This window comes from Ambystoma mexicanum, chromosome 5p, assembly GCF_040938575.1.
Source record: "Ambystoma mexicanum isolate Mex_15411 chromosome 5p, UKY_AmexF1_1, whole genome shotgun sequence".
In the NCBI taxonomy this organism is placed as follows: Eukaryota; Metazoa; Chordata; class Amphibia; order Caudata; family Ambystomatidae; genus Ambystoma; species Ambystoma mexicanum.
The window spans coordinates 182,053,876-182,125,964 of record NC_090930.1 but is presented as its reverse complement, the minus strand read 5'-3'; positions in this window follow the sequence as shown (position 1 = coordinate 182,125,964).

The window sequence follows — 72,089 nt, the reverse complement described above, 5'->3', positions numbered from 1 at the left end:
TTCTGCAGCAATTACTTGAAATGATATTATTTTATTCAACATACCCGCATTGACATAAATGTAATCAATAATTCCCTGACTATGAGCTCGATGCCAGGTGGATCTAGGCGGGATATCCTGAGGGAAGGAACCATTTAGTATAAACAGGCTTCTGGATTCTACAAAGCTTGTCCACTTGGCAAGACGATGTGTTTCTGATTTAGAATTTGGGCCCAATCAGTGAAGATTCAGATCACCCGCTAAAATAATGGAGTCCGGATGTCCATCGAGTATTATAAGATCGATGACTTTGTTCACAGATTCCAGAAACCTGTCATCAGAGATGCCCAGAGGGTTCCAGTGAACATTAATAACAGCACATGAAAAACTTGATCCAACAAGTCTAGTCATTTGAAGAAAGGCATTTGGAGAGAACTAAGGTTCCACCTTTAAGGTTGACGACTGCTTAACAGCAGTTAAAAGGCCAGAGGCCGGACGCCCAGAATAACCCTTGACTGCAGGTGTCAAGAGGACATCATTGTTATTCCATGATGGAATACTGGTAAACCAAGATTCTTGTATCAAGATTAGATCATGGTCTAACACATGCGTGGCCTGATTGTTCAATAGATGCCTATGTCCTCGAGAATTCCAACTAATCAAGGTTACAGGAGTTTCTACGAAATTAGACTGCAAGCATTGATTATTTTTAGGGTCACAATTGCATATATGCAGAGAAATGCCTTGATTTTTAATTTGTGTGTTGCTTTGAAAATGTGTCCACCTATTTCGTTAGTGAGCCATCTGAAGAATCAGAACTTGGCAGAAGAATAAAGGCAAGATCATAAAGCTGAGACTTAACAGCCCAAATTGCATTAACTACGACCCTTGAGTTTATCCAAAGATTCACAGAAGACCGTTTTAAATGGTCAATAAACTCCACATGCTCAATGTCAATGGTACCAATGTCATCGAGCTCGGGGATTTCACTGAATATAGACAAAACTGAGGCTCGGTTCAGGTTATATTGCATAGCAGGCAAAGGCCTACAGCTCATAGTCAATGAATGAACTGCAGGACGCTTATCACACACAGTCAAGGGTTTTTGTTTTGATGAATTAGAATGAACATTAGATGTTAGATGCTTGACACCAGACTCATTACTTTGAGAGGAGGCAGAGGCCTCAAAAAATGTTGTTAGTGTGGATTGAATCAATTTTTCCATATCACTAGTTGTTACAATATTAGATGCAGGAACATTCATCTTATTCTGTAATTGGGCCTGAGTCACAGATTGTGTTAAATCAGTATTGTCAGTAACTTGTGACCATGTTATTTGCACTTTCTGTGCAACGGGGGCATTAATCTCATACATATTTACCCTTTCACATGGCGCAAAAGACAACTTCTTCAAAGCAGATTTGGAAGTCATATGCTCATCCACAGCATGCCTTATTTCTTTACAACATTCTAGTGAGTTCACAACTCCTGGGGCCAAAGATGTTTTGAAACAAAAACCATTTGATGTTTGAGTTTTCGGAGCGTCTCGAGACATATCAACAGCAGCACTTATCAACTCATTCAAAGGACTATAAGCTATAGCAGAGGAGCTTGATGCTGGCAAAATCTTAGATCTCTTTGCCTGCGACTGAAGCAGATATTTTTTTGCTATGTCCTTTGAAGCAATTGTAGTAGCTGTTGCTGGAGTTGAAAGATTTTTAACAAAAGATTTGGTTTGGGGTGCTCGTCTAGCCACAGATTTGATGTTTTTTGATTTTTTGGGAAGGGCACCCTTATTGGGCCCCAACTTCACTGATGCATCAACAGGATTTGTATTTATACCACCAAAAAGAGAATAGTTAGGTTTTTTTTTATGGTAATCTGCGGCTTCATTTACAACACTTGCCAGATCAATAATGGGATTTAAAATGAACGGAATGCTCTGATAGCACTGCGAAGGGACATCAGATTGGAACGAAGTCTGAGATTCTACTGACCTTTTAAAAGAGGGCAAAATGACAGGTCCACTGAAAGTTTCAAGTTTGTTAGAGATCGTAAGTTGGCCAGATAGTAACTGATTAAGTTGATTAGAATGTACATTTGCTTTATTAGCTAATACTTCAAACAATTTGGCCAAGGCAAGAATAGCAGTGTTCATTGAGGTCAGAGCAATACTAATATTTACATTTGGGGTTTCAACCAAACCAACCTCGGGAGAAAAATTGGCCCCAAGTTTCCGAGGTGTTGGAGCAATAAATGACAGTTTTTCCACTGAGTTAGCAACACTGATATTTGTGAATAAAATTGGGGACTTAGAGAAAAAAAAAGTTTTAATTTTTTTTTTTTATTTAAGTGTATTTGGTTTATTGCAAACCTTTGATAATCAGAAAAAAGAAAATGTTGTTTCTAACAAAGAGATCTAACTTAAGTAAGAGAACAACACAGAAAATACATAAGAGAGATCAAAAACAACAAACAAACCCTTAATCAAGTAAATAAAATCTGACTTAATAAAAACCTTCAAATTACACAACAGTTACTTAAATAAAATTTAAAAACACATTTTTGCAGGTTTTACAATAAAACAGTACATCTTCCTAGCTACACCAATGAACTTTTTTGCATTGCATTTTCTTCATCGCAGAGGTCTAACTTTTTAAGGGATTGTTCCAAAAATTTGACTGTTACAAAGTTTATTTTTGGAGTTTGACAGTCATATATTAGACTCCACCACTTCTCCGAGTCTAAACTGCACACATCAACAATGTTGCAATTTAGATACAAATTTCTAAGATCTCTTAATTTAGGGCAAAATAATACCAAGTGTCTGAGGGATTCTTCACTTCTTTTGCACAATCTACATGTTGTGCATATCTTTTCTTTGGTGTATCTTGCCTTTGTTGTTTTGTTTTGAAGAACATTCAATCTAAAGCGCAACAATAGATCTCTTTGCTTACAGTTCGGGAATTTTCTCAAATAATTCGGTACAATAGACATTACACCCCAATTGGTTTCCGAGAGTGTATGAGTTTTTGACAGTGCTCTTTTTGTTTTAGTATTTGACCAGTCTTCGTCCCATAGCATTATTTTGACAGCTATTGGATTTTCTGCCAAGTCAGCTTTTTTAGAATTCTTTCATTGTCTCTTTTCCATTCTTCCACTACTTTTTCTTCGAAATTGTTGTTTTCGCAGAGTATTTCGAATTGAGGAGGCGTGTAATTGGCCATTGTTTTTCTGTACAACATCAGCTTGCTGTGGCAGATGTGTACATATAAAGCAGTCAGGCCAAGTTCGTGACGATTTACCATCATTGGTGTTGCTTTCGGTATCGGTGGGATATTTTTCCAGAAAAGCCCTTCTAGGATGTTCCAGAATTCTTCTGTAATATTCATACAGGTTTCTGCTCCATATGTTAATGTTGGTATCACTTTAAGCCTGTAGAATGTTATAACAGGTTGGAGGGAGAACTTTCTGTATCTTTTGCTAATGATTTTGGCTTGTGTTGTTAGCTGTTTTGTTTTCGTCTTTAGCATCCTTCTCCAGGGCTCTTTGTTTTTTATTCCACTTAATTGGATGCCTAAGTATCTCATTTCATTGCATGGTTTTATTAGTGTTTTATTCACTATCCATTTCTCGTTCTTGCTTTTTTTCCATCTTTTATCACCAAATATAAATATTTCTGTCTTATCTGCATTTATTTCTAGGTCTTTTTGTTCTATATATTTTTCAACCTGATTTAATGCTCTTTGGAGACCAATTTGTGTGTGGTCTATCATTATCAAATCATCTTCATATAGCAGATGATTGACCGGTCTGCCATTTAATCTTGGTGGAAAAGTTCTACTATTTCCCAGACAGTATTGCAAATCTTCGATGTAAAAGCAGAAAAGAGTGGCTGCTAGCGGGCATCCTTGTTTAAGGACTTTTGTTGTTTTTATATCCTTTGACAAGGTGCCACTTTGGTCTAGTTTTACTCTTATGGAAGTTTTGGCATGCAATTCTTTAATGATTTCAGCAGGTCTATAGGGCAGCCTCTAGAGGCTAGTTTTTCCCAGAGACGATTTCTATTTACACTGTCAAAAGCTTGACGTAAGTCAATGCTAGCTGTGTATAATTTCTGTTTGTTTGTATACACTCTTTTTTTCATCAATCCTGATATCAGAAGATTTAAATTGCATCCTACTTTTTCAACGAAACCTAACTGCCGTTTGACGTACATGTTTGTGTCTTTGATCCATTTCTTCAGTTGATTTAGCAGGAGGGTGGCGAAGATCTTCCCGAAACAATCCAGCAAGGCAATTGGGCGGTAATTTTTAGGTTCCATCCTGTTACCTTTTTTGAAAATTGGAACGACGATAGCCGACTTCCATGAATTGGGGATTTGACCTCGCATAACAATTCTCTTGAACAGTCTTTCACAGAAACTTGCGCCTTTCTCGGGATCTTCTTTTAGTACCACATTCGATAGGCCATCTGGCCCTGGAGCTCTTGAAGAGCTTGCTTTTAGAATTAACAACTTTATATCTTCCTTATCGAAGGTAATATTCCAAGCTCTTTTTTCATTTTCATCTGTGTATTTTCAAAATTAGGTTTTTCCGTCTGATTGAACAATTTCGTGAAATTTTCCATCCAAGCAGTTTCTGGTATTGGGTTCATAAGCGCCGCTGCTGTTAGTTGTTTTTCATTTAATAGGTCCCATAATGTCCTGCTGTTTGTGTTGTTCATGGCTTTTTGCATGGTTTCAGCATCCTGTTGATATAGCTGAGATTTATGAGATTTCTGCCAATTTTTGTATTTTTGTTTCCTTTTTCGAATCAGTTCTTTTATTCCATCACTCTTTTCTGTTTTTAATGCGTATACGTCCTTTCTCAGTTGTTTCTTTTGTGTCATCACCTCTGTGTCATATACATGTAGTTTATGAACTCTCATTTTTGAGAATTTCCCATTGCTTTGTTTGAATATCTGTAGAGATGTGTCATATTCTACGGACGTTTTTTCTTTATCTTGACACTTTTCCAGATTTTTCAGTACAGTGTCTAAGTAAATTTTTTTTCAGCCTTAAACGATTTGATCCATGTTCCAACTCGATTTTGGTGTCCCATATCTGGTTTGCTCTAATTTTCCAGTGAGAAATCACAGCGATAATTGGTTCGTGATCGCTGTGAATTGATGGTATTACTTTGAAACTTTGGATTTTTGCCAACAGGTGTTCGGAGACAAACATATAGTCCAGTGTATTACAAACGTTGCCATTGGTCCAGGTCTTGGATGGCGGTATATCTCCCTTCATATTTCCGTTTAATCTATGGAGTCTCCTCGCTCCCATTTCCTCATTCCACATTTTCCCTCGCTTACATTTTCGATTTATTCCATTTTGTGATGTTTTTTGATTTTCAAAGCAGTTGACATTGAGATCACCACAGATGATAATATTCAGATCTCAATGAGCTTCTTTTTTGCTATCCAAGCATTCCATTATTTGATCTTTGAATTGTTCGCTTTCATTTGTTACAGAGTTCCAATAAACATTCAATATTAGCAATCTTTGTGTAGATTTTGGGGATTCCGACTGAAATTGCACTTCAGTAGCCTGTATATTCGAATTAATGTTTGTGGATTCCAGCAACGATATTCCAGACCCATTTTTAATTAAGGTTAATAAACCTGCGGAGGGTCTTCCAAGTAGACCTCCTTTAGCTGGATTACATAGCACGGTATATCCTTCCTTACAAGGGGCAATTTTGAGCCATGTTTCTTGTAAGCATATTATTTCAATGTTATTTAAGGATGAGTTGAAATCATTGAAAAGGTGACGGAAACCTCTAGTATTCCAACTTCCTATTTTCCATTGATCAGCTTGAACAGTTTCGGTTTTATAGCAAGAGTACCAGCTAGCCAATTCCAATACTTCGGGTCTTCTTTGGATGTTTGTATTGTGTTATTAGAATCAAGCATTTTTTGAGTTCTTTTTATAGTTCTTTTTATTTTATTTAAATGTTCATTTTCATGCTTTTGGATTTGTTCTTCATTTCCATCTTCATTTGTTTCTCGGTTCCTTGGTTCTGTGATTGGTCTTGCTGGATCATTGCTGCCAACCGAAAGGCTCTGATTATATTCAGAGTTCTCTCTTTGTTTAGGCTTTACAATCTCTTTTCTCAGTTTGTTGTAATTCACTTCCTCGTCTTTAAATGGGTCTCTATCGAAATGCTCGTTTTTGTTGATTCCACAAGCCCCTGCCTCCTCAACAGTGATTTGGTTTTCCGCTGGTTTTGTGATCTTAAATCGAGTACTCTGAAATGTTCCTGGGCCTCCAACATAATAGAGGCAAGTATAACCGAGTTTGTCACAATTTCTACTAGGTCGACACGAGCTTCATCAGGGAAACTTACTGACAAAATGTCCTCTTTTTATAATTTTTAATTGATGAATATATTGTAGAAGTTTCATAACTGCTGATCTATTTAGTATCAGCCCATCTGAGTTTCTTGCCATTTTCTCAAGTATTACAACCGTATTTTTCAGGGGTTTTGGTTTTTGCTTCATCCATTTGTTGTTTTTACCAGTTTTTCTTGAAAAACCTTGGCTTTCGCTCGTTATTCTTTGCTCGTTTCTTATATCTTTTTGATGATCGTTCTTTGAATTTTCAGAAGGTGATTCTTTCGGGAAGGGAATTTCCTTTTGTCCTTTTATTTCAGAGTATTTATCTGTGAATTTCTTTAATTTGTCACTTAGGGTTAAAAAGTTTTCTTCATTTGGCGCCTTAAAATCAATACATACTTTTTTTGCTTCATATATATTGAAATCCATAATCACCCGTTCTTGGGATTCGTCTGCTTGCAAATTTTCCTCATCGTAGACCGAGCAGTCTAGAAGTTCTTGTAGGCTGCCATCAAGTATGCTCGCATCTTCAGAAGACACAGATACGGTCGAAATCTTATCTTGGACCGATTTGGGAGGAGTCTTTATAGGTTTACTGTTAGAGTGAAGCACATCGGAAGTACTTGACATCTCATCTTCCGCTGTAACTTTTAAATTCCTTAAGAAGCTCCTAGACCCACAGTTCTTATTCTATTCTTTGTTGTTCACATTCTTTGTTTTGCATATGCTTTTTGCGCTTTTCTTTTGTGTCTATTGGTTTTGTTTCCTCTGGTCTTTTGGTTGCATTTGGATAAAATATTGAGTAAGCACTTGTGACTGCTTTGTCTGAATTTTTCATCAATTTGTCGGCGTTCTCACATGGAATTTGTTGGCTGTTTCCATTTTCAGTTTGTTTTGGCTTTTGAATCGTTTCCATACATGGTGTAACAGTGGAAGCAATTCTTTGATCTTCACATACAATATGTTGTGTGGTATCAGATTCGATCACAGAAGAGGCAGATAGGATGGCTCTTTGATCTTCACATGTCTTGGGCTGCATAATGTCAGGTCTTGTTTCACCACTTTTTGTTTGGGGTATAAAAGTCATGATGATCTCTCGAATTCCTTCTAGGAAATGATGTTTATCAGATTTGGCGTCTTGAAGTAAATCTATCAGTGTTTTTAGAATAATTCCGTCCATTTCTTTCTCTCAGTTTCGCTTTTCTTTAATGGCCTCAATGGCTGATTCTATATAGATCATTTTGCTGTTCATTAGAGCAATCATTGTTGATTGATCTCGTTGGTTTTCATTTAAACTTTCATACAGTTTTAGAAATGGAGCCATGGTTATTGCTACTGAGGAGATAATGGCTTCCTGTGATTCTTTGAGTGTAAGATTTTTGGGCCTTTGCTTATTAATTCTTTTGTTTCTGGTACTCTCATTTGAGCTGCACTCCGATGATGATGAAGAGGAGTCGTCCGTTGGCATAGTCTCCTTTCGGTGGTTATTCTTGTGGGGTAAAAAGTTTTTAATTTGTTCTTGTAAAGCTTTTATTTCTTGATCACATTTTCTGTTTAACTCTCCCTCTTCAAAGGACTGTAGCCTTAGACTTTCAGATTCAAAACTGATTTTGGTTGAGATACCAGTTATCAAGGCTGCTTCTTTAGTGGGATCTGGAAGTTCACTCTGCGTATTTGCAATAGTGCTCTGAGCAGGCAAATGTTTTCGTGGGCGTGTGGGAGCCCATGACTCAATCCGTGTCTCTTCCACACTTTGCTTTGATGTACCTTCTTTTTGAGTTGTTTCATTTGGAATTTCTTCTGAATTTGGGATCTTAGTGCTGATTTTTCTGCGGTCAAACTGGTTTTTTGCAATTCTATTATTTCAGCTGTGTTTGAAAGTAGAACATCATCTGTTATTTCTAAGGTGACATTTCCTTTTGAGATAGAACTTCTGTCATCTGTCACTGTTTTTGCTGTTGGGCATTCTTGGTTTTGGTTTCCTATTTGCATTTTGCCCTTGTTTGTAATTTTAGTTGCATCAGTTGAGGCTAGTTTTCCATTGAAGTGCCATCTTAATGTTCCTATTTCGGAACTAGAATGGCACCTTTTTTTCGCATGTTTGATCTGGGTTTGGATTCCAGATAGTTCCAGTCCTTTGGATAGCACACTTTCTATGTAAGTGTTTTTATTTTTTGTGCTAATGTTTTTTAGTGTTTTGCTGTTCATGATGTCTTTTTGTATTTGCAAGCATTCAACTTTGCTTTTATGTTTACTTAGGGTTTCTTCTATAAATGCATTTTCAGGTTTTTGTGGTGATACAAACTGGGTTGCTATGGCATTTATACTTTCGAGTGTGTGCATGATTTTTTGAATTTCAGCATAGTTAGGCAGTGAGGCAATGTTTCCCTCACTGCAAAGGCTTCCTGATCCCTGTTTATCAGGGATTGCACACTCGCCGGTTGCAACTTCATACAGCAGCAAGCGGGGCTCTCTCTCCACGTCCGCAAGAGGCCGAGCTGGCTCGCCTCCAGTGCCGGCCCCTCCCACAACAGGAAGCAAGCTGCCCACCGGCTCGAAGCACGGGAGTTCGCCCGCTGCTCCCTCCACGCTGCTGGCCCCCCACACAGTTCACTGCAGAGCGCGGGGGCCCCGCAGCCGATACCTCCTCATAGGGCACCCCCTCACGCCGCAGACGGCGAGCCCCCCAACAAGGTCGCAGACATCGCGGCCTCCATGGGCATAGCCGCACCTCCACCCATGGTGGCCCCAGCACGCCCGGTCCTGCACCGGGTGCACAAGTCCCGCTCCACTCGCACACACCGCAACACAGGAGCCACCGGCACCGCAGGGGGAGCAAAAGACTTCCTTGTAACACACCACCAACTCCCCGGGCGCCCGGCAAGGCACGAGCACTGGCGAGCAGACTCCAGGTAGAATTGGAGAAAGCGTTTGATTTGTGTACAGAATGCAACCTTTGTTTAAATGTGGCTTTGAGTGTGTACTTGCTTTTTTAATTTGTCTTTCAAAGGCTTTCTTGGCAGTCTTTATAGTAGATGTGGCAGAAGTTGAGGCTAATGTCATGGCACAAGTTTGCTTTACAATAGGGGTGTCAGGGGTATCTAGAGCACGTACCTTTCTCCAGGTTCTTGCATACATCTCTCCTGATGTTTCATGGTCCATTTGCTCACACATCGGTGAACATTCGGCAAACACTCCGCTACGCTCCGCATCTGTGAGTGGTCTTTATGGGTTCCAACAGTAGAAACAAAGAGCAGACTCCAATAGACTTTCTTCCTTCAGGGTAAGGGTAACAGAGCTTCTCCTTCTCCAATGCCAAACACTCGGCAAACACTCCACTACGCTCCGCGTTTGTGAGTGGTCTTTATGGGTTCCAACAGTAGAAACAAAGAGCAAACTCCAACAGACTTTCTTCCTTCAGGTTAAGGGTAACAGAGCTTCTCCTTCTCCACTGCCAAACACTCGGCAAACACTCCGCTACCTAGATACATTTTCAGAAATGGTGTGTGCTGAGAAACATGAAGCATTTGTATCAAGATCAATTACCGGCATATCTCCAGAAATAGATATTGTGGACAGTTTAGAGTTGGAGATATCATTCGCAGACGAAGCGGACATATAAGGTACTTTAGCGAATGATGCAACAGGACAAGTTAGCACATTATTTAACAAAATGCTATCTGTTACGGACACATTTTCCTTTGCAAAAGTGACCATAGATACGGTTCATGGCGCATGCATTTTTGTCCCGCCAGTTGTTCCATCAACCGCGGGGTCATAACACAGATTGTCAGTGTTAAGAGTCTTTTTTTATTGCAGCAGCTGTTTTTTCAACACAGTCAGGTAATGCAGTTGGAGAATTTCCATTGTTCAAATCAAAAGAGTCCACGTGACTTGCATCTAGGCAGAAAGGTCGAATGTCCATCCCCAGTAAGAGTTCGGCTTTACTTTTTGGTTTAGGTTTCATAATGCCCATACGAGGAGTAGAGCTTAATCAGGGTTTTTTAGTTGAAGAAAGTGGTGAGCTATGTGGAAGACTTACGCCGTTTGTACAATGCAAGGCTGTTACTGCGGGCATACCCGATTTTAAGGTAGTAATGCCTCGCTTCATAATGGAATTGAATATAGGACTGCCAAAAAATTATAAAGTAAGCCCAAAAACTAAACCCTCACCACTCACCACGTCTAGCGCGGCTAAGCGGCAAAGCAGGACTTAACAGGGCTTTACGCGGTTGCGCACGCGCGTTGCATGCGCGACTGTGTTTATATAGCTCCGCCCAGAAGTCAGTGCAGGAAAGCCTAAATAATAATAAAAAGACATATCAGTAATCAAGTCTCCACAAACAAGCACTTTTAAGAAAGTATTTGCTTGGTTCATCACCTGTTGGAGCTTGTAGTCTTTAGTAGCAGCAGCAATCAATCCACAAAAGGAACGCTGGAAAGCAACCCGCAGCAAAGCGGGACTTAACAGGGCTTTACACGGGTGCACTTGCGCGGTGCGCGCGCGACTGTGTTTATATAGCTCCACCCAGAAGTCAGTGCAGGAAATCTTAAATAATAATATAAAGACGTATCAGTAATCAATTCTCCATAAACAAGCACTTTTAAGAAAGTCTTTGCTTGATTCTTCACCTGTTGGAGCTTGTAGTCTTTAGTAGCAGCAGCAATCAATCCACAAAAGGAACGCTGGAAAGCAACCCGCAGCAAAGCAGGACTTAACGGGGCTTTACACGGGTGAATATCCTTTGGTGAATTAAAATCATTTTAGCATATTTTCCCATCCGTTGCAATCACATTCAAAAGCATCCTGTGTCTCTCTAAGCTTGCTGGGGAAACTGGAATTGAACTGCATTCTTGATTGTATTCCTGAAACCTGTGTGCCCTCATATCCATCTCTTCATATTACATAGTGGGGGAAGGGAGTAGTCACAGGGGAAAAAGTGATCATATTATCTTTTGATTGAAATCATATCAAGTTATTTCTGTGTTGCATTCTTTCCCATCACTGCATTTCCTTGAATCATATAAAGTATTCTCTGCTACAGTATCCTTCATATTCATTCTCCTAAGTGATTAAAGAGTGTGTCAATAAAGATTGCCAATGCTGACAGCTCAGGAAGTCTTCATTATATTAAAGACAAGGAGGCGAGCATTATGCATTTCTTTTTTTAATACTGCCACAACAGATTTTCAACTTATACTTTTAAACATCTACATTTGTGCTTTTTTTTTTCTGACACAAAATAAAAAATAGCCAATCCGAAGTTTAAAAGTTTCAAACCAGAGTCTTACATCTCGAAAAAACGCTTAAACTCCAAATCCCATGCACCTCCAGGAGTGCAGTAGTCCTGACCCTCTCCCATGCTCCAATGCGGTGATAGGTCATCCTATAAGAACCCTACTGTCCCAGGTCCTTTCCTCTTTCTTTCTTGACTTGGAAATCCTCTGAAACGAATCCAACTCTGTTATGAACTGTCAACAACCAAAACGTATAACCGAAACAGTGTTCTTGGAATCAAACAGCCCTGCTTCTCAGACGACATAGAGTACTTCGCCGGAATAGTGATTGAGATCATGCTGCTTTCTGATCATCTCCTAGAAAAAACAGAAACATATTCTTTTTAAGGGCGGGTGATAAGACAAAGTTGTACATGTGATATCAACATCATAACATCAACTTTCGAGTCTTTCCGAGTGAGATATAATGCTTGCCTCCTTGTCTTTAATAGAATGAAGACTTCCTGAGCTGTCAGCGTTGGCAATCTTTATTCTATGACAAGACAGGAGGCTCGCATTATGCTTCTTCAAAGCTAGCCACCACCCTATTTGCCAAATCTGACACTGGCTTGAAATAAAAAGTCTTAAAGGTAGACTCGGAGGACCAGTCGGCCGCTTTCATTATATCTTGGAGTGGCACTCCCGTTGCAAATGCTCTAGATGCCATCGCCCCTCTAGCTGAATGCGCCCCAAACTGTGACAAGTCTATGCCTGCCCATTGCATTATTTCACACACCCATCTCACAAGTGTCGCTGTTGCTACTGAGTGAAAAGGTTTTCTACGCGCTATTTACAGCTGTGTTACGCCTCGCGGTCTCAGCAGTACTGTGGCTGTTTCATAATCTTTAATACATTGAGCTACACACAGTTTTTTATTTTCTGTAAAATAGGGTATGAAATCACTCGAGGGTCTGTTTCTGTTCTTTTAGCTATGGAAAATGCTACTCCCTCTGGATAGAATATCTTCCTATTTATCTCTAGCGCTTTCACACCGGAAACTCTTCGGCATGCTGTGAGACACAACAACATTGCCAGCTTGCCAGAGAGTTGCGATCGAGATAAATCTTTATTGTCTGGCCATGCCAGAAACAGCTGAAAAAATTCCCCGACATCCCATAATGTTGTATACTTATGTTCTGGGGGCTTTCTTAATCTCATTCCTCTCAAAAGACGCAAAACTGATGGATGTTCTCCTATAGCTTTACCATCTACCATGTCATGACCTGCAGAGATCGCGGACCGCAGTACACCTATCGTCCTGAAGGCACTACCTTCTTGGAACTTTATTGCTAAGAAGTTCAATAATAGAACTACAAGGTCAGAAACGGGATCCAAACCATGTTCTGTGCACCAGCAAGCCCAACTCTTCCATGCCGTGTTATAGCTCCTGACGGTGGAAGGCGCCCATGAATCTCTGATGCAGTCTGCAGCGAGTCGCGAAATGCCTGGCAATTCCCACTTTCTCCTGAAACCTTGCAAGCTATCAATCACAGGGTGCCTGTCGATACTAGGGGTTGAATTCTCCCGATTGGGTCTAGTAGAAGGTCCGGCCGCTGTGGAACTATCCTTGGAAAATCCGTAGAAAGTTCCATCGCTACTTGAATCCAAGGCTGAGATCGCCTGAGGGGGAGGACTATTAATAGGTCTGCCTGCTCCCTGCGCAATTTTGCTAGTGCTCTCGAGATCATGAGAAACGGAGGGAAGGCATAATTCAGTGTTCTGTTCAAAGGTTGGAGGAAGGCGTCTGTGCCTGCTGCCCCCGGGTCTAATCTCCAACTGAAATAAGTCTGCGTCTGTGAGTTCAGTCTGGACGCAAATAGATCTATATGAACGGGACCCCAGAGGTTCTGTAATCTGTTTAACACGTTTGGGCGTAGTTTCCAATCGCTTGAATCTACAAGATTTCGTGAATTCCAGTCCGCTCTCTCGTTGAGCGTCCGTGGCAGATACTCTGCTGTGACTGCTACTTCAGAAAAAGGCAGTAGTGCCAAAAGTCTTTCGCTAGTTCTGCTAGCATCATCGATCTCGTTCCTCCTAGCTTGTTGATATAACGCACTGCTGAAATGTTGTCCATTTTAAGCAGAACACAACATTGAACATTGTCCTTCGTAAATGCACGCACCACAAAGGACCCTGCTAAGAGTTCGAGACAGTTTATGTGCATTTCTAGTTCCTGTTCTGACCACTTCCCCCCTGTCTCTGAGTTCTCGCATCTGGCACCCCATCCTGACCTGCTTGCGTCTGATTCTATAACGATGTCCGGTGAGTCTCCGAAAATCGCACGCCCATTCCAGGCCTTCATGTTGGCGAGCCACCAGTGGAGTTCTGAGATCGCTTCTGGGTCTAGGGTCACTAGCTGGTGATATCCTACCCTCTCTTGTAGGTGTCTTATCTGTAGTGCTTGATAATGGAGCGGACCCGGAAAAATCGCTTGGATTGAAGCCGCTAGCCGGCCAACTACCCTTGCGAGAGCTTGAAGAGATATTACTTTCTTTGCTATAACTGTTCTGAGCTCTTTCTTTATCGCCTTCACTTTGTGCTGTGGTAGCTCTAGGGTTGACTTGTTTATGTCTATACTGAAACCCAGGAATTCTATGTTCTGCACCGGCACTAGCTGGGATTTGTCTAAATTTACTAGGAATCCTAGAGAGATCCTAGAGAGATCAAGAGTGTGAATATCCATTGCACATTCTTGGAAAGTGTGACTTTGGCTGTACCCATGACGAGAATGTCGTCCAGGTAAATGATTATGCGAATGCCTCGCTCTCTTATGGCTGCTGCTACGGGTTTCATCAGCTTGGTGAATGCCCAAGGCACAGATGCTAGGCCGAACGGAAGACACGTGAAGCGCCATGTCTCCCCTTCCCACCAAAATCTCAGATATTTCCGAAACTCTTGAGCTATCAGAATCGTTAGATAAGCGTCTTTGAGGTCTAATTGCGCTAACCAGTCCCCCGTCCGGAGGAGATCTCGAAGTAGATGAATGCCCTCCATCTTGAAATGGTTGTAAACAACCCATTCGTTCAGCCTCTTCAGATTTATGACAGGGCGTACTTTGTCCACCCTTTGAACAAGAAACAAATTGCTGAGGAAACCTGGCCCTCCTTGTGTATCTTTTTCTATAGCATTTTTGTCTGCTAATTGGAGAATTTCGCTGTTTAACAATCTCGCCTCTTCTCAAGGCATCTGAATAAAATGGGGTTCTGATCTCTGAACTGGGTTCCCCATAAATTCTAGCTGTAGTCCTGCTACTGCCTGCAGCACCCATGCATCGCACGGTAATGCTTGCCATGCGCTTAGAAACTGGAGGGTTCTCCCACCCACTTGTACTCTCACTGCACTCACCTCCTGAGGCATTTGGTTGCCGGTATGCACCTCTCCCTCTTCGTCCTCTGGGAAGTCTGGACCTGGACGGGAAGAATGTGTCTTGTTGTTTCCCTTCCCAATATTGGGCGCACGGCCCCTGGGGTCTGCGTTGATAGTTAAACTGACCGGACGTACGACCCCTGTAATGTCCGCTGCTGGAAAAAACTTGAGTGGGGAAAACCTTTTTGATTGAGCTTTGTGCTCATTCAAGAGCTGAATAAGTTCCCACGAACTGTGCCATTACTTTAGCGAATGCTTCGCCGAATAGTAGGCCTCTTGCTCCTTCACCTGCCTCGTACGACGCTAAGTCGCTTAGCTTACTGTCGATCTTAAGAAGAACACCTCTTCTTCTCTCGGCTGACAGGGCGCAATTCGCGTTTCCCAAAATGCATACAGCTCTCTGAGCCCAACTGGCTAATACGGAAGCATCTACTGGGGTACCTGTGTCCTTCGATTTCTCCGCGAGATCCATTTTTTTTGCTAATGGGCCGGCTAGGTCAAGGAGCTTATCTTGGCACCCTCGCCAGGCTCGGTCTACGCCCCTCCGTATGTCTTTCATCGTCTTTGTAATGAAGGTGACCATTTTGGGGTCAAGTTCAGGAGTGTCGGCCAGTTTGCTGGCAACTCCGGTCTAGGGCATTCTGAACGCATCCGCAATCTTATTTCTCTATCCAGTGGCTTGCGTATACGTTGCGCCATGTAGGCTGCCACTCTGGGCGATGGGACCCACTCTGAGGACTTAGGGTGTCTGATAGCCTCCGGGTCAAACATATCTGTTGAACTCTCAGGTTCTTGAGGATCTATCCCCTCTTCGGAAAGGTGATCCTCTTCTACCTCATCACCCTCATCATCAGGCATGTAGCCTTCATCATTGTCCCCTGGATTACTCACCCCTGGGGTAGAGGGTAGAGGGTCTGTCCTGGCTTATCTTCTTCTCCAAGAAGCCAGGGTCGCTATTCTCTTGGGGAGTGGAATCCTCCCTATCCAGATTGCTTGTGGGGGTCATAGAGTGTTTACTCTTGCAAGCCGCTTTCTTCCCCCTGGTTCAACCCCATCTTCGGGGTGTCTGGCTGACAGCTCTTTATCTTGGCATTCTGCCTTTCTCTTTTTTGCAAGCAGAGCTTGCTGTTCGTTAAAAACAGCTTCCAGTATATCCAGCCTTTGGGTAATAGGCGGCACTCCTTGAGACACTGCTCTGGTCAAAGAATCTCCTAGTACTTGCTTGAATCTCTGTGACTGGTCTGTGTCCTGTTGGTAAGGACTTTCTTCCCAATCCTCCTCTGACCATTCAGGTGAGGTAGAAGGAGTGGCACCGGGGCTTTTGTAATGAGCCATAGTGTTAGCAAGGCTAACTACTGTGCTGTCAGCAAGGGATTCATGTTAGTCACCTTTGTCAATTCTGCCTTTCTCTCCTCAACTTGCAGGCTCTTTAGATATAAGAGGCAGTCTAGTAGGAATCCCTTTTTGCTCCGGTGGAAATTCTGATTATAACCTTATTTTTATTTTTTTCAAGACCGTGTCACTCCGCTTTTCTCCTCATTCAGCATACGCAACGCAATGAAAAATGTGCGCACTGCCGGCAGAAGAACTCCCAGGGGATGCCGGGGGAATTCAGCTCCTCCCGCTCCCCTGGGTCCTGCCGCACGCTGTGTTCGACGGCGCGGAACCGAGGAGCGGGGCCGGGAGCCTGAGGCGAGCACGTTCTCTCGTGGCGCCGGCCCCGTCTCCTCTTCACAGAAATATCTCACAGCGCCCGACACGAACGAGTGAGAGAAAACGGAACAAACACACTGAAGCACACGTTCGATAAAGTTCACCGTAAGAATTGTATTTACAGTCTGTTAAATAGTTTACAATCGCGCAGCTTATGCGCTTCTCATGCAAAGTCCTATACTATGCTGATATAGCTATTATCTTAAACAAGAGAGTGAATTATGATGTACTTATCTCATGGCAGCAAAAAGAAAGAGGGAAGGACCTGGGACAGTAGGGTTCTTATAGGATGACCTATCACCGCATTGGAGCATGGGATAGGGTCAGGACTTCTGCACTCCTGGAGGTGCATGGGAGTTGGAGTTTGAGAGTTTTTTTGAGATGTAAGACTTTTAAACTTCAGATTGGCTATTTTTTATTTTGTGTCAGAAAAAAAAGCACAAATGTAGATGTTTAAAAGTATAAGTTGAAAAGCTTTTGTGGCAGTATTAAAGAAAGAAAAGCATAATGCGAGCCTCCTGTCTTGTCATATAATTGTGTAATATCACCCATTGTTGATTACCGTCCATATTCATAAGTGTGCTATTCAAATATTATTCTATTCATAAAAGTGTGATATATACATTGATTAATTATTCAAATAAACCTTTTACTTTGCAAAACAAACCTACTTCTTGGCTCAGTGAGGTTGGGGAGATCCAAAGAGAGGGGCATTATATAAGGGTTCATCATCCAGATTTAAAGAATTTTGACATAAAAATATCTAAATAAGGGCTTCCATTGGGCATCCCATCCTAAGCATTGACTTAGTTGGATTGCTGGATTGAAGTCACTTACAGATTGGGGGCTCGGTAGCCGGGGATTCTGGATTAGGACTACCACTTGTGCAGCTTAATACAGTGAGCTAACTAATAGGATACATAAATCCTGTTGGACTACCATGCTGTGTTACGCTGTAAAAGCACCCCTCAAAAAGGAACGCTCTCAGGAAACGGTCTGTTTTGCAAAATAAAATAATAAACTTCTGTAAGTCAGGAAGGAAATCAATTTCCAGAATGGCGACATTGGTAGATATCAATATCGCTAGAGAGCACCTTTTGCATACGTTGTTTGTGAGAGGTGAATGGACTGAGCAGGACCAGAATGTGTGGTTGCAGGCAATCACACAACAGGTCACTGCAACTGGGTTAGATTTCTGGCGAGATCAGGGTCCCTTACACGTGGCCCTGAGTGAACTATATATGGCCCCAAAGGCCAAGGATGAGCACAGCAAGATTGCCAGGGTAGCGGCATATTTATATTTATATATGGGAGCCATACAGGACAAATGTGCTGAAGGCCAAGATCTGGCAAGTAGGCAACTGATGGCATTAGAGAAGGCCCAATCTGATCTGGAATCTTCTGAGCAGAAGCTGCAGAGGAGCCAGGAGTCAGAAACCAAAAGTAGGCAGTATCTAGTTAAAATAAAAGAGGACATGGGTATCCTGCAACAGGAAAGGGCAGACCAGGATACCAGAATTCTGGCCTTGCAGAAGGAGTGTCAAGAAGGTTTGGACTCCCTACTGCAGAGCCAGAAAAAGCTGGAGCAACAACTGGATTTCAATAGGGTATGCGCAGAGCAGGTAGTCACCCTGCAAAGCCACCTAGATAGAGTGAAGGCAGAGAGCAATAAACTGATTTTGAAAGACCTGGATACCCAGGCGGAGTTTGATGAGGAGCGCCAGAAAGCTGGTGCCCTTCAAAGGCAGACTGACGACCTTGTGGCACAGAGGCAGGCTCTTACTCAGGAAAGGGATACCTTAGGCCAGGAAGTCTGTCACTTAAAAGGGAAGCTCGAGGAAAATCACCTGGCACTCCAGGGACTGTGTGACCTCCAAAAAAAGCATCAAAACTTGTTGGAGCACACCAGGAGGGTGGAAGATGCTCTGGCAAGAAAGGAGCAGGCCAGTAGGGACGGGACTCAGGAGGTAACCCTCCTGCAGCAAAGACTGGCCCAGTACTCCAAGACAAACCGGAAAGCACAGAGAGAGAATGAGGCTCTCTGTCAGCACAATGATAGGCTCCAGCAACAGGTAGCCATGCAGGAGAGACGGATAGAATCTAGTAAGGCCTTGATTGAGGAACTGAAAACACAGGCTCTTGCATGGCAACAGGGAGCAGGGGCTGATAGAGATGAGGTTCGCTGGGAAAGGGAAATACCTGAGCCTAACCTCAGGAGCCCTAGTACCAGAGGCCTCCAACTCTCCCAGTCCATGGACTCTGCCACCCCCATGTCCCCTGGCGCACATGAGCCCAGGGCCACGGGAATGGCAGATTACTATCCAGTCAAAAACATGGGGCCCATAGGCCAGTACCTCCCAGGAATGGATGGGCGGGCATCCGGGTATGGTCACCCAAGTACAGTGCAATTTAGTGGGGAACCCCGGTAGAGTAGGCCCACTAAGGGCATCCTGAACACCTCTGCCCAGTTAGGTCAGTGGGGGGTACCCATCAAATCCTGGCAGCAAGGAGGAATCTGAAGACTCCTCTGATTCTCGGGCTCGCAGAATCCGGGAAAACCTGGAAGATCAGACAGGCACCTCTGAGAGCAGTGCCTCTGAGTCAGAGGAAGAATGGACTAGGGTTATCCGAACCAAGAAGGCCAATAAGGCAAAACAGGCCTTGCTTAAGGACCCCTTAAAACAGATTAAGGCAATAAGGAGTGTCATCACACCTTCTCACAAGAACGCCAAGTATTCTGTTTGGGAACACTTGGAGCTCAATGAGCAAATGATGGAGTCTTTCCATTTGAAAGACAACAGTAGCTGCATTCAGTAGGTAAAATGGACATTCTCCCCAGAATACTCCAGTTTCTTTGCGGGGCTGGAGGACCAAAACCATTCAAGATGGTCCACATATAGGGCGGCCATCTTAAAGCACTTTTCTGTTCATAGAAATCCCCAAGAGGCTCGCAAGGCAGCCTACAATGTGCAATGTGGGGAGGATCAGGCACCACAAGAATTTGTGCAAGAGTTGAAGCGTGCCTTTGCGCAGACTATCAAAAGGGTGCGCACGGAGAGTAAAGAATTTGAAAATACGTTTTACCATGCCTTACCCAAATACATCATGACCCAGTTAGTGAGAGATTTTCATGAGAAAAGGTCACTAGACTGGGTCATTGAACAGGCCACCCAAATCTATGAGGTGCAGAAGCCCATAGAAAATAAAAGTAATGCTCAGAAAAGCCCCAAACCAACCATCACCCCTGCTGCTGCCAAGGTGGCAGAGGTAAAGGTTGCCCCCATTTTAGATTTGGAGATGGGGGGGCCTAAAAACCTGCCTGCACAGAATAATTCCAAGCCCAGAAAGCCCTCGGGCCAGTCACAGACATTGAGCCAAGGAGGTAGTCCCACAAAGGGGGTCCCTCACTCCCCTGACTATGTAAATCCCTGCTACAAGGGAAACCCACCCATCCTGCGTTATGTGTGGACTCCTCCAGCCCGAGGGGGGGAATCCTACCAAGCACCTAACCCAGGGAACTTCCCTTCTAACTTCCCCCAGGAGGGCAGAAATTCACCAAACCCTGGGCAGAACATTTCCCCCAGGTATCCACCCAACTTCCAACCCCAAAATCATCCATCCTTCTTTCCCCAATTCCCTGAATCCAGATCACCTAATCCGGGAGAGGGGAGACCACGGGTGGAGGGGTACCCAAATCTTCCCAACCCGGGGTACTACTAGAGAAGGCATACCTACCCTTCCCGGGTTCAGCCCAGGGGAGAAAACAGAACCCCGTATCAGCCTGAGCGGGTTTCACAGTTAGAGTGCCAGGTCCAAAATATGGCACAGGATCTGGGTCGCATGCTGAGGGTTCAGCAGAACCGGCGCAGACTGCCCCAAACTCTGGACCTGGTGCTTCAGAACAATGACAGGGGCAGCACCCCGACAACTCACCGGTTCCCAGGGAGGAGGCACAAGGTGAAGGGGGTGTAAAGCCTTGGAGGAAGCTTCCTTCCCCACTTGTAAACAGCCCCTGAAAACCCAGGAACCGGAAACAAAATCTCCTGCCCCTGAAAGTCTGCCACCCAAGGAGCAGAGAGGGGGTAGGAGAAACAAAGGACCCAAACAGACCCATTTTGTGGAGGAGGTACAGATCTTCCAATTTGAGGGAGAGGGATCCTCAGAGGATCCTGGGAAAAGGATCTTCTCCTTCAGAGATGGGGGAACTCCTCACAAAGAAAAATGGGTCCCAAAGGATTTACTTCCAGACTGGGTAGATGTGGGGACTGAGCTAGCACTGCCCATCATCTCATCCCAGAACCAACAGCATCAAAATCCCCTGGTTCAAACCCATCCTGGTGACTGCCTCCAAAAAGGAGGGGAAACCCAGAACCGGAACCAGGGGAACTCAAAACTTCTCCTATCTCCGGTTGCCAACTTTTTCTTTCAGATTCCCAAGACTCTCCACAGAATTCTGCCCAAATCTCTTCTCTCTCAATGTCCAAAACCAGAAAATTAGCCCACCATTTGTCCAAAAATGTGCATTATCTGTGCCCCCTTGCGGAGAAGGAGGGAAGATACTATGCCACGGTTCAAGTGCAGGGGCAGGGGACAATTTTGGCACTGGTGGACACTGGATCCCAAGCTACCCTTCTGTCCAAAAAGGCCTTTGATTAACTAAATTCAGGAATGGGAGAGAATTACCAAATTCCTTTCACATCTCTTCCTGGACGACTTCAGAACTTTGACGGGAAGGAAATTCCCGTCGAGGGGACTGCAGATTTGGACATTAAAATTGGGCGACACAAGGTGAAATACCCAGTCATAGTAGTGACTCCAGAGGGCACCCCTTGTTTACTGGGGAATGACCTCCTGAGAAGGTTGTCACCCCTAATAGACTGTGTGAACAAGGTCCTCTGGACCCAGACTAGCCGACCCATAAAATTGAAACAGAGTGTCAACCATGTTAGTTTAAACAGCACATGCCACATGGTTGAGAAAAATCCGACCAAGTAGAATTTCACTTCCAGAAAAACCAAATTCCAGATGTGACAGTAACAGCAGTAGGACAACAGACTGGTGATGGGGGGTCCTCTCTATTTCTGAAAATCAACCTTCCTTCCAGTTTAAGGTGGTATTCCACACTGGAAGGAAATACTCTGAAATTCTTTACCAATCCACAATCAGACATTCCCTCTCCAATAGCTCAGAAAGATGTGAAATCAGCTCAGAGCCTCGCTGATATTCAGCAAATTGAGGAGCAGTTGTTCATCCCTGTTCAGTTAAATGAAGGGAAGGACTCCGTTCTCGCCCGAGTGTGTGTGAACAACGGTAAGAGCTTCATCAGCGAAGCCATGTTCCGCCAAATCCCAACAGATCCAGCCATTCCCACATTCAAACTGATAGACAAATGGGAAATGGATCTGGAAACACCCAATTCCAAACATCTCCTGCCAAGCAGGTGTATGCTCAAAATCTCCATTAGCAACAAGAGCATATTCCATAATTGTTGGGTCGTGAGAGACGTCACTGCTGCCTTTTACTTAGGCAGTGACATTCTCAATCGCTTTGCCATTAGTTTGGACCTAATAAACTTCAAAGCTTGGTCCCGATTAGCGGATAATCCCATGGGCTTTGATGAATCAGAAAATGGGCTTTGATGAATCAGAAAAAGCATTTAGGTCAGCTCAATTGCTACCTTATGCAGTTGAAATTCAGATTGGAGAGGAAGTCACCATCCCACAAAGGACCCGACAATTCTCCCTGGGAGTGAAAGTTAAAAGAGGACAGAAATTGAAAAACCCTGATGCTTATATTCATCTAAATGCTTCTCTCCAACAGCAAGAGTTGGGGGTAAACCCAACACCATTAGTCAATATAGAACATGACACCATTCCAATAGAGGTGGATAACAGCGACTTAAAGAGTATCACTCTAGCCGCAGGCACCATTATTGGAATGGCGGTGGATGACCGACATTTTTCCATTGATTTAGGTAATTAACTGTTAGGACCAATTCCCAAGGACTGTTTTGACAGTGACAGTGATGACAATACAACACCACATAGGATCTTTAACCGGCATGTGGGAACTTCCTGGTGTACACTTCCTGCCCTTGTGGTAAGGAAGATGTGACTTCAGGAGGGATGAGGGGATTGTCCAGATCCATGAGGGCTGCCTTTCCCACCTGAAGCCCCCATTCCAAATCAGCACTCTGACCAGGGACTTCTCCACCCAGTTGGAGGAGGCCTCTGAGATAGCGAAACCAGAAACCTTTCCAGGCTTCAGGCAGATGGTTGAAGAGAGAGTCAGCCTAGCTGATGCCTGTGTGATTTTGGAGCAGAAGCAAAAGCTGAAACTAGTTTTCCTGTATTTTCAAGATCTCTTTGCGGTGGACTCATATGACAGTGGTCGCACCGACATCCACACAACAACAATTCCCACGGACCCTGGCATGACTCCAGTGTTTGTGAAGCAATATCGCTTGCCTCTCATTTCAATGGAGTCCCTTACTGAAATAATTAAGAACCTTGAGTCCCGCGGGATAATCGGGCCAGTCCACAGCACCTTCAATAATCTGGTGCTGATATGGAAGCCAAACGGCCAGTGGAGACTCTGCGCCGACCTGAGGGAGCTCAACAATCGGGTCCATACTTCCCAATGGTGTAACGCTCACTTGACTCCCACGGAGGCGCTGGCCTGGTTCGCGCTGCTGTGACCTCTTCTAAGGTGATGCGCAGGGTTCGGAAGACGGACTGGACCTGGCCCCCCAAATCTGGCTTGTCTGGCTCGCAGAAGTATCCTTCTGTAGGCGAAAATAGGGGATTAACTGTCTGCGGGGTAATGCAATCGGGCTCCCACTTTCCCCTCTCACCCTCCTCGAAACCCTTCTGTGATTCCTCGCAGCATCTCACCTTAGGGTCTGGAAGGACGAGATCTCCATCCTGCTTCTGATGCAGGGGCGCGTTGGTATCCAGTTACTTCACTGGATTTTCGGATTGGTGAGAACCAAACTTGCTTGGCTTCCAGGTAAGTGTCATGATCTCTGCTTCCAAAAGATCAGGACTTGCCCGACTCCCTTGAAAGCATACCCATAACCCCGGTTCCGAGTGCCAGCCAGTCCCAATTGGGACCTTTTGGACCCTGTCCTGGCGCCAGTGGCACAAGGCTCATAAAGATGCCCAGTCCCAGCGCTGGAAGCGCCGGGCTCATAATGCTTGGGTGGACTTACCTGCAGCAGACCATGCTGCTTACTTACCTGCCAGTTGAGCCCCTGATCCTCTTCTGTTTGGGACTACTTTTCCTGTTGGGTGGGGCAGGAGCCACTCCCTAGGTTCAGAACACTGGAACTCTTCTGGAAAGCAGGAACTCTTTTCTCACCTAGGCGAGGCTGTGGGAGGAGACACCTAAGCACTACAGGAGGCTATTTAAACCACACCCGATGGATGAATCTTGCTTTGCGTTATTCTGCATTCTCTGCAGCAGAACGCTCATCGTGTCTTCTGCTTCTGATCCTGGGCCTAAGGGAACAAAGGCTTACCATCCTGGAATCCAGTCTTCAGCAGCACCTGTAAAGACAAAGAAAGAACAGGTTAGCACTACGGTCTTCAGTGGCAGCGCATCTCTTACCTGGTCCATCGGCTGTCACCAACGCCTCGCGCTGCATTCCGGCATCTGAAAGACAAAGGCTTACCTACTCTTCGCATGCTCCGGAGGTCTTCGCACTGCATTCCGGCATCTGAAAGACAAAAGCTTACCAGCTCTTCGCACGCTCCGGAGGCCTTCGGCGCTGCATCACGCATCTGAAAGACAAAAGAAGGTGCGTTTAAAGACATTGGGCAACTTTATTACTCACGTGCCATTACTCCTTCCCACGCCGAATCCAGTGGGTACTCCAGCACCCTTCAGCTTCTCTAAAGTTCCGAACTTGTACCTGCAAGATAAAAGGGACAGTTAGTGCGCATCGTGAAGCAGGCTACAAGCGCTTACTTACGTGCTTCCAGGCACTTCTATTCCTCACGCGGGTTCGATCCTCAACTCTCATCAGCCCGCCATCCGCCATCGCCGGAACCCTGCAAAACAAGAGATATCATTACAAAGACTTTTAAGACATTTGAAGTGCCCAGAACTTACTGTTCGTGCAGTTAACGACGGACAGCAGTCCACTGAGGTCAAGAGGCCTGCACCCTTATCCAGTGAAGAAACTGGTTACGCCACCCTGCCCCGAGGCAGATGGAGAGCTCGGCATTCACTTACCTAAGACATCTTACTCTTCGAGTCAGACATACAGTGCACAGAGGTCCAGCCCAAAGAGCCAACCGTGTGTTACACATCACCTTTGAAGATATGGCATTCGCACAGTCAAGACCGGCGCCTCTGCGGGAATCAGGTGAGCGTTACAGAACGCAAAGCCTACCGCAAAACTCCCACCCAGGCGCTATGGAAACCTCGGATACCGACCAGCTAGCGCAGTTACTTGGGGAACTAAGAGCAGAAGTGCATGCAGCCCGTCAGGAAACAAATGCTCTAAGAAGGGAACTGATTATTTCCAAGGAGCGAACAGACGATCTCGCTAGACAATTGCTACAGTCACAAGCCGGACAAACTCCGTTACCCGCATCAGGGGCAAATCTTCCTTCAACATCCTCTACGAACCCAGTGCAGATCAACCTACCTGGGAATGTACCTCTGGCTCCGCCCGAATGATTTTCTGGTGACCCAAAGAGATTTGCAGTATTTATTAATCAGTGCCGGTTGCACTTTTTATGCCAGCCAGCAGCCTTTCCAACTGATCAAGCTAAGGTAGCTTTCGTGCTTTCGTACCTTAGTGGCAATGCGGCAGACTGGTCGATCCCTCTAGTTAATCAAGATGATCCGGTTCTCCATGATTTTCAAGCTTTTCAGCTCAGTATGGAAACACTGTTTGCAAGACATTCACAGGGGCAGGCCTTGGACAATGAGCTCCTTTCATTGCGACAGGGTAATCAAGACCTCTTAGCTTATATTGCGTCTTTCAACAGACTGATAGTGGAAACTCGATGGCCTGAGGACAAAAGGATTAAGCTGTTTTATAGAGGTCTACGTGGAGAGCTCAAAGCAGTGTTAGCCCAAGTAGTGAACCCCCCGCAAGACTGTTCGGACTATATTGACTTAGTCGTTCAAATTGACCACAGACTGCAGAACAGAAAGGCCGATCGTTTCAAGTTTGATGCTCGAGTATTTTCCAAACCACCAACTCCTACCAAAGGAGTAGACTCCGGGGAACCCATGCAAATAGGGGGCCTGAAAGGACCACTAACACAAAAGGAGCGGGAAAGGAGAAAACAGCTGCAATTATGCCTCTATTGCGGAAACTCGGGGCACTTTCTTCGAGACTGTCCGGTGAAACCAGCCAAGAAGGCAGTAGGAGCTGCAGTTACCAAGGTCACAAACTCTGAGCAGGGAAACGACCTCGCCCGACAAGAATAGAGGTCCTCTTGCCGAGCGTTAAAACCAGTTCCGTGACCTCGCATTTCGTGATACCTATGGTCCTCATTAGCCCTGAACATCCGGATCGATTACATGCGATTGAAGCTTACGTCGACAGCGGTGCCATCGGCAATTATGTGGATCATGAAATGGTTTTGAGGATGAATCTGACTCTCTGTCCAAAGGCTGTAAAGGACGTCATTACTACGGTGGATGGTACGGAGATAGCCTCCGGACCAGTAACGCATACCACCCAAGAAGTGACGCTAGTAAGTCAAGATGGACACCATGAGAAGATCGTGTTCGATGTGATCAAGGCCCCTCAGTTCCAGATTATTCTAGGAATTCCTTGGTTAGAGAAGCACAATCCTCAGATCGATTGGCGAGCAAGAACGGTTCAGTTTCCAGAATGTGTCTCTACTTGTCACCCTCGAACTGGTGTTGCACTGGCAGCAATTTCCTCGGAGGCTCCCCAGTTACCTCCTGAATACCTAGAATTCCAAGATGTTTTCCGGAAGGATCAGGCTAACTCTCTACCTCCTCATAGGTCTTATGACTGCCAGATAGACCTGATACCTGGATCTACTCCTCCTTGTAGTAGAATTTATGCCCTCACCGAGCCTGAGAATCTTCACCTCCGACAATACCTGGATCAATACCTAGCGAATGGGTTTATTCGTCCTTCCAAGTCCCCTGCTTCCTCAGCTTTGTTCTTCGTTCCAAAAAAAGAAGGGGACCTTAGAACTTGTATAGATTATCGCGCCCTGAACCAGATCACCGTTAAGAATAGATATCCGTTACCTTTGATCCCTGAACTCTTGGACCAAGTCAGAAAAGCATGCATATATACAAAGCTAGATTTTAGAGGAGCCTACCACTTGGTACGAGTAAAAGAGGGCGATGAATGGAAGACGGCCTTCCGCACCAAGTATGGGCTATTTGAATATCAGGTCATGCCCTTCGGACTTTGCAATGCCCCGGCCGCCTTTCAATATTTTATGAACGATGTCCTCAGAGAACTCATAGATGTATGTGTTGTTGTTTACATTGACGACATCCTCGTTTATTCTTCATCGGAAACTGAACATCGGAAACACGTGAAAATGGTCCTCGAGAGATTGCGTCAACACAAACTTTTCACTAAGTTGGAAAAATGTGTTTTCAACGTGACTGAAGTTGAATTCTTGGGATTCATATTATCACCTAGCGGAGTGCGTATGGATTCAAAGAAGGTTGATGCAATTCTCAAATGGCCATCGCCATCCTCCGTAAAAGGTGTTCAAAGCATGTTAGGCTTCGCTAACTTTTACCGCAGGTTTATCCCCGAATTCTCTCGAATAGTCCAGCCCATCACTGCCTTGTTAAAGAAAAACAAACGTTTTCAATGGTCTACCGAGGCGGAACAAGCTTTCCAGAGTTTGAAGACTAGATTTATCTCTGCACCGATCTTAAAACATCCTCGCCCAGAACTCCCCTACATCGTTGAAACTGATGCTTCGAGCCTTGCCATGGGGGCAGTTCTATCACAAAAGGATCCAGTAACCAATCAGTTGCATCCCGTGACATTTTGGTCCCGCAAATTCTCGCCTCCTGAAATCAATTACACTATTACTGATAAGGAACTTCTAGCTATCAAGTCCGCCTTTAAGGGTTGGCGGCATTATCTTCTGGGGGCCCGACACACCGTTACTGTGATTACAGATCACCGAAACCTGCAATATTTGAAAACCGCAAAAGCTCAATCCTCTAGGCAACTCCGTTGGGCACTATTCTTTGCCGAGTTTGACTTCATAATTACCTATCGACCTGGTACAAAAAACGGTAAAGCTGATGCCCTTTCTCGGATGGGAGTGGAAGAACATTTGATCAATCCTAAACCTGTACCTATCATTCCCGAACAAAGAATTCTAGGTGTAATCGCCACACAATCCATAGAGGAAGTTAAGGATAAAGCCAGGCTACTGATAACTCCAGCAGACATACAGAATTGGCATCTGCAGGGAAAGGACTTTACGGTGAAGGACAACCTATTATATTTCCAAGAACGGTTATACCTGCCCAGCACAGATTTACATAAAAAGGTAATCTCTTGTTATCACGATTCTTTAATGGAAGGACATCCCGGTATGACCAAGACCTCGGAAAAGATCAAGCTCTACTTCTGGTGGCCGTCTTGGAAAAAAGATATCAGAGACTTTATAATATCCTGTGGAGTATGCGCCCAAAACAAGAGTCAAAAGGAAAAACCAGCCGGCCTCTTACGCCCTATTGACATACCACCTCGCCCTTGGCATACGCTTTCTATGGACTTCATCACCAATCTACCTCCATGCTCCGGATACAATACGATCCTAGTAATCGTGGACCTATTCTCCAAGATGGCGCATTTCATTCCACTCAAAGCCTTACCAACAGCAGCAACTCTGGCCTGAGAATTTCTCGAAAACATCGTCCGACTGCACGGTTTTCCTTCAGTTCTAATTTCGGATCGAGGTAGTCAATTTATTTCTCATTTTTGGCGAAGTTGCTGTCGGTCGGCTCAAATTGATGTGAGACTTTCGACCAGCCACCACCCTCAAACCGACGGACAAACCGAGAGGACCAATCAAACTCTGGAACAGTATTTGCGCTGCATGCTACAACAAACTGAAAAAACTTGGAAAGATATCCTTTGGATAGCCGAATATGCCTACAATAACTCTGTCCACTCGGGAACTGGGAAGACCCCGTTTTTTCTTTTATACGGTAGTTACCCTCGAACCTCGGAGTTGGATCCACTCCAAGATCTTGGAACACCAGCAGTAGACCACCTGCATTCTACAATCACCCAAGCCTTTAAGGAAGCCGTTTCTCACCTTCAAAGGGCTAAAGAACAATACAAGAAAGGAGCAGACCAACATCGGAAGGAAGCCCCCCAATATCAAGTAGGAGATCAAGTCTGGTTATCCACCAAATATCTACCTCTAAAAGGACCACGCACATTCAACCCAAGATACCTTAGTCCCTATTCCATCACTACCATAGTAAATCCAGTAGCGGTCAAGTTGGACTTGCCCCCTCACATGAAGATACATACGGTCTTCCACGTCTCTCTATTAAAACCCGTGCAACCTCAAACCCGACTAACTAAATCTCCAAAACCTATTCTAGTTGATGGAGAACTCGAGTTTGAAGTCAAAAGCATCCTGGATTCCAAGATCTCCAAATCTAAACTATTTTACCTGATTGACTGGAAAGACTACGGTCCCCAAGAAAGATCCTGGGAACCTGCAGAATATGTCCACGCGCCTCGTCTAATCAAAAGATTTCATCGAACATTTCCTAACAAGCCCAAACCCCCGGAGAAGCCCGGTTTGGGAGGGGCCTTGAGGGGGGGTACTGTCATGATCTCTGCTTCCAAAAGATCAGGACTTGCCCGACTCCCTTGGAAGCAGACCCATAACCCCGGTTCCGAGTGCCAGCCAGTCCCAATTGGGACCTTTTGGACCCTGTCCTGGCGCCAGTGGCACAAGGCTCATAAAGATGCCCAGTCCCAGCGCTGGAAGCGCCGGGCTCATAATGCTTGGGTGGACTTACCTGCAGCAGACCATGCTGCTTACTTACCTGCCAGTTGAGCCCCTGATCCTCTTCTGTTTGGGACTACTTTTCCTGTTGGGTGGGGCAGGAGCCACTCCCTAGGTTCAGAACACTGGAACTCTTCTGGAAAGCAGGAACTCTTTTCTCACCTAGGCGAGGCTGTGGAAGGAGACACCTAAGCACTACAGGAGGCTATTTAAACCACACCCGATGGATGAATCTTGCTTTGCGTTATTCTGCATTCTCTGCAGCAGAACGCTCATCGTGTCTTCTGCTTCTGATCCTGGGCCTAAGGGAACAAAGGCTTACCATCCTGGAATCCAGTCTTCAGCAGCACCTGTAAAGACAAAGAAAGAACAGGTTAGCACTACGGTCTTCAGTGGCAGCGCATCTCTTACCTGGTCCATCGGCTGTCACCAACGCCTTGCGCTGCATTCCGGCATCTGAAAGACAAAGGCTTACCTACTCTTCGCATGCTCTGGAGGTCTTCGCACTGCATTCCGGCATCTGAAAGACAAAAGCTTACCAGCTCTTCGCACGCTCCGGAGGCCTTCGGCGCTGCATCCCGCATCTGAAAAACAAAAGAAGGTGCGTTTAAAGACATTGGGCAACTTTATTACTCACGTGCCATTACTCCTTCCCACGCCAAATCCAGTGGGTATTCCAGCACCCTTCAGCTTCTCTAAAGCTCCGAACTTGTACCTGCAAGATAAAAGGGACAGTTAGTGCGCATCGTGAAGCAGGCTACAAGCGCTTACTTACGAGTTCCCAGGCGCTTCTATTCCTCACGCGGGTTCGATCCTCAGCCCGCCATCCGCCATCGCCGGAACCCTGCAAAACAAGAGATATCGTTACAAAGACTTTTAAGACATTTGAAGTGCCCAGAACTTACCGTTCGTGCAGTTAACGACGGACAGCAGTCCTCTGAGGTCAAGAGGCCTGCACCCTTATCTAGTGAAGAAACTGGTTACGGCACCCTGCCCCGAGGCAGATGGAGAGCTCGGCGTTCACTCACCTAAGACATCTTACTCTTCGAGTCAGACATACATTGCACAGAGGTCCAGCCCAAAGAGCCAACCGTGTGTTACACATCACCTTTGAAGATACGGCATTCACCCAGTCAAGACCGGCGCCTCTGCGGGAATCAGGTGAGCGTTACAGTAAGTTTTTTGATAAGAGGTTCCCTTTGTGTCCATGCATTAATGTACTAATGCTAGTGTCTTTTTCCCCATATGGGCCGGGGTACGGAATGCCAGGGAACAGGCACCGACCAGAGATGAGAGGTGAAATCCTTGTAGAAATCAGGTAAGTCTTTAATGAGCGTTTTTTGGTAATGTCTTTTCATTCGCTCATTAACGCTGATGTCTCTTTTTCCCCTGTTGATTCATTCCCTCTTCATTTCGGGTCCGCGCCAGTGTGTGGCGCGGACCCGAAATGAAGAGGGAATGAATCAACAGGTAAGTCTTAACATGGAGGTTTAGCTTTCCTTATTCCCTTCTCTCTCTCTCTCACCTTTTGTTCTGGTCTTTTTCTCCCTAGACGCTGGGGCGTGACTGCGAATCCGGATGATCTCTGCTGAACATGGAGGCGCCCTGTAAAGGTGAGTGGAATGCGGCGCTGCAGCGATCGACGCGAAGAGCTTTTAAATAAAAGTCTTCCTTTTCAAGTTTGTCGGAGAGATGTCTCCGGGATGCGGATTTAGCAGGTAAGGACTTTTCCTTATTCTGTTCTCTTCTTCTCTTCCTTTGCAGGTGATCCAGGATGCAGGCAGGCGTGGCAGAAGTCAGGATGCAGGAGCAGACACGGTGAGCGTCCAGCTGCTAGATGCAGAACAACGCGAAGCACGTGTGGCTGTTCGGGTGGGGTTTAAATAGCCTTGGAAGAAGTTCCAGGTATGTATCCTTCTTCCAATCAGGTATGTATCCTTCCCTGACCACGCCCAGATGGTAAATTAGTCTCACAGGTAAAGTAGTTCCTTTCAGGCCTCAAGGAGGCCGGGATCCTGCAGCATGGTCTGTATCAGGTAAGTGCACCCAAGCACTCCCATAATGAGTCTGGCGCCTATGGCGCCAGGACTGATGTCTTTTATGAGCCTGTTGCCATAGGCGCCAGGACACTGTCCAAAGGGCCCCTATATGGGGTTGCTGGGTCCTTCCTTGGGGACTGGATGTCCGCTTTCGGGAACGCAGGGCTTGAACCGGCTCCCCGGGAGCGGGCATCATGACAGCACTCCCCCCCAAGGCCCCTCCGGGGGTTTTGGTTTGTCTGGGAAGAGTCGGTGGAATTTCCTGACTAATCGAGGTGCATGCACATGGTCGCTGGGTTCCCACGACCTCTCCTGAGGTCCGTACCCCTTCCAATCAATTAGGTAGAACAGTTTTGACCTAAACATTTTTGAGTCTAAAATGTTCTTCACTTCGAATTCGGGCTCCCCATCTATTAGAATAGGTTCTCGAGGTTTGAGTAGTCGGGTTCCGGGTACCACTGGTTTCAGAAGTGACACATGAAAAACAGGGTGAATTTGCATACTAGCTGGTAAATCAAGTTTAACAGCCACTGGGTTAATTATTGCCGTAATAGAATAAGGTCCCAGATATTTTGGGTTAAAAGTTTGAGGCCCTTTGAGTGGTAAATGTCTGGTAGCTAACCACACTTGATCCCCAATCTGATACGGAGGTGCTTCACTCCAATGTAGATCAGCATTCTCCTTGTATTTTCTCTTGGCTTTTTGTAAATGCGTAGTTGCCTCTTTGAAGGCTTGGGTAATTGTAGAATGCAGATGTTCTACTGCAGGCATTCCGAGGTTCCGAGGTGAGTCAAGGTTTGAGGTTCGAGGGTGATGCCCAAACAAAGTATAAAAAGGACTGTGGCCAGTTCCAGAGTGTACCAAATTATTATATGCGTATTCGGCTATCCAAAGAATGTCTTTCCAGTTGCTTTCAGATTGCTGTAACATACACCGTAAGTACTGCTCAAGGGTCTGATTTGTCCTCTCGGTCTGACCATCGGTCTGAGGGTGGTGACTGGTCGATAATCTTACGTCGATCTGCGCCATTTGACAACATTTGCGCCAGAAGTGGGAAATGAATTGGCTTCCCCGGTCAGAGATTAGTATAGATGGGAATCCATGTAGCCGAACAATATTTTCGAGGAATTCTTTGGCTAGGACAGAAGCTGAAGGTAAACCTTTCAAAGGAATAAAGTGGGCCATTTTGGAAAACAAATCCACAATTACCAGAATAGTATTGCACCCCGAACAAGGAGGCAGGTCCGTAATAAAATCCATTGATAGGGTGTGCCAGGGTGCTGGCGGTATGTCTAGAGGTTGAAGGAGACCGGCTGGTCTTTTCTTTTGACTTTTATTTTGGGCGCAAATACCACAGGATATCACAAAAGATTTAACATCTTTTCGCCAAGAGGGCCACCAAAATTGTCGTTTCACCTTTTCCTCTGTCTTGGCAATACCGGGGTGTCCCTCTAATAATGTATCATGATAACCGGAAATAACTAGTTTGTGTAATTCCTTATGTGGCAGGAATAAGCGTCCTTGGAAATAAGGTAAACCATTATCTATGGTAAAGTCTGATCCCTTTTGTATCAAATCCTGTAAGGTTGTAGGGTCCAGGAGTTGTTTCACTCTGGCTTGAATGTCTTCAAGCGTCTGTAATGAAGTCATGCCTAGAATCCTCTGTTCGGGAATTATTGATACTGGTTCTGAGTTTGTATCAGATTCTCCCATTTCAATTCGGGATAAGGCATCTGCTTTGCCATTCTTGCAGCCAGGTCGATAGGTAATCACGAAATCAAATTCAGCGAAAAACAAAGCCCATCGGAGCTTCCGTGATGATTGAGCCTTGGCGGTTTTCAAATACTGTAAATTCCGGTGATCAGTGATCACTGTGATGGTATGTCGAGCGCCAAGCAGATAATGCCGCCAGGCTTTAAAAGCGGACTTAATGGCTAACAGTTCTTTGTCCGTGATTGCATAATTAACCTCGGGTGCCGAGAATTTTCTGGACCAAAATGCTACGGGATGCAGTTGGTTGGTTTCGGGATCTCTTTGGGACAGGACAGCTCCCATGGCTAGGCTGTATGCGTCAGTCTCGATGACATAAGGGAAATCTGGACGCGGGTGTTTCAATATAGGTGCGGAGGTAAACTTAGCTTTTAAATCCTGAAAGGCCTGCTCAGCTTCTTCAGACCATTCAAAACGTTTATTTTTCCTCAAGAGTGCAGTAATGGGTTGTACCACGCGTGAAAATTCCGGGATAAACCTGCGATAGAAATTGGCAAAGCCGAGCATGCTTTGAACCCCTTTTACAGAGCTAGCTGATGGCCATTTGAGGATGGCATCCACTTTTCTTGAGTCCATTCGGACTCCTTTGGGTGTCAGGATGAAACCTAGAAACTCGACTTCTGTGGTATGGAAAACACATTTCTCCAATTTAGTGAATAGTTTGTGTTGGCGCAGTTTTTCAAGTACTGCCCTGACGTGTTTTCTGTGATCAGATTTCGAAGAGGAGTACACCAGAATGTCATCGATATATACGACAACACAAACATCTATGAGTTCCCGAAGGACATCCTTCATGAAGTATTGGAAGGCAGCCGGCGCGTTACACAATCCGAAAGGCATCACCTGGTACTCGAATAATCCGTATTTAGTACGGAAGGCAGTTTTCCATTCGTCACCTTCTTTAACTCGTACCAGATGATAAGCCCCCCGGAGATCTAACTTGGTGTATATGCAAGCGTCCTTCACCTGGTCAAGGAGTTCAGGGATCAGAGGCAGAGGATAACGGTTTTTAACCGTTATCTGGTTCAATGCGCGGTAATCGATACAAGTTCTAATGTCGCCTTCTTTTTTGGGCACGAAGAACAAAGCCGAGGATGCCGGGAACTTTGATGGGCGAATAAAACCATTAGCTAGGTATTGACCCAAATATTGTCTCAAATGCAGGTTCTCAGGTTCGGTAAGGGCATAAATCCTGCTACAAGGGGGTTGTGCACCGGGCACCAGATCGATTTGGCAATCGTACGATCTGTGAGGAGGTAACGTGTTGGCCTGTTCCTTTTGGAAGACGTCCTGAAAGTCTTGGTATTCCGGAGGTAGTTGCATGGAGGCAGAGGTTACAGATGCTTGATTAATCTTCAGGTTTTCTGGGTAGCAGGTTTGTGTACAATCCGGGAAGGTTATTCTCTTAGCTCACCAATCAATTCGAGGATTATGTGTCTCTAACCAGGGATTCCAAGAATAACCTGAAACTGTGGAGCCTTGATTACATCAAACACAACACCCTCCCGATGGCCGTCGGGACCAATAAGAGTGACCTCAGTAGTGGAATGTGTTACCGGTCCAGAGGCAATTTCAGTTCCATCGACTGTGGTGATGACATCTTTGCTGGTTTTAGGATGGAGAGGGAGGTTAATCCTAGAGACCAATTCACGATCCACGTAGTTTCCAATAGCTCCGCTATCGATGTATGCCTTTATTGCATGCAACCGCTTAGGCTGTTATGGATCTACGAGAACCATTGGCACAATGAAATGCGAGGTCTGAGAGTTAGTTTTCAAGCTCGGCAAGCGGACCCCTACACTTGTCGGGCGGAGTCGTTTCCCGAAACAGAGTCTTCATGGTTTTTATCAGCGGCTCCTACCGCCTTTCGGGGTGGTTTTGCCGGGCAATCTCGTAGAAAGTGTCCTGAATTCCCACAATAAAGACATAATTTTAACTGCCGCCTCCTTTCACGTTCCTTTTGAGTTAAGGGTCCTTTAACCCCTCCAATTTGCATAGGCTCAGAGACATCAACTCCCTTGGGATTAGCATGGGTCTTGACCAACACCGGGTCTCAAACCTGGACCGATCTGCTCTTCTGTTTTGAAGTCTGTGATCCAATTGGACCACTAAGTCTATATACTCTGTGCATTTTGGGGCGGATTTACAACTTGGGCCAAGACATCTTTAAGTTCTCCGCATAGGCCTCGATAAAACAACGTGACTCTTTTATCCTATGGCCATCCCGTTTCCACAATTAGTCTATTAAAGGTTGCAATATAGGATAGGAGGTCCTGATTGCCCTGTCGCAGGGATAGAAGTTCGTCATCCAGAGCCTGCCCCTGAGAGTGTCAAGCAAATAACCTTTCCATGCTTGCTTGAAACCTTTGAAAATCACGGAGAATCGGGTCATCTTGGGTAACCAGTGGAACTGACCAATCGGCAGCGCAGCCGCTGAGATATGACAATACAAAGGCTACCTTGGTCTGATCATTAGGGAAGGCCCCAGGTCTGCATAGGAAGTGCAAACGACACTGATTCATGAATACGGCGAATCGTTTGGGGTCCCCAGCAAAGCGTTCGGGTGAGGCCAGCGGCATGTTTCCGGGAAGATTAATCTGCACAGGGTTACTGGAAACCACAGGAGCGGGGTTCCCTCCGGAACCGGGTAGAGGAGTTTGCCCAGCTTGACCTTGCAAAAGCTGTCTGGCCAGGTCATCAGTTCTTTCCTTTGATATTATGAATTCCCTCCTGAGGGCATTAGTCTCTTGACGAGCGGCATGAACTTCGGCCCGTAATTCCCCCAGTAATTGGGCCAACTGATCAGTCTCAGAACTTTCCATAGCACCTGGGTGGGAATTTGTAGGAAGGCTTTGCGTTCTGTAACGCTCACCTGACTCCCCCAGAGGCGCTGGCCTGGTTCACGCTGCTGTGACCTCTTCTAAGGTGATGCGTAGGGTTCGGAAGACGGACTGGACCGGGCCCCCCAAATCTGGCTTGTCTGGCTCGCAGAAGTATCCTTATGTAGGCGAAAATAGGGGATTAACTGTCTGCGGGGTAATGCAATCGGCCTCCGACTTTCCCCTCTCACCCTCCTCGAAACCCTTCTGTGATTCCTCGCAGCGTCTCACCTTAGGGTCTGGAAGGACGAGCTCTCCATCCTGCTTCTGATGCAGGGGCGCGTTGGTATCCAATTACTTCACTGGATTTTCGGATTGGTGAGAACCAAACTTGCTTGGCTTCCAGGTAAGTTTTTTGATAAAAGGTTCCCCTTGTGCCCATGCATTAATGTACTAATGCTAGTGTCTTTTTCCCCATAGGGGCCGGGGTACGGAATGCCGGGGAACAGGCACCGACCCGAGATGAGAGGTGAAATCCTTGTAGAAATCAGGTAAGTCTTTAATGAGCGTTTTTTGGTAATGTCTTTTCATTCGCTCATTAACGCTGATGTCTCTTTTTCCCCTTAGGGGCCGGGGTCCGGAAATGCCAGGATGCGGCGCGGACCCGAAATGAAGAGGGAATGAATCAACAGGTAAGTCTTAACATGGAGATTTAGCTTTCCTTATTCCCTTCTCTCTCTCACCTTTTGCTGTGGTCTTTTTCTCCCTAGGCACTGGGGCGTGACTGCGAATCCGGATGATCGCTGCTGAACATGGAGGCGCCCTGTAAAGGTGAGTGGAATGCGGTGCTGCAGCGATCGACGCGATGAGCTTTTAAATAAAAGTCTTCCTTTTCAGGATTGTCGGCGAGATGTCTCCGGGATGCGGTTTTAGCAGGTAAGGACTTTTCCTTCTTCTGTTCTCTTCTTCTCTTCCTTTGCAGGTGATCCAGGATGCTGGCAGGCGTGGCAGAAGTCAGGATGCAGGAGCAGACACGGTGAGCGTCCAGCTGCTAGATGCAGAACAACGCGAAGCACGTGTGGCTGTTCGGGTGGGGTTTAAATAGCCTTGGAAGAAGTTCCAGGTATGTATCCTTCCTCCAATCAGGTATGTATCCTTCCCCGACCACGCCCGGATGGTAAATTAGTCCCACAGGTAAAGTAGTTCCTTTCAGGCCTCAAGGAGGCCAGGATCCTGCAGCATGGTCTGCATCAGGTAAGTGCACCGAAGCACTCCCATAATGAGCCTGGCACCATAGGCGCCAGGACACTGTCCAAAGGGTCCCTATATGGGGTTGCTGGGTCCTTCCTTGGGGACTGGATGTCCGCTTTCGGGGACGCAGGGCTTGAACCGGCTCCCCGGGAGCGGGCATCATGACAGCTGGCCTCTTTCCTACATTGACCAAGGGCTGGCCCAGATCCAGGGATCACAATTATTCACTGCAATAGACCTGACCAATGGACACTGGACTGTGCCTGTCAGTAGGGAGGACCAATACAAGCTGGCGTTTACCTTTGGTGGCCAGCAGTACACATGGACCCGGACTCCCTTCGGATATATGAACTCCGGCAAATAATTCAACATTTTTCTGCATAAGGCCATGCCCCACCTAGGTGAAATGGGTAACCTGGTTTATGTAGATGATGTCCTCATCAAAAGCTTAACTGTTGAGGAACACAAAGCAGAGGTCCGTTATGTTCTGACACATTTGAGGGCTGCCGGAGCAAAAGTTTCCTTTCAGAAAGCACAGTGGTGTAGAACCCTTGTTAATTTCTTGGGGCATGAGATTACTCCCCAGGGTCTCTGTCCCCAGGAAAAGAAAGTGGAAGCACTTCAGAAACTGAAAGATCCCACAACTCTGTGGGAACTAAGGAGCATCCTTGGACTGACTAATTACAGCAGAAAGTTCATTGAGGGCTATGCAGAGATCACTAGACCCCTGATTCATCTCTTGAAGGGGGGGTCAAGTGGGAATGGGGTCCAGAACAATCCGAGGCAGTAAGACAACTCAAAAGAAGCCTCTCACAAGCGCTTTGCCTAGCTTACCCTGTCAGAAACAAGGATTTCTTCCTGCGGACAGGGTTCTCTAATTCATGCTTGACTGCAGTATTATACCAAAAGCATGACAAGGTCAATAAAGTAATCTCCTAGGCGAGTAAACTTTATCCTTTGTGGAGGAAAAATTCAACGACTGTGAGAAGGCACTCCTGGCAACAGTGTGGACATTGAAGAATTACCACCCGTTTATCCAGGGGAAACACATCATAGTGGAGACTCCACACCAGCCTCTGCAATAAATCCAAAGTGACAGAATCCGGGCCGGAAATGTGAGTAATTCCTGAATTACTTCCCGGATTCTCTCAATGCAAGGCTTTCCTGTGGAGGTCAGATATGGCCTAAACAAGAAGAGTCCCCTCGTGCAAGGTCTGTCTGACTTGCATGATTGTGCCAGAGAAAACTGTCTCGAGGACAAAAGTCTAAAAATCAAGGACAAAATGGAGGCATACCTTAATTCCCCACACAAACTTTTTGAAGAAGACAAGTGTGAGGGAATGTCCACTGTCTATGTGGATGGATGCTCTTACCATGTTGACAACAATGGGGAAAAAGAACTTGTGGCCGGCGTAGGGAATGCATGGGTGAATGAGTCCCCAGAACCCTCCGCTGGGTACAAGATTGGCCCCCGAAGTAGTCAAGTGGCAGAGTTGATGGCTGTGCATCAAGCCATCCTCACTGCTGTCCAACATCATCTCCACGAACTGGTCATAATCACAGATTTGGATTATGTACGCAACAGGTTCGTGGAGCACCTGGTTAATTGGAAAACCAGAGGCATGCTATGTGCTAATAACAAGCCCTTGAAACATGGGAAGTTAATTCAAAATATTGATGATCTGGTCACCTCGAATGGGATGACCATCTACTGGAAAAAGATCAAGGGACATTCCAAAGTAGAGGGACCAGACAAAACTGGAAATGACTTAGATGATCAGCTGGCCAAAACTGGTGCCTTCCAAGGGGATCTAATAGAGATCGAGTCCCTGTTGGGGGAAATCCAGGTCACTGCTATCACTAGGTCCCAGACAAATGCTCACAATGATCTCTCAACTGCACAATAGAGTAAGGAGACCGCAGATGCTGATTTGATTACGGCTCAAAAAGGGGATCCAATAATTGGTAAGTTTTATCAACACATTGAGGACCCTGAGAACTTTCCCCTGACGGATACCGATTACATTGGGAAAGATGACCTCAGAGTGTTGATGAAATGTCCAAAAATGTTCTGAATCCAAGACGGTTTGTTGGTAAGGAAATCCCTAGCTGTCCATGATCAGTGGGTGGTCCCTACCTCATTCCGAAGCCTTATATTAAGTCACGCCCATGATGCGGCCACAGCCGGTCATAGGGGGTTTCATACAACACTTGAAATCTTAAGAGAGGTTGCATACTGGCCACACATGGGGCAGGACCTCGACCAATACTTGAAGAGGTGTCTTGTGTATGCACAATTTCAGCCAACATCCCTCACACACTGTGCGCATCTCAAAAAGAGGGGGATTACACTGCCATGGTCAGATTTGCAAGTTGACTTTATAGGGCCTGTGATTCGCTCCTCTAGGGGGAATAGGTACATGTTGACTGTAACATGCTTATTTACTAAATTGGTGGAATGTCTCCCGGCTCCAAACTGCAAGGTAGAAACAGCAGCTGCCCTGATGATCAACCACATCTTTTCACATTTTGCACTACCCCAAAGGATTGAGTCAGACAGAGGTATCCATTTCACCAGGGAAGTAATGACAAAGATGTGGGAGATACTTGGGGTTAAAAGGAAGCTACATATTACTTACCGGCTAGCCTCTAGTGGGGCAGTAGAACGTTACAACAAAACCATTGTGAGCATCTTAAAAAAGTTTGTGGCAGAGTCTGGGCCAAGTTGGGATATCCGATTACCTCTTGTCCTAATGGCCATCAGATCTACCCCTTCATCTGCAACTAAAATGTCACCATTTGAGCTGATGACTAGATGCAGGATGCTGCTTCCCCAGCATCTGCTCTACAGGACCCAAGAGCAGACGTTGATCAATACCTCCACAACTCATGAGTATGTTGAAAATTTAAGAAAACACCTTTAACATGCTTTTGCCTATGCTCAGCAAAATCTAGAAAGATCAGCCGATAGCATGAAGACCCACTATGACTTGTAGACTACTAGGAAAGAATACAATGTAGGAGACCGGATTTATCTATACAATTTCCAAAGGAACCAGACCAAAAAGCGGAAATGTATGCCTACCTGGAAGGGACCTTTTGAAATTGTAGACAAGATCTCACCAGTCGCCTACAAGATCCGCATCCCCAAAGGCAGTTTGGCGGAGGTTGAAGATAAGTGGGTCCATATTAATCAGTAAAGTGTTGCCATCCCAGGCACACTCTGCAACAACTGGAGGAGTCCTATGGAACCACAGAGGGGGCAGCTCCAGATCAATAAAATTCCAACCCTAAAATATTCCACATATAGTGTCTAAAATATAATAATAAGAATGCACATGTCTCCTGATTTGTAAAATGTATATGCCCACCCCACTACATTAATGGTGGTGGGGAAATGTCTACGAATATGTTGTTGCCTTGTTGCTTTGTCATCTTAGGAGAGATAAACCATGGAGACTGACCAAGGAGGACGACCGGGGACCGGTAGCAAAGATCCGAGTGGCCCGGGGTATCGCTTAATACTCCCATCAGGGCTGGCGAGGAGAACGGATCGCTCCATCCCTGATGGAGGAAAAGACAATGAACTTTGCCATTTTGGAATGCGGAGAGATGAGGCCGACATATCAGTCTTGCGAGTTCCATTGATTGACAATCAACGCCATCGCAAGAGGGGGGCTTGTGGAATGCATCAACCCACACATCCAAGCCCTGCAACAGTACTGTGCATTGCTGGCAGCAGAAACATCAGAATGGCCACTGAAAAGCATGCTGCTTGCTCAAAACCAGCCAAAAATGTGCAGTAAAAATCTGAAAGATAGGCTGCCATCCACTTTTGCCTATCTTAGGAGATCAACTAAAACTACCATTGGGCCATCCACAAAGCAGCCTGAAACCACTTGGAAAAAGCAATGCTGATTGCCAAAAGCAACACAGAGATGTTTGGGGAATTCATTTTCTTGATTGTCAAAATGTGCTAAGATCATGGCTCACAAATCACCAAAAAGATCCAACCTTCTTGTTGGGTGTCCCACATTATTCTACTACAAGAATCCACATCAATACAATGTCAGCAAGTATCATATGCTATCAAGCTAAATCTCCTTTTAAAGATAGACAGCTGTCAAAAATGGGTGTAGTACCGTTACTCGCCTCAGACAGGTGCTGGCGATCTCTAAATTCTGACAGGAGAGCTGTGTTTCAGAAGCTAAATATGCCAAAGAAGAGAATTCCATCAAAATGCCATATAGAGTGCCACACAGTGATTTCATTCTGAAAAAGAATTGATTTAAAGATATATTGCTTATTTTAAGTTTATAAATGTATGTTTTTTTTCTTTCACAAGGAACTCTGTGCAATTGATCAGAAGGTAGTCTGATTTAATTAAAACTTCAAGAGGCCTTCTGTCCATGGGAACCCTTCACACCTGGCCTTCCTACCAACAAGAGAGGATGTTGCATGGACATGTTAATCAAAAGGGAGAAGATTCCTCTGCTGGCAGAAGGAAAGAGACAATAAAGTCTTTCAACTGAATAGAATATGCTGATTTGGGTGTGCCTGGTCAACAACTGCTCAGGAAGGCAGGCCATGTGACCATCTGACTCACCCAGCTCTGGGGGCGGACCAGACTGGGATGTGTATTTAACATTGCACCAAATATATGTTTAAGGAAAATGGTTCTAAAATATTGTACCAAACTGACCAAAATATGAAACTTTGGGATTCTTAAAATGACAAATTGACTCACAGTTCAAGACTAAGCTGGACGCCGTGTGATGTTCTGAGACCAAACCCCGTAAATTATGAATATTGTAGCTGTAGTGCTGTTGCTATGAATATAAGAATTTACAGTAATATGCCCAGAAAGGATCTGCATGCATGTGTAAAATTTGGTGCAGAACTAATATTGCGAAACCCACCAAAAGCGCAAATAAGTTGTCATTTCTGAACCCAAGCTCGTAGGAACATGGGACTTAAACAGAATGTACCTTAAGTAATATGTGATGTGTATATGTATTATGAACAACTTGTGTATCTGGGAAATATGTTTGTTATGAAAAATTGATTTTCTAGGTAAAAGCAGAGGGGAGGGATTTCAGCTAAGCCATATACACAGCATCATGATGAAACCTCATGACATGCTGATCATTTTCTCGAGTCAGGGGACAGGAGATTCTCTGACCTATCAAATCCTTAGGGGGTTGGGCACAGAGAATCAGCTTCCACACCCACTTTGGAAAAACAAAAAGATACTGTTTAGGACAGATAGGGGACACATAGTCTTTCCACTATTCAACCGATTTCTTGGTGCACCACCCTGCCGGAAGACTCCAGATCCAGATAATATCCAGACAGAGGGCCTCATTACGACCCGGGCGCTAAGTACCGGTCATTACCGGCATGGCACAATTACTGTGTCCGTGCTGGCAATAGACCGCTAAAAGCAGCCCATTATGAGTTCGCAGGCACGAGCTTTGCGCCATGCCGGTAATTAACTCACCGCCATGCCGCAAAAGCCCGAAAAATCCCCTTTTCCGGCATCGTCTGTAGTGGAAATAGCTCCTCCGGCATCCAAGCCATCGGCATTAGCGGTCACCTCTAATAGCGGTCACCTCAAATAGCAGTAACCGCTATTAGGGGTGACCTTAAATACGCGGAACCGGAAGTAGGGTAATCGCACAGGAACGGTAAAGAGCATGGCGGCCATCTTTAAAAACACAATCCATTGCCATCCACCACAACCAGGAGCCATCTGACCCCCAGAACTCCAACGCACCTCCACCACTACCTGTTGCAATTTAGGATGCCAAAAGCAGTGAAAAAAACGGGAGATTGACTGCGCCAGGAGCGCTTCTCCAGAGAGGAGCTCACCATGTTAGCAGAGACACTGCAGGAACATAAAGATGTGGTGTTCGCAAACAACATGTCCCTTCCAGCACTGCAGCGTAAAAAGCAGATTTTGGCAGAGGTCGCCCAGAGAGTCAGTACCGTCGGCACCGCACCCCGCACACCCAAACAATGCCGCAAGCGCTGGGATGACCTACGTCTACGTGTGTGAAGTATACTCTCTGCCAACCGAAACCTTGGGATGGCGACAGGTGGAGGTGCGGAGTTGCCCATAAAACTCCAACCATGGGAGGAGATATGTGCCACCACCATAGGCACCGAGGCAATAGAGGGAGTCGGGGACATGAAGCGAGGAGCTCTGTCATCAGCCAATGCAGGTAGGTGTCTCTAATTAAACAATGCCAATACCACCACGATGATGTCCACCTGAACTGACAGTACAATGATGTAGAGCAGGGTCCACCAGACACATAAGCACAAGACTGCCTACAGGCAGTGCAGAGCATCGTCTTGCCCACATGCATGATGCACCCCATTTGTGTAGCAACCCAGACGCCTCCATATATCTCCCACCCAAGAGTGAGGCAACCTGTATGTCACTGCCCCAATGTTAATCATCTACCATTCAATATCAATGCAGCCACCCCAATGCATGCCCGATGTCCGTAGACCCATCACTAACCCTCTCCCTTCATTAGTCCTCCACAGGCACACATTCTGACAGCGGTGATGAGGACACCGGTGCCACACCACAGAAGAAGGCCAGGGCCGAGGAGGGTGAACACCGCCCCTCAACCTCAAGGGGCAGAGGCCAACCTAGACCACCTTGGAAGGGCAAGAAAAACACAGAGGCCACAGCACCAATGTGCACCAAGGCCCCAACAACAACACCCACACCAGCCACCATCACCCAGGAGGCATTGGCAGAGGGCACACTATCGGCTGGCAGCAGCACAGTCGGTGAGACGGCTGCCACAGCAGCCATATCTGACGACAAGGGTGACGTACAGCTGCATGGCCCAACACCCACCAGAGGCCCCTTCCACTCACCACACCTATCCCCATGCAGCGTAGTGAACGGCAGCATGCACTGGCTGTCACCTGCAGATTCATGGGCAGCAAGTTTCAGACCCACACCAACTGTGCCTGATGACCAAATAATGGTTGAAATGCCTCACACTTCCACCCCAGTGACAACCACCCAAGAGGGGATCCTGGCTATACAGAGGCGCCAGGAGGAACTCACAGGGCTGCTGACGCAGCATATTACCGAATGTACCCGTGCACGGGATGACATCAGGGACAGTGCTGCATTGATAAAAACAGCCATCGAGTCCACCTCAAAGGACATTTGTGCGGAACTTGCAGCAGTGCACCATGTCCTCTCAGAAATGGTGGCAGCAATGCGGGACATGCATCCACCACAGTTGCCCGGACAATCAGGACCATCATCAACTGCCAGCTCTACTAGGACCAGCCCTGTGCATCGCTCTGGCAGGAACCTGCACAGATCAAACAAGGGGGCACCTGGTGCTGGAAGAGGGGGAGGGCGGTAGGCACAGGCATGCACACTAGTGCCATGTGGACTACTGGTGCGCACTACTGCACACCATGTGTTGGGAAGTCAAGTGGGGAGGGGGGATAGGGTGTGTGGGGGAGTTGAGGGGGAGGGGGAGAGGGTGTGTGGGGGAGTTGAGGGGGGGGGGGAGAGGGTGTGTAGGGCAGTTGAGGGGGGAGGGGAGAGGGTGTGTAGGGTGGAGGGCTTGTTCACTTTTTCATAATTCTTTAATACACATTTTGGTGACTCATGATTCACATGTGTGGACATTGCTTATTGTGTACGTGTGCTTTATTGGTGAACAGTCTACAGTGTCCATGTCCCTGACACACCCAATGCCCCAAGTGCCACCTCCATGTCACACTCCCCATCCATGTGTGCTAGAAACATTGGTTGATCAGAGTCTGACGCATGTCACGTCCCTCCTGTGCATCTCTGCCTCCCTGAGGTGCTGCCCCATCTCCACCCTCCTCATCCTCATCATCAGGTGGTTGCAGTTCAGTGTCAGAGGGCAGGGGCACATTCCGTCTGATGCACATATTGTCATTAAATTCGTTCCTGAATAGTTCATCTGGGGGACTCCCCTTTGTGTGTTGATGATGTCACTCATTTGTCCCCTGTATGCCTTTGAGTGTGTATCCCTTGTGTGGCTACATATTGTGTAGCATGACACATGCCATGACGATCTTGGCCACCTTCTCATGGCTGTACAGGAGTGCCCCACCAGAATTACTGAGGCAGCGAAACCGTGCCTTCAAGAGGCCAAATGCCTGCTCAATCACCACACGGGTGCGTGTTTGTGCACGATTGTAGTCCTCCTCGTGCCTGTTGTGTGGGTTCCAGACTGGGGTAAGGAGCCACCTCTTCAAGGGATAGCCTGCATCACCTGCATGTGGGCAACAACGTATATGTGTAAGTCATCACATCATATGGGACCTCCATCAATGACACCATAGCATGCATTTATTTCCTGATTGCAACCACATTCCCATGCATGAATGGTGACACACAATGTGACTTCTAAGTGTGTATTCCTCTTACGGACTGGTGTGCGGGTCATCAACTAGTGGGCGCAGGGGGGTCCAGTTCCTTGTGAGTGCTCATGCACTGTGTTAGTCCACGGCGGTTGTTTCTTTGATCTGGCTGATGTCCGGTAATTTGTATGCTTTCATCCTAGCACCGTTGATGTCAGCCTCATGATGATCTCAATATGCACAACAAATGGTGACATGCAATTCTGTTGGACCACTGTGTCAGTGTAGTGGTGTATTAATGTATTTGACCCTCATCTGACTCCTTTGTACGCAGTAATGGGGGACTGTCCTTTCAGTTGATGGTATTTGGTGCTGTGTATTGGCCACAGTAATTGCTTGTAGCTGCATTGTGTTGAGGGGGATACGGTCTGATTAGGTACAGTGCACATGTAGATGGCTATGGAATGGCTGTGACACTGCATCATTCACATGGTAGGGCTGCTTACATCTTGCATTATGCGGTCAGGTGTCAGGTCCAGTCTGGGCTGCTTTGGGGTATGAGCATGGTCCATTCCATCCGGCACTCGCAGCCCAGTGAAGTATGCATCTCTCCCCCACCACCAACTCAACCAGGTGAAGTATGCATCTCTCCCCCCCCCAACTCAGCCAGGTGAAGTATGCATCCCCCCCCCCCCAACTCAGCCAGGTGAAGTATGCATCTCTTCCCCCTCCCAACTCAGCCAGGTGAAGTATGCATCTCTCTCCAAATCACCTACCCACATCGCATTTCCATAAGCTTTGCAGGCAACTCACCAAGAAGCCAGGATCTGTGCCATGCATGTCGCTCCATGTAGCGTGGTATTGTGGAGTTCCGCAGGACCATTGAATCATTGGTTTATCTGGGGTATCTGGCACAACAATGTGTGATGATCTTGTTTGAGTCACATACCATTTGCATGTTGATTGAGTGGTATAGCTTACGGTTGCGGTACGCTACCTCCATGGCATGTGGGATCACCAATTCCACATGGGTGCAGTCGATGGCGCCAATGCAACCAGGGATGCCGGCCAGTGAATGGAAACCAACTTTGGTGTCTGAAATCTCCTGGGCAGTACGTGGTAAGTAAATGTGGTCGCCTGTGTGCTTCAGGAGGGCATCAAGCACTTGGTTCAGCGTACGTGAGAATAATGGTTGAGATATGCCATGCATGTGCCCCACTGTGTGCTGGTAGGTGCCTGTGGCCAGGAAGTGGAGCACAGACACTACCTTTAGTAGGGGTGGGATGGCGGTGCGTGTTTCAATCAGGCTGACGATGTTGTCATGTATCATGTCGACAATGGTGGTGATGGTGTCCCGGTCCAGACGGTACAGGGTGTGGATCTGCTCAGGGGTTAGGTTGAATGGACTGGCTTTGATGCGAGGGATTGGGGGCTGCCTGCATGGTGCCCCAGGCTGCACAGGTGGGGCATGCTGGGCCTGCCTCACCCTCCTTCTCCTCCTGCGTCTCCTCTGTGCTGCCTGTTGTTGTAGTTGTTGCAGCAGTTCTAGTGCAATCATGTCCTCCAGCCCCACCATTGCTAGTAGTATTGGATCCATATTGGTGTGTGACTGGGTGTGGGAAGGGGTGGGGTGTGCTCCTTTTGTGCTGGCCCAGTCTGTATTGCCTCCACCTGTGCTGATTGTGTGCACCTGTGGCAGTTGGGAACACTGCACATGGCCGTTTACATGTGGTCTGCGGTGCCGGTATTTGCACCATGCCGGTAAGGTACTTTTGAGCCTTCACTAGGGCATTATTTGCATGTCCGCCTGACTTGTGATGTTCCCCTTTTTGCGCCATGCGTGTATTGCCGCCATGATGGGTCGCGTACCCGCGCTCATGTCGCTATTAGCAGCACCATTAATTACAGTGCCGCTAATAGCGGGTTGGCATCTCCTAATCGTGCAGAGCGGTAAGCGATGCCGGTAATCCTTTACCGGCATCGTTTCATAGTTACCGCCCGGGTCATAATGAGGCCCAGAGACTCCAGATAGATCCAGAGACCAGACTCTAGAACCAAGCTCTAGAACCTGAAGCAGAGGCCTAACCCAAAAGCTGAACTCTTCTCAGCAGGCCTGTACAATCTAGCAACCTGATTCTCACATTCAACAGCCGGGCTGAGCTGTTCTATTCTAGCCAAGAACCCTGTGCTAGAACCAAGATCCAGAGAAAGCAGAGCTGTATCCAGGACCTGCTTGATCCAGTCTAAGAGGCTTCGCAGACCGCCGTGCAGTGCTGATCGCAGACCAGGGTGCCTGACCTGTCCGGTGGCGAGAGAACTGCAACCCAATCCCTTGACCAGATCTTGACAGGGCCCATTTCCATTCCATTCCAAAACTAGGAGTGAGTATCTAGTCTAGAACTGTACAGAACCAATCTCTTAGTTTAAAGAAATCCTCTTCCATTCATTTCAACCTATCCAGAACAGCATTATAGAATCCTGTGTACATCCTGTTGATTCCAAATCTGTAAAGCGCCATCTGTCATTCTGAAATCTTGACTTTATTTCTGAAAATCTACCTTCACAAAAACATCCGTATCTTTTGAACTGCATGTCCTAGAAGCGAAATTTTAAAGCTATGATCCTAAGCTTTCCAATAAACCCAAAATGTCATTTCAAATCATTATAGTTGTTCCGTAATCGTGATTTATGCACACGGAAAATTTGCAGCGAATTGCAATTTGACTCAGTTTCATTTTCAGTCAAAATAGTTGCTCCTTGTTCTGTGTTTTAAAATGTTTTTAAAAAGTGTGATATATATATATATATATATATATATATATTGTTTAATTATTCAAATACACCTTTTACTTTGCAAAACAAACCTACTTCTTGGCTCAGTGAGGTTGGGGAGATCCGAAGAGAGGGGCGTTATATAAGGGTTCATCATCCAGATTTAAAGAACTTTGACATAAAAATATCTAAATAAGGGCTTCCATTGGGCATCCCATCCTAAGCATTGACTTAGTTGGATTGCTGGATTGAAGTCACTTACAGCTTCTTTCAGGAAGCCATTGATTCCTATGGCAGGGCTTGGATGTCACAAAATTGAGGACTCTCAGAGCCACTGCAAAGTCACCATGGAGCTGCCACCAGCCCCCACCCTGCTCTGTGGGCAAAGCATTTATGAGGACACTTCTCAAAATTCTTCTAGTATTCTGTGGGATAGTAGCCAGTACTTCTGATTATCCCTACAAGAGCACCAAAGGTGATTCCTGGAGAGGTAGGGAGGATAGTGGCATCCACCTCATGCATAGAGTAAGGGTAGTTCAGGCTAACAGCCAGGACACCAAGTGCCTTACCTTTTCACTTGGGGTCACCCTTTATGTGGTCCAAGGCCCCACAGTCCCAACAGGTGCCAGTAATGCGAGGGACTGACTGGCTCCACTGGGAGCCTGCTTTGCAGCGGAGCACCACTACTCTTACTCCCACCCCCATGAGATGTATCAACACTAGAATTATGTACCTTAGAGGGAGAATGTTTTGTTTTATTCAGGTATGGCTGCTTCTTGGACTCCTCCGCCTTCCGAGGGCCCCTTTCTCTTTGTCCTTGTCCTTCCCACTGGGATCCTTAGGGGACACCCTCTGGGATACCCACTTATCAGCCAACTTGTCCAATTTAAAGTGATCCCAGATATTCTGGTCAGCAATGTACGGATGCAGCTCTTATGAAAAAAAACTCTGAAAATGTTTTAAAAAAACAGGAGGTGAGACAGTTCAACAAGAGGCTTCACTTTGTAACACATCCCATCATATTCATATGTGCAGCACTCACCCAATCAATCCAAGACATATTCCCTCTCTTCTTATAATCCCTGAACCTCTTAAGGTACTGTCATGCCAAGCTTTGCAACCAAAGCAGCTTCCATGCACTCATACTGGCTTCTATCTTCCACTCTCTGTTTCAGAATACAGTCATAACCAGCCTGAGGTACTCTACTTAACAAACACTTAGCCCAATCTCTATGGTCAACATCACGAATACCACAAGCCATCTCAAATGCTTCTACAATTGGAGGATATCAGAATGTTAGGTAAGATTTCTACAGAGCTGGTAAACCTTCATTTCCTGGTTCAACCACAGAACCTTTTGCTTTTTTAGTGGGATATTTGTCATTAATACTTCATTGAGTGGGAACCTTTTTCTACACTCACCTATCTTTAACTCATTTTATGGGTGTTATTTAAGACTCTCCATAGTGTCTTTTTGAAGTTATCATGTTTAACAACTTATTGGCAATAAGTGCCTGTTGTTGCTGGGTTGCCCTAGGGGCTCCCCATTTAACTTTCTTGTGCTAACTTTGAGTGAACTACAGTTCCCATGGGTAGAAAGGATCTTTGGATTCATTTTACATTTTATTCTGTGAAACCAGCACACCTCACCTTATGAGGAGTGCTGGGGAGATTCAATGTATCCCCTTTCAGATTTAAACTGTAACAATTCTGTTACAGTGACAAGCTTACCTTTAATGGCTGGTGGCAGTGATACCTTTTACTAATTTGGTGCCCCTTTACCGTGGGTTGTAATTACAGCTGCAGTAAAGGCACCTAAGGGTGCTCATTTTACCAAAATGGCCCCTGTCTTCTTTTTTCTGCCATTTTAGTGTTTCCTTTCATTTCTTGTTCCTTCCCCTGACATCCAGGGTGGGAAATTCCTTTGTGTGAGTTTTGTCTTCGGCGGGAGACCCCTGGACACCCCGCCCATTTTCCAGTCAGTCTGTAAGCACAGAAAGTGGGGGGAGGAGTCCAAAACTTCCTCCTCCTTTGTCTTACGCCTTGCTTCAACTGGGACAAATCCCAGTGGGTGGCTGGCTGTCCTGATTGGACAACCAGATGACCCTTGCTTGTAAAATGCGGGGAGAGAATGCAGAAGTTGTGCTGTAGTTCCTGATAAATACTGGAAACCTGGAAGTTCAAGTGATGTTGACCACTGGAACAGAAAACCATAGAGGATGACGAAGGAAAAGCAGCAGAGACTATTTCCAGCGACCGCAGAGCCTGCTATGTAATCTGAGCCTGCTGCAGCCCTTCCTTCCAATCAACCTGGGGACTCCAAAAACGATGACCCGAACCCAGAGCCTGGTTAGACCCACTAGTCTCAAGAAGACCTGCATTGTGAGCCATCCCACGATCTTGCTGAAAGTTCGTGGGCCTCTTGGTGTATCTAAAGAGACACGAATTGAGTACAAAAACTCCCCTCACAAGTGTGCTGGACCTTTAAAACGACAAGAATTCAACTGTGATTTTCTGTCTTCTTCTGTGCTCCTTGAAAAGGCACCAAATCTGTAGAACCGCATTCAGCCACAAGAAAAATCTTGCCTAGAGCCTTATTCATTGATCCCTGCTGCAAAGTCCCTTCTGAGGTCCTCTGTTCAGTCTCCAGGAAAAAGATTCCACTGACCGGGTATTTGGCTGCAGTCCCTGAAGTTCTCCTTCTGCAATCTCTTCTTCATTGCTGAGGTACTGTGTTGGCTCGGGTATACACTTACCTTAAGCCTGTTGGGATTTCTGTGTAGCTTTAGGGTGTGTTCTGTGTCCCTCATCCAGTGCACCCAGTCCCACTGCTAGAATCCTGCTGGGGTATCTTCTGTGAATCCCCTGGACCCTCTTCTAACTCTAAAAGTAAAGCACTCACCTGTTTGTCAGTTTCCCTAAGGAAACTCTGACTTTTGTTACTAAATAACTTCTTCTAACACTGCCTCTTGGTCACTAGTCCTAGTGACCCCCCTTCTACCACTGAGAACACTCATGCTCCAAGATTAAGGGAAAGAATTTGAAGGGATTGGGATGTCTGCCTATAAAAGAAATCAAGTGTTTTACTTGTAATGAGTTGGTTGGTAACTGTAATTCTAAGAGTGAACAGTTACAAAAGTTCTTAGTGATCTTCAATGTGTGATGCACTATTCAAAAAGTTATGGTTAACATCTTTTTTTCCTTAGCCACTCTTTTGCCAGTCTAATTGAAAGTAGATGGGAAGGTATTTTACTCTCCTGTAATTAGGTTGTGCCTCTTTACAAAAGTAATGTGTTGGTTTCACTTGATTATTCCTGTAGGGTAATTGTATGAGTGTCCTCCAACTGTTGGTATCACCAGGTTAGTCCTGTTAGGATAACTGTATGAGTGTCCCTCAACTGGGTCTTGCTTCCCCTGATTTGCTGCTAGCCTGTCCTTAATAAGTCTACATTAGGTTGTTGCCTACCTAGAACAACTATTTCAGTAAAGTGTGACATTGGGTTTTACTTTCTCCTTCATTGTGAAGTTAAAGTATGCAGGTTTTACTTACCTTGTGTTAGCGCTGTGCCATCCAAAATAAGTTACCAGATTTATTGATTACCTCAATCTGGGGTTCCCTGATTTCAAAAGCATCTGTAATTGTATATTACATCCTTAGGTTTGAATCCCCTGGTATAACTGTGTGTTATGACAAAAGTAGTTATAGGTTTTTACTGCACCTAGGATAAGTGTTTCACTATTCAACAAAAGTATATTGACCAATTGACTGTTTGTGATTTGTTCCAAGAGTCACTGTACAACTGGAAGGGCCTACTGCCCTTGTATTACTGAATGTAATCTGAAAGTAACCAATGGTCTTTTACTCCCAAAGAATAGGCTTGACCTATACTAAATGTGTATAACAAGCATCAGCGGAGTCAGCAGAGTCAAGCAGTCTGCAGGAGTCTGCTTTTCGTTTCCTTTACTGTGGGCGGACCCACTTTAAAAACTGTATCCTGTCTGCGGAGCATCAGCGGAGTCAGCAGATTCAAGCAGTCTGCAGGAGTCTGCCTTTCGTTTCCATTACTGTGGGCGGACCCTCTTTAAAAACTGTATCCTGTCCGTGGAGCGGACAGCGGAGCATCAGTGGAGTCAGCAGAGTCGAGCAGTCTGCAGGAGTCTGCCTTTCGTTTCTTTTACTGTGGGCGGACCCACTTTAAAAACTGTATCCTGTCTGCGGAGCATCAGCGGAGTCAGCAGATTCGAGCAGTCTGCAGGAGTCTGCCTTTCATTTCCTTTACTGTTGGCGGACCCACTTTAAAAACTGTATCCTGTCCGCAGAGCGGACAGCGGAGCATCAGCGGAGTCAGCAGAGTCGAGCAGTCTGCAGTCATGCAGTCGGTGCAGAGGGGCAGTGGCACGGACCCAGAGGAGCCTGAGGACCCAGACAAAAGTAACAACACAACGGCAGAAGCAGAACCCATGTGGACGTGGGTTTGGATGAGCTGGAGCCAAGATGCCTCAAAGTAACGCGAAGCATCTGCTGGAGAAGAAGTCACCTCTAGTAAAACGAGGTAAGAATGCCTCTGCTACACTCACGCCCCCACAAGCCACAAACCCCCTTTTTGACTTTTTGACAGAGGTCCCCCCGGATCGTCAAAATAAACCACAGAAAATGTTAAAAGCTGTAAACAGCGCGGGGCAGGAAATGCCAAGGACAACACCTGAAGGCAAAGTTAGTTTGCTAACAGGTCAAGCGGAAGCGGCAGTGTATAATGGGGGCAGAGACAGAGATAGAGGCAGGAGCCCCGCTTCGGCGAGAGGTGTTCCAGTCGAGATGGCCGGATGGCTATCCAGGCTGGCCCTTACTCCTACCCCAGCCCGCCCAACAAATACACGTGAGCTGTCGGAGGCAATAGCGACAGTCCAGGCAAATAAGAACGCAGTAAAGTCGGCAGTGAAGTCGACATCCACAGGGAGGGTGGAAGAGGTGGAACGGATAAAACTGCAAAGTTTGAACACAAAGAGCAGGGAAGCCCCTGAGGGCGACTCATCAAAACGAGAAGCCCAGACAAACAAATCTGATGAACTAGGAAAGGAGGGGAAAGTTACAATACAGATAACAGCGCAAATTCACCGCCAGAAGCAACTAAGGACGCAAAATCCAGATGATTTAATAATTGACATAACAGAGGATAAAGAATTGTCAGCAAACGCTGACCCAATAAAACGACCAGTGGTTAGAGAAGAATTGGCAGAACTTGATCCAGCAAGTATGGAAGAAAGACAAGCGAAGGAGCCTGAGGGAAACCGATCGACAGTTTCCCCAAAAACGTCTCAGGCAAAACCAATGAAAATAACTACCACCAAAAGACAAAAGGAAAAGGTGCCAAAAGCAAAAACAAAAGGAAAATCTATTCAAAATATGTTGACCAGTAGCAGAGGCCTGGACAAAACTAGTGAAGTTAAAGATAAAAAACTAGACAAAAAAAAGGTGGAAAAAAGAGAGGTGAAAACCAAACAGACACTCTACCAAACCCACTAATTTCAAATGCTCTGTTGAATTTCTTTAAGAAACAACAATTCAAACGAAAACTGGACTCAGTAATAGAATTGACCGACGCAGAAATGCTAGAAGTGGTAGACGGGATTCTACCTGCAAATAAAACAAGAAAAACTGAGGACTCGAAAGGCATCAGAAGTCCTGAAAGGGAAACTGAAACGGGACCGGACAGGCCTCTAAAGCTACCTCAGGAATCAATAACATTGGATACCACAATTCAATTAGAAGAAAAAAATTCAACGGTTCCATCAAGGAAAGAAAAGGAGACTCAGCATTCTAGCAAGATGACGAAAGAATCAACACCTCAAATTTTAAATGAGGAGATCCGGCCATGGGAAAATGCCTCTCCCGTTGCCGAGGTGAACCCGCAGCTAGAGGGGAGTCCACTACAACAGCAACAACTAGACCCCACAGATAAAAAGTCGGTTCAAGATACCCAGAGGCATAAAAAGTTGCAGGAAGAGGGGGGAAGGCTCTTCCCCAAATACAAGGGGCACGGGGGAAAATGAGTGAGCAGCCTTGGACAAAAATTCATCTGCACAACTTAAATAGAAGTGAAACTCGACCATTCCAAACTGCAGAAAAAACATAGCTATTAATGGATACCACCGGGGAGCACGGAATGTATCAACCAACCCCATCTCCACCCAGGACTCCCGGTGGGCCGGAAAACATGTCACAGGCCTACCTCCATTCTCACACCCAAACACAAACACCAAGGAAGAGCAGAAGACACAGTGAAATTTTGATGGATACACAAAAAAACTCACCAAATAGAAAACAAGATATGACAACAATTATGGCAGCAATAACTATCGCTCTTGCCCCTTTTGGCAAATTGTACGAAACAATGAACGAAGCAACAAAAGACAACACAACTATCCTAGGGAAATTACTATCCAAATTTGAATTTATGGAAGGCTACATAACGGCAGTAGAAGCCAAAAATGAAAAACAAATATCAAGGCTGGAGGCGAAATGGGCACAAATGGAGACAGACTCCAGGGAAGAGACACAAAGAACTAAGCCACTAAACAAGACCGTGGAAAGTTCAACCCAAACATGTCCAACAAAGGAGAAAGATGATATGGAACAGACGCGCAGCAACCACAGACAATCCATACAGCCAGAAGAGTCCCTAAATCCTAAAAGCAATCCATAAAAAGATAGCCCTACAGTTGGCAAAGCACATAGACACGCAGAAGGAGACAACCCCACGACCAGTGCACAATAAAGAGAGAATCAATGTGGATTTAACTAAAAGTCCTAGCCGGGATACCGAAAAGATGACAAAGAAGCAAAAAGAGGTTATCCACATAGAAAACTCGCCAAAAACGACAGAGGAGTTCCTAATGACAAGCTCATTAATGGATATGTCAGTCTACTCTGAGTTGGAGACAGATAAAGAAATCATCCATGAAAAAGATCATGAACAGATACCACAAGAAGAGAATTTTAAACGAGACCAAATCCAGAAAGTGATGTGTACGGAGCACAAGACGTACACAAAGAAGGGGCAAATATCTGGTGAAAAACATTTTTATGCTGAACATTATGAAAGCAAAGGTAAAGCAAGGAGTGGCACCAGTACATATGGCTTTCATATACCTGTCACAGGCATTTGACAGAGTGGACAGGGAAAGACTATGGAGCAAACTGGAAAGTTGGAAATGCCCAGGAGAGCTACTGGACCCAGTGAGGGCCTATACCAAGGTGAAAACCAAATGGAGCAGAGTTATCTGAAACACACAAAAGAAAAACGAGAATGGAATCGAAGAAACGAGAACAGACGGTCGCCAACACCAAAAAAACTAAAATTACAACAAACTTGGGAGGAAAGGACAAGAAGGACACCAAGTAGAGAGAGACTAACTAGACGAGAAAAAGAACTGGAAGAAGTCAGAGTGTTCAAACTGGAACAATCGTCATGTAAAAGTGAGTACATCATCCTAAACAGGAAAACAGTGCTAAAAACACTGAATAAACTCAACTCACTAAAACACCTGAACACAGATGACTTCCTATTGATAGAACCATACCACCGTGACCAGAAAGCAAAAACATATCTCCACATTAAAAGCAAGGCTTTAAAGAGTTTGACACATGAGCCTCAAAAAGAATTAAAAACGATAGGCTTCACATTGACCGAAATCATGCAATAAGAAAAACAATTGAGTAGAAGGGGAAGAAATAAGGAGAACAAAGAGGGTATATTTCAACAGATGACAAACCCTCAATCTCTGGGAAAGCAGAAACGATACGAAGGAAGATTGGAAAAGAAAGAGGGAAACTTCAGAAACAGGAACTACAGCAATCAAGGAGGCAGACGGGAGCTAAGCGGTAAAAGAGAGCTCTACCCTGAGGGGCAAAGGCAGAAAGCACCGCATGGAAGAATGAGAGACTCTATAACGACAGTCATGTTTCGGAAAGAAAGGAACAATATAAAAGACCAGCAAAAGAAGGCAGGAAATAAAATAGAAGGAATGAAGAGACCAAAGAAAGAGGAGAGGATGAGCCAGAAAGGGAAGACCTAAGAAAACCAAAAGGCCCGTGGAAATGGTTGAAAGCGGCACTAAACTCTAAATTGGATAAATAGCAACCACTAGGAGGTGAGTTGGGAAAACAACCTCCTCCAGTCGAACTTCAGCAAACGAAGATAAAGAACACCTTGACAATGGCCTCATGGAATATGAGAGGTCACCATCAACTAACGAACCCAGATAACCAAGATCTCGGGGCTTTTGATATACTCTGTCTTCAGGAAACATGGTTAAAGGAGAAAGCGGCACTGGACGGTTTCGAAATAGCATTCTCGGCGGAAACTAAAGGAATCTTTGGCCGCCCGTCTGCAGGGCTACTTGTAGCAGTCCGAATGGTTTCAGGAATTGAAATTACCAAGATAACAGCAGAATCATATGGTATTCTGGTGGTTTTGACCACCTGGACAAAAGAACAAAAAGGAACCAGTCGCCTAGAAAAAGAGAAGATAGCAATTGTGACAATATACTGGAACCCGCAGAGAATATCAAGCCCGGAGTTCTGCAGAAAAATAGAAGACATGCTGGATATAATCTCAATGGAAGATCCACAAACACACATAATCATATGTGGAGATTTGAATTCCAATTGCAACCAAAATACGAAAAATAGTGAGAGGGGGAACGTGCAGACGCAAGCAGAAGAAAGAGGAGCCAGATGGAATACCTTAATGAAATCAAGGAACCTACACAATATCGCAACATCGAGAACATGGGGGGAGACGATACCAACCTGGGAGAGAGGTGAATCAAAAGCTACCCTGGACTACGTTTTTACGTCGGAAAGTATGCTACACTACATAGAAAACTACCAAGTAGTTAGAACCACAGAGACTGACCACAATTTGGTAACCATCGCATGGTCATCAACAAGCCATCTCACACAAACGTATCAACACTCGATAGAAGCGAACAGCCAGCTAACTCGCCTGCGCCTATCAGCTTCAGACATCGCAAACATTACGGAGAAATATCAAAGAGAAGTCCTTACCACGGACCAGAAAACAGCACGACCAGACTATCTACCCTTCCTCTTGCAGCACAGACAGAAAAGGAAAGGGGGAAACCCTGCTAAAACGAACAACACACACGCATACGATAAAGAGCTAGTTGAAAGAAGAAGAGAATTATGGAAAAAAAAACAAGCTAAGAGGCTTAACACCACGACAGGGTGGAGAAACTTTCAATTGGCAGCAAGGGCATACAAAACCTGGATTTTAGGACACCGTCACGTGCAGTATCAAAAGGATGCAGAGGCGGTCCTAAGATCCAAGAAATGTAGTGATTTTTGGACACTCATCAAAAAGCTCAATAAAGAAGCAGTCAACCGACTGACCTATGCAGTGAGTGAAGAAAAATGGGCCACTTTTTTTGAAGATCTGTTCAAAGTTCCGTCATCATCTACGACACGAATACAAAGAACGAAAGGTCCACGTTGGCTTGATGTGTCTGATAAACATGAGATAAGTTCAGCAATAACAAGACTCAAGAAATCAAGGGCACCAGGCCCGGATGGCCTGAGTAATATAGATATCAAACAAAATGCTGACGGGTGGACAGATTTCATCAGTACACTCTTTGAGCACTGCAGAGATGCACAAGCGATCCCGACATCATGGACAGAAGCAGTAATTGTACCGATTTTCAAGCAAGGCGACAGAGAAGAACTGGGCAACTATCACCCAATAGCACTCTTGGACATAATTGGGAAAATCTTCGCTACTATACTGTTAAGGCATTTTCAAACTTTGGCCAAGACATCACCGGCAAACGACCCCTTTCAAATGGGTTTCCTCAAGAACGGAAGCACCATAGTAAACATTTTTATGCTGAACATTATGAAAGCAAAGGTAAAGCAAGGAGTGGCACCAGTACATATGGCTTTCATATACCTGTCACAGGCATTTGACAGAGTGGACAGGGAAAGACTATGGAGCAAACTGGAAAGTTGGAAATGCCCAGGAGAGCTACTGGACCCAGTGAGGGCCCTTCACGAGAACACCAGAATAAGAGTTTGCCTCAACACCCAAGGTACGCTGACACGTGAAATTACAGCCAACCGCGGAGTAAAGCAAGGCTGCCCATTAGCCCCGGCACTTTTTATCGCATACCTGGGTGACTTTAAAGAAACTGAACTCTCAGTAAGGTCCTTCCCGCCTAAACTAGGAAACACAACTATTTCACGGCTACTGTATGCAGACGACCTTATTCTACTGGACCAGACGGAGATAGGCCTACAGCGCCAATTAAACAACTTGGCGACATACATGGAACAAAACAACCTACAAATAAATAAGAAAAAAACAAAAATTCTGACATTAAGAAGGAGAGATACAAAAAAAACAGAAGTCTCGAAGGGTATCTGGATAAGGAAAAAATCAAGGTGGTTACTGACTACAAGTACTTAGGAGTCCTGATAGATGCCTCAAACCAAGAGGACTCCACGCAAACAACTAATTGGAAAAAAGCAAAAAACCTGGCAGCACAGATGAGAACCCTGGATAGAAAATATGGGAAATTTTCTATCACTCCGGTCATCCAATTCTACAAAGGGAAAGTAGTCCCGACCATCACCTATGGGATGGGTGCCATGTTGAATATACCGAGCACCATATGGCAGAAATTGGAAGGGTACCTGTGGAAAACTCTGCTAGGTCTACCTAATTCAGTTTCAATGGACCTTATTAGATGATAGTTAGGCCTGCTCTCTCTAGAACAATCAGTAACATTGAGTGACATGCACATCCCAAGAAATACTTTACTACCAGAGGCCCCACCAACATATAAGATTATCAGAACTGAAATATCAAGTCGTAAACTGACCGCCTTAAACAGCTGGATGGACAACGTAAAAGAGAAACTGGAGGAGGTGGCATGCAAAGAAGCAGACTTGCAAGCAAACCCAGAAAGAGTAAAAGACAAATTGAAGGCCCAAGACTGGATAAACACCCTGGAAAAAGCACATGGAAAAAAATTGGCAAAACATCTCCCACCGACCTTCAATAGCCTGAATAAACTGCTACCATACTGTACAAAGTTTCCGGATAAAAGATTAAGAGCATTCTACATGAGAGCACGTTTAAATCTCCTCCCGACACGAGAAATTCAGGCAATCCGACTAAAAACTGCACCTAAAGATTGTAGACTATGTGGAGAAACCGACCAACCGGAAACAATAAGACATCTGTTAATGGAGTGCCTGGAGCTAAGAAAATTATGGACGGACTTCTTCAACAACCTGTGTACCAGCTGGGTAGGCGTACATGGAGAGGAACAAGCCACCTGGTGGAATAGACTAATGTCAGGTGAAAAGACTCCCTGGACCTTGGCCGCAGCAAAAATTCTGGAAGCAGCCTTCCAAAAAGTAAATGAACGAACTGAACAGAGACCCACCGGTGCAGCCAAAGACCCTGATGGAGGCAATTAACTTAATCTAATAACATTTCGTCTTCTTCGTCCTCTTCTCTCCTGACTTCTGGGCGCAACCTTGCCACCAGGGTTTCGCTCTGCTCGACTTTTGGACTTATCTCCGTTCGTTCTTCCTTCTTCTTTTATGTCTGTAATTTCTTAGCTCCTAAGGAATACTGCAAGATTCTTATAAACATTGCTAAAGCAATTATATACGAGTAAATAAAAAATAAAAAATAACAAGCTTTTGTCTTCCCTAGAACTGCTGTTAGGTGTTCCAAATAAGGTTTATACTTGGGTCTGTGGATTTCAAGTACAGTGTTGTTTTTTTATATTGTGATTTTATATAATGTGTTAGTACCCCTAGATTTATCTGGGCCTACCTGTATTTAAATAAATCCTTTTACAATACATAGTGTTTCAGTGTTTCTTTGGATCATTTGTATTACAATTTCAGTTGTACTGTATCTACTGCCCTCTCTCCCTCCTAAAATAAGCCTGGCTGATCTGTCTACGCTACCCTGAACTCAGGTGGTACAGCCTTATACTAAGAGTGGAGTCTTGTACTGCCTCAGTTGAATGGTTTTTCTAAGCCCTTAGTTGGACTTCAGAAAAACTGTCCTAACACAGAACCCTCCACATACACACCAACCAAATCTTTCTTAAACTTGGTGCAGGAGACCTGACACTCATAACTGATTTGGCTGAAGTTTCCGACTTAGATTTCTCTAGCTGGAGTCATTAACATCCAGTGTCTCTGTTCTTGATTTAAAGATCTCTTTTATTGATTTTAACTTGTTGTGCAAACTCCTCCTTCTTCAACTCAACTTCAGTTTCTAACTTTTTGTATTCAAAGGCTAACTTTATCCTTAATACCTCAGGTTCCAGGGCACTTCCTGAAGAAACAATGCTGGGATTTGGAGGAGAAGTGACAGGGGAGGTGGCAATCCCTGTAGCAGCACCTGTGACTTCACCATGGGTAAGGACCCCATCAGATCCCCCCTCTCCATTTTCATCATGAGGGTCTCTCTTGCCTTCCATTAGGAATCCATTGATTCCTATGGCAGGGCCTGGGTGTCCCAAAATGGAGGACACTCAGAGCCACTGCCAAGTTAGCCAAGTCACTGCCACTACCCCTACCCGGCTCTGTGGGCAACACACAGGTGCCCCAAAAAAAACAAAAGGGGAAAAAGGGTGTACCCTGACCCAGGGGTGCCATAAGGGTATCCGATGGGTGTTGGTCACCAAAAGATAAAACACAAAGAGCTGTACTGCCAGAAGTCCAGCTGGACCTCAGTGGCAGAAAACAGAGAAATCAAACACAGAGAAGTGGTAGGACAAGGACTAGGAGGCCCTTTCCCCCATAAGGCATTTCCAGCATCACACTCCCACTCACATGGGCCCATCTCAAGGGTAATATCTTTAGAGAAAGAAAGATTGAAATTCCAGCATGGCTTCTCATCTCCACGGATAAAATCTGGACTAACAACTTCACTTGGGGCCTGGTTTTCCTCAGCTTCAAAAAACCAACATGGACTACGAGTGTAACCTCTTTGACATTAGCCAAGTAATACAGACCACTATACGCCCAGTAAAGGCAACTCAGACAAAGGGCATTTTGAGAATGGTTTACATGACTCACAATGATAGCAAAAGGGGTTCATAATTATAGAAATGAAACTTTAGTTGTAAAAGGCATCAGAAATTCATTTAAAAATGATTTGGACAGAAATCCACAAACAAATGTCATAGCATCAAAAGAAAAGGTGTGTTACAATCATGAATTTGTCCGCTATGACAGTCTAAACACAAGATTTGTAGAATTATTAAAATGCAATACAATTATAAATACTATAGAAAAGTCATATTTCATCACATAATTTAATGTGACATATCCCCAGATTCATAGGCACCATGGGAATCCAGAAACCTTCATTTCATAGGCGTGCTGTTTTACTACACTCAAATATGGATAATATATCATTTTGAATAAAACAAATATCCAAAGCATACAGCCGCTCCCTGTCACATTTTTAAAAATATGATCAACCTATCGAAATTAAGGGGTGTATTCCTTGGGAGTGTCTGCCTATTAATCAAGCCAATAGAAACATTTGGCCAATCAAAAAGTAGGAGGTGACAATGACAAAATGTGGGAATAAGTTCAAATATAAAAATAGAAACTCACAGGGAATAGAGAAAGCTCTGAAATTGAAGCTTGACAAAATGGCAACATCTGTTCCAAAGGGAATAGTGCTGAGCATGAATATAATCTTGAGGTGATTGGGCCTTATCTAGGATGAAACCTGGGGCATACCTGATGTCAGAGAGCAGGGAGAAAGAGACAAGAAGAGGGATACCTGACTGGGAGTTCTGTTGACAACTCACCACGGTCCCTCCTGACTTTGTGCCCTAAGGAATTATTCAGAAGTGAGAATGAAAATCTCCCAATGTAATAAAACAAAGGACCTCCTGAACCACCTGCCTGCTAAGTGCCATAAGTGGGTGGATGTGGAAGGGCTTCCACTAGGGGGAGTTCATTCCAAATAGAAAGCTGGGAAAAGATAGCATTTCTGTGCAGACACAGATACAGCATTGCTCTTTGTAAATCCAGAGCCAACCACATGAATCCCTACACATTTAACAGGTGCATTCTAACATTGGATATGTGGAAAGGTGCACATTTCCACATCTTCAGGATTGATTGATACTTTGTGACCGGTGAGTCACTTCCATTTCCATAGAAAATGATAGCAAAGTAACTTACATTAAATCCTAACTCATAAGTTGTGAGAGGACCCTCCACAAGTGGCATCCGATCTGCGGAGTAAAGTGGGAGGGTTGTTTATTCCTTTATTGAAAAATGATAAAACTATATTCCCATATTGAGTGGATGAACCAGTATACTGCATTTTAAATTGATATGACAATGTCTCTAAAGATGTGTCTAAGGAGTTTTATGCATTGCATCACAGCGTATTTTCAACTTCCATGCATATGCTAGAAACAAACAGCACCACATCTACTCGGGGGTGATTCATTTAAATGAGTTTTACATTAATGTTGTTTTTAGATGCAACCATTTTCTCATACCAAACATTCTTTACTTTGTATGGGAACTAGTTACACATGCAGCAATATGATTATTCAATTTGATTGAGCTGTTGCAATGAGAATTAGGTTTTTAGATATCATTGAGATATCTATTGAGTGACTGCATGTCTGCATGATTTATTAGTGAGAAATGCACAGGCAAGCCAATTCATTTTTCAGTAAACCATTTATAAATGTATTGATATTTTATTGTGTGACTTCCCCAACATAAAGTTATAGGACCACCTTTCAAGTGGTTCTATTTGAATAAAACACATTTTTGATTTTTAATACAGCACAGCCTGTTTGTTGTCCCATACTTATAGGATGGGATTGCATATTAGAGGGTGTTAATTTAGCAATACCCACTTAGTGATGAACAATTATAAAACACAAAATATCTTGACAATCTCAAGGATGCTTATCTAAAGGTTTCCATGTATCACCCTCATCGGGGCTTCCCTCCATTTCAATGGAATTGGAGATTTTTCTGATTCACTTTTCTCCTGTTTGTTCTGTAATCCACCCCTTAATACTTCACCATGTTATTGCGGCTGAAGGTATTTCTGTGGCCTCTTTATAACAGGGCTCTGGAAAGGCTGAATATAAGCAGCCTACGTCAGGGCAGGTCTTATGTGGATTTGAACCTTCTATCGCAGGAGGAACATCAGTGATGGCTCACCCCATGGAAGCACCTTTTAAATTAATATTAATTATTTATATATAGGGAGGAACACTGCTCTTTGTATCACAAAAGAACATACAATGAATAAGAAATTAGATTTGACCGGAAGCAATGGAACAGTCACCGGGGACAATACATGGGCGGACATACATAGGTTAAGGATAACCAACATTAGATATTTATTTTTAAGTGCTGGTAGGCTGTATGACAATCTTGCTAGGAATTTGACCACAATGGACATAGTGCTAGAGTAGTGGTAAGAAAGTGTGGTACAGAGTCAGGTTAGACACAAGGGAAAAATGTTGGCTGGAAGGCAGATGAGAGGTAGGTTAAGAGAGTTACTCCGAGGCAAGGAGGTAGAGTTTTATTTTGGTGTTGAACAAAGTAATATGGACTGTTTCTCAGATGTTTGGGGAAGATAATTCCATGCAAGTGGAGCAATAAGAGAGGAAAAGTGGATGGGTGAGGAGCCACAAGGGAGTCATGGAGGCGAGAGCGGAGATTACGAGGAGGTTTGTAGAGTTGGATAGTGAAAGATAGATTTTTGAAGTTCTAGGGCTTCAGCCAATCTGTAAGACATCACAAATAGAATTTGATAATGCATAGAGATTACCCTGTGCACTGTGTACTTTATGACTTTATTAACTTTAAAGAAAATAACATGTCTGTTTGTCTTTCCCTTTTTTCTCCCTGAACACTTTCCTCTGGAATGTATTAAGGAACAGTATTTACTTACCTGTAATGATAGTCACTTTTGGTTGACTTGTATGAAACAATTAATGTGAATCAAACATTAACTTTTCTCTGCATAAATTAATGTAACCAACGCATATGCAGCCTTGAAAAAGACTCAGAGTCAAAAAATCTGTTGGCTGTTCCAATGCAAGATATACTACGATAGATTAAACCCACAAAAAAACTTCTTAAAAAATGCCAAATATTTCATTCAAGGACTTTGTTTCATGCAACTGTATTCTCATATATAGCAGGAAATTATTGCAGGTACAATACTGACCTTTTAAACAAAGAGCAAGCGCGAAGTGCAAGTGGTTCCCATACACTTTACACATTTCCTGTGGCTGACGTGTTAGCCAAAGACCACCAGCCATGCAGCTGGCCTGCTCCTAAAAATATTATTGTCTTAGCGCAATGGGACACATTATACCCTTACTTACATTATTTGCTAGAGGAGGATAGATACCCTGATGTCTTCCCATGGATAGAGTTGTGTACCAGGAGAAGACATTTAAATCTGGCCTTGTTTTGCCTTGTCATCCATCCTGCCTGACGATGGTACGTTGAAGTAGATGTGAAGTGAGGGGTTCAGAGAGGTAGTCCTGGTAGCTAAGGAAGGAGGTGGCTGATTTTCCAAATATTTCAGATGTGAGGTGAGTGGCATAGTATGGAACGGGATAGCACCCACATAGCAGAGAACGGGAGAGCAGTTTTTGGTTCATACTCCACTCTACTGTTAAAAACAGATGCCCTCCTGGAAGGTCGAGGAACCATATTGGAGGAACAGTGATTAGTGGGCTATGATTTCGATAGGAGTGCAGAACACACATTAACTATTTAGAACTGCTTGCCGGTTCCTGTGTGATAAGGAGCTGTGCAAAGAAGAAAGCCCACTGCTTCATAATCTTAATAATCAACAACATGTTTGCTATCCAATATATTAACAAATTAGGTTAAACATGTTCATAGGCCCTGACAGATTTGACCAGAATCCTTTGGTAATTGTGCCTTCCTGTACAGATTGTGGTTCATGTAGAGTATCTTCCAGTTAGAAACACTATTGTGACAGATTGCTGCTCAAGGCATCTGAGAGATTCAGCATATTGGTATCTTCCTCTCCTCTTTTTCTGGCTATCAAACATTACTGGGGCCCAGTGGGGATAGAGCTGTTTCCTTCCAGCCTGTATAGGTGCAGGTTTCTTCAGCTGGAAGCCAGACACAGTGCCTGGCCAAAGGTGCATTCTTTCAGGAGCTGGACGCCTGGCTGGCATTAGATAGTTCTCCTATGTCCAGTAATTCAGAGGCCTGGTCAACTCTGTTTTGGCCACCCCAGTCCTGGAATTGATTCAGTTTGAAGATGTGTTGTGACATCCTATCCCTCTAACAACCTTCCCCAATCTCTTTTCCTATCCACAAGGACAGCGGCACCCATTGGTTTCGGACATGTCACTGAGCATGTTAGCTTGGTAGATTTTAGGCCGTTCAGAACAACCTAGGGCTTTTGATGGTTGTGCATACTTTTAATGAGAAGCATGGTCTCCTGGTGGTACCAGGAAATTGTACTAATCAGCTCGGAGATACTTGCTCTGCCCCTGAGATGGCGTAGTATTTTTGTTTATGAGAACGTGTGCTTTCCCTGTCATACAAATGTCAGTGTGTGTCAATTGGCCATATCCACACACAATGACATGGTGAATGGGGTCCAGTTGGTGAGTTACCTTTGGTTGTAATCTGTTGAAGGGAATACGATTCACTTGCCCTCTTTGAGCACGATCTTCTGCATTGTGACATGTCAACTAGATTCTCTCTGGTTTTCAGAACTGGCCTGATAATTAAGACCTGAGGTGGGTGTGATGGGTCCTCTTTCAGTCAGGCACTGATTTTTTGTGCATTCGAGGAACACTCTGTTTGGAGTGGGTGATGTCATCCACAGCCCATTGGACCATGCATAATAAGAGGGTATACTCAAGGTAGTTGACTGGTCTAATGGGTCAGTGTTTAGCACGTTTTGTTGTACAACAATTGAACATGTCTTCTATGGAATAATTGATGCTTTGAGCTTTCACTTCACAAGTTTATTTAGATGTTTTTGGGGGTAGGAAATTAATTGCATTTAGATGGATTTTGGGGGCAGGAAAGGTGTTGCACTTGGATGGTTTCTGGGGGATAAGAAATGTGTTGCACTTGGATTTTTTCGGGGGACAGAAAATGAGTTACCCTTAGATAGATTTTGGGGATAGGAAATGTGTTGCACTTAGATGGTTTCTGGAGTAGGAAGTGAGTTGTTCTTGGATGGATTTTAGGGGTGGGAACTGAATTGCACTTAGATGGCTTTGGGGGTAGGAAATGTGGAAGAGTGTTGCACCTAGATGGATTTACAGCGGAGGGAGGAGGGGTAGGAATGGTGTTGCTCTCTTCATTGGTAAGTCCATTCATGCAGATGTTTAGGATGGTTCTCCATCTGAGCTTAAGGTATGTATAAACGCATCACTTCGGTGGACATCAGCCACAGGAACGGCTATCCATCCACACACTCTAGAATGCAGCTACGACTATGACAATTTTTTTCTAGCTGGTCACATAACCACTTTACACTGGAACACCAGACTTGCCTCAACACCTCTGCCATTAGAATACAGTGGGAACCTATGACAAATTCGGTCAGGCTGGGTGCATATCGATTCTCCTGCACTAGTGCTCTGTCGTGACCTCTCTCAGCACCCGCCCATGTGCCTGACCTCTTGGGTTGCTTGCTGAAGCATAGCCAGCCCTCTCAAGCCCTAATCTTGGCCAAATGCACACATGCATCTTAAGCCTCCTCTTAGAACTTTCCCATACCTGGACCTCAATCCCCAAGGTTGCTCCTACCACAAAGCGCGTTGAGGCCATACAAATGGGAGAAGCAATTAAATAAATGACTACTACAATGCAATAAAATACAACTGAGAAGTCTTGGATTGCTGGCATTTTTGGGTGGTGTATGGATCAATGCTGTACCTAGGGCCAAAGATTTAAAGGGATCTACTATGCTGGCTTGTTTAACAATTAGACATGCAAGGTATTTGTTTTATATAGTCAGCCTAGATCGCCCAGATGAGGTTAACTATGCATAGATGTACTACTCAAGGGAAAGAGAGACAATCCTTGAACATTCCAGTTTTCCCAAACCCGTACTAGATGAAGAGAAAATAGAAAAGGAGGCATTAAAGAAAAATTAACCGCAGGCCTTATGCCACTAGACTTGCCTACCATCTAAAAAAAACAGTTCATCTTGTCATCCTAATAGATTGTTAATATAATCATTTCTAAAACAAATCTGTCAATCTAGAATATGAATAACCCCCATCACCTCAATCTCTAGGGTACTCTAAGGGTCCATCTTGTCACCATGATGACTCGATTATGAAACGATTTGACATGCCTTTAAAACAGATGTGGATGACTCATGTCTAATGATCCACCCAGGAGATAAACTATTAAAGCCCACATTCTTATGGGGAGGATTATGCTGTTCAAAACCTTGATTTAATGCAAAAGCATGCGGTAGGGGTCCTCTTGCTTTGCAGTTTTGCATCACATTTTGATTATAATGATAAAGCGGTGCATCTTTTCATTTTGCATGCCTTTTGCAATTCGGAAATGTAGTTCCACTGACCTTTGTTGACTCTTGGAAACAAGTGAACATTTTTAATTTCCCCTTTCAGAGCAGATCGGTGCAAGATTAGCAAAGGGACCGTATTCCGATGATTAATTGCACAGTTGTAACTAGTGCAACGTGTGTGCAGGAGAATGGCTATCTGGACGTCAGTCAGAAAGGTTTTAGAATGCAATGTTGTACTAATGCTGCCTTGAATTTTTTAAAAACATTTTTGGCAGTGCGCACAATGTAGCTATAGGTGTTGATTTTCCTGTGTAAACAGAAAGCAAGGATTCCCAGTCTTCTAGATTTAAGGGAACACAATACACAAATTTGAAAAGCAAATCTAGAACAATAAATCAACACATCAAATGAAATTACTTCAAAGCAACACACAATAAAAAAATGTCAACTCATAACCATCAGCATTGCATCATCAGTGCGTACAATAATGATAAAACACACAAAAAAGAAACTTGAAAAACGAATCACATATCTAATTTAATAAAACTACCGACATGTTATATCCACAACTAATACAATAGAAACTAAACCAGTTAGTCCAACACAATTGGACAAAGAGAAAGTGCAAGTTTACATAAACACAATAATCCCTGATTCAATATTTAATACAGTTTCAACAAAGGCGTAACCAACTGGAGACAAAATAAATCAAGTTGATATTGTTGTCGTCCGGCACCGACTAGTTTCGAAGTTCACACATACATTTGCACATCTTGATCAAGGAAAGCAGATTTAATAAAACCTACAGAGCATATATAAAATATAAAAATTCACATTTGACCAACGATGATACTGAGATATTGCAAAACTCACATAATTTATGCTTACAAAATGCAAACCACACATTATTACGAGGCCTTTAAAGTGGCACAGGGTACCCGTCAAAAATTGTGGAACCCTGCTACAAAAAATACATCATATTTATTGAGGTCATTAACCGAGTGTGCACTATAGGCAGGACACACTTCACCCCACCCAGTGTAACAAAATAACATAACATTGTGATTGCTCCATACCCAATGCCATAAATCAAGCAACATACTTCCTAACAAAGGTGCCAACAACTGAAATAAAAATAAATATAAAAACCATCACCAAATTAGCAACATGCAAGCACCACCACATGCACACTTGCCGGAAAGACCCAAAGTACCAGAAATTAACAATGTAAAATAAATTAACACAAAAATCCAACACAACTCCAACCTCTTCCACTCTTGTATTGAATACCACCCCAGAACCAACCCTAAGGCTTTCGAGTTAAGCCGAGCAGATGGACATGGACAACAGAAAAGACCTGAGCCCACAAACATATATAACTGCGCTAAAAACCAATTGGTCACTGAAACCAGAAAAAACACAAGAAAAGTAAATAATCTTAGATAAACAAGAAGCCACTCTGAACTGGGAAAGAAAGGGATGTTCCATCCCACCTGCCCAAACCAAGTTGAACCCTGAGTTGACCGCAGATCTCAACACAAAATTTAAATTAAATAAATGCTCACCACACGTGCACAATAAATTATATGATATGATAAGTCATCTATAACACGCCTGTACAGAAGTGTTTCTCAATGCACTCAATTGGACTGAAACAGGAGCCGCTTTGGGAATAACCCTCGTAATCAGCCTTGGCAGCAAACACATCTACAACTTAAAAAAAAACACACACACAAATTATAGTGGGGCTGGGAGACGATCACTGGTGCCTAAAACATTACACCCAACACCATAGCCCAATTGATTTTCTTGTGACAGGAAGTTCATATAAATCATGCACATTTTGTCTGTTTATGCGTCTGCCCTCTTCTGATTTGTAATGTAAATGGCCACCAGTTTACCTCTAGCTACATTGCAGCTGGATGGTTCAGAAGGAAGATATGTTTCTCTCCTTCTCAAATCTCCAAAACGGTTACATCTTTCAGAGAGTAGCACACCTTAACAAGAGTCTCCTTGTTAAAGAAGCTCTCTTCAGAAGAAGAAATGGCCATCCCGTGAATAAACACATCACCATATGGTTGGCTTTCACCACTCCCCCAAACCCTCGAAAGCAGGTGTTAACATAAAAAAGATGTGAAAGGATGTGTTACTCCTGATTTTTCAAGTTCATTTTATGATTGTCTGAAACCTGCTTTTCCAGCCCATCAGAATTTTATAACCTGAATCACGAGTGTCTACTCAGAAAGAAGTTTAAAAGCCACCTTTTCATTTAACTGTGACTTTATCATCACCACTGTGTACCTGTTTTCTGTAACCAGCGCCTAGATGCCCTTGGGCTACGGGCACTGCTATAAATGCATAAATAAATTATAATTTTTAAAGGGGTGATTTGTCAAAACCAGAGAATTGCCACCAGAGTACTATTTTGGACAAAAGTAGTAACATTTTCATTTCCAGAGTCCAATTTTGGACAAAAGTAGTAACATTTTCATTTCCATATTATTGTTGGAACTGGATGCTTGGGCAGATAAGATAACAAGTATGTTGCCGAATCAGACAGTTTTCCGTAGCGGTTTGTCAACCCATCGGAATATCTTAATGCTAAAAACACTTGCTAACACTGCTAACAAAAATGACAACTTTCCTCGTATGTCACTTTTATCAATTTTAAGACAGACAGAGAAGACAGAGAATATTGAGTAAATATTCAATTGGCGTAATTGACCGAGATTTGTTGTCACTAATACAGTTCCTTTATTAATTTTCAACAGTCCGAGTAGGTCTTAATTTAAACTATGTATGGCAAATATTGGGAGGAATGTGATAGTTAAACAGGGCTGTGTACTTCCACAGACCCCATTTAACTTATATTTAGCAGACCGGATGATAGTTCTCCACTCTATTAATTCCTTTCCTCCTAATTTTGGAAACTTTAAACTGATTTGGTTAAGATACGCTGATGATGTGATGTTAATGGATCATATGTATATAAGGGATACCACAAAAACAGCAACCCGCCTACACACGGACTAGGTGAGTTCAATTGCAAGAAGTGCCACATTTCATGTCAATCAATATATGCAGACAGAAAAATAGAGATTATACATAATTCATTAATACAAAACACTCAAAAAATTCTAGTGTTAAAAAAGACAAAACACCTCGTTAACAAATAACATCACATAAAAAACATTCAGTGGAAGGCAATTTCTTGGACCAACACAAAAAGCCTTTCTTTTAGGCTAAACACAATCGTCTTATTATCACAGGATTGTGTAGTTAGTCGGGATGTGAGGTACACATTTTGGTATTACATATATCCTCAAATCATGCTATACTTGTCCTTGACTCTGTCGACACAGAATAATGTGTTTCTAGGTCCTAGCCAAAACAAATAAGGAGGACAATCTATAGTCAAACTAATATGCTGTAAGACGTCTTCAGGACATTGTGTGATGCCGCAGGATATTGAAAAGATGTCGGAGGGTGGCCCATAAATTGATAGCCTTCACTTTTGACAATCTAAAAGCCAAAATGAAAAACGTGTTGGTAACATAGTAAAAACCCAATTAAGGGTATTGTATCTCTATTGGTAGGCAAATGCAAAAGTTTACACTAACCTTTTAATTGCTTTAAAGACGTGTGGGGCTTTGTGTATAATGGTGTTATGGGTAATTCTTAATTGCCCGGAGTAGTAATCCTCGCAGTCATCAAACTGTAAGAGTAAATCAACCA